This window comes from Oncorhynchus mykiss, chromosome 2 (assembly GCF_013265735.2).
Source record: "Oncorhynchus mykiss isolate Arlee chromosome 2, USDA_OmykA_1.1, whole genome shotgun sequence".
NCBI classification, from domain to species: domain Eukaryota; kingdom Metazoa; phylum Chordata; class Actinopteri; order Salmoniformes; family Salmonidae; genus Oncorhynchus; species Oncorhynchus mykiss.
In genome coordinates, this window is record NC_048566.1 from 74,420,323 (window position 1) to 74,492,411 (window position 72,089).

The following is a 72,089-nucleotide window of genomic DNA, read 5'->3' on the forward strand; positions in this document are numbered from 1 at the left end:
GGCTGGAGTCTGAACATTTTCCTGGCCTTCCTCTGACACTGCCTGGTATAGAGGTCCTGGATGGCAGGGAGCTTGGCCCCAGAGATATACTGGGCCGCACCGCCCTCTGCAGCACCTTATGGTCGGATGCCAAGCAGTTACCATACCAAACGGTGATGCAGCCGGTCAAGATGCACTCAATGGTGCAGCATTAGAACCTTTTGAGGATCTGAGGGCCCCTGAAGGGGAAGAGGCATTGTTGTGCATTCTTCACAACTGTGTTGGTGAGTGTGGACCATGTTAATTCCTTACGGATGTGGACACAGAGGAACTTGAAGCTCTCGATCCTCTCCACTACAGCCACATCAAAGTGGATGGGGCGTGCTCAGCCCTCCGTTTCCTGTAGTCCACGATTACATCCTTTGTCTTGCTGATGTTAAGTGAGAGGTTGATGTCTTGGCACCACACTGTCTTGGCACCACATCATCATTGGCTATCAATACATTTTTTGCTCCATAAGTAATTCAACAATGTGTACACAAATTTGAAATAGACAAGATGCCGGCGTACACATTGTTGGATTACTTCATGGAGCAAAACATTTTAATAATGGAGCATTTTCTAAATTCAAACGCACAACATGCAATAAAACCCTGTAAAATCTTTAGTTATATTACATTATTCTAGTGTACAATCTGTAGCTAGCATCATGGGTGTTCTCATCCCAATGATATTTCCTTTCTCCTGCAGTGTTCACTCGTTCACTAGGCCTACTTCCTACAAAATGAAAGTATAGAATTGCTAGAGGCATGTGTTAGTGGGAGTTTGCTAAATGTTTCTTACACCAGTCATTTCCTTTCAAATCATTGAAGGAAGTGAAGTGAACAAGTGCACACTTTGGGAGGAAGGAGCAATAGCCCCCAGAGTAATATGGGTAATGGAGTGTTTTAATTAGACAGAGCAGTAGGGCTATGAGTAATTTGGTCTGGTTAAGTGTACTCTATCTCCCATTAGAGGAAGTTACAGCATTAGAAGTAATCTCTGTCTCTTTGTCTCTCTGTGGATTAGTAAATGGGTGGTAGGGGGAGGAACAGAAATTACTACAATAGACAGTTAGACCGTGTTTGCTATGATAATCAAGCTGAAGCACTCTTATCTGTCTTATCACGTGTGTGGGTAGGCCTCATCTCTGTCTCTGAGAGAGAGAATATGCTGATAGTGAAGTACACTGTACTGCTCCACTCTGAAAGTGGAGTAGTTTTTTGGGGTATACTGTATGTACCATATTTACTATTTCTTTTTTTGACAACTTTTACTTCACTAAATTCCCCCCCAAATAATGTACTTTTTACCCCATACATGTTCCCTGACATCCAAAAGTACTTGTTACATTTCAAATGCTAGGCAGGACAGAAAATGGTCCAATTCACACACTTATCAAGAGAACCTCCCTGATCATCCCTACTGCCTCTGATCTGGAGGACTCACTAAACAGAGAACATCCATGGTCATCTCTACTGCCTCTGATCTGGAGGACTCACTAAACAGAGAACATCCCTGGTCATCCCTACTGCCTCTGATCTGGAGGACTCACTGAACAGAGAACATCCCTGGTCATCCCTACTGCCTCTGATCTGGCAGACTCACTAAACAGAGAACATCCCTGGTCATCCCTACTGCCTCTGATCTGGAGGACTCACTAAACAGAGAACATCCCTGGTCATCCCTACTGCCTCTGATCTGGCAGACTCACTGAACACACATGCTTTATTTGTAAACTATGTCTGAGTGTTGGAGTGTGCCCCTGGCTATCCATAAATTAAAAAAACAAGAGTATTGTGACGTCTGGTTTGCTTAATATAAGGATTTTTTAATTATTCATATCTTTACTTTAACTTTTGATACGTAAGTATATTTTAGCAATTACATTTACTTTTGATACTTAAGTACTAAAGTAGTATTTTACACAGAGCACCATTAAATCCATTATTAAAACATGCCTTGAAGAATGGGCAACAATCCCAGTGGCTAGATGTGCCAAGCTTATAGAGAAGGGGGGGATAGTTATGCACGCTCAAGTTTTCATTTTTTTTGTCGTATTTCTTGTTTGATTCACAATAAAAAATATTTTGCATCTTCAAAGTGGTAGGCATGTTGTGTAAATCTAATGATACAAGCCCCCCCCCCAAAAAAATCAATTTTAATTCCAGGTTGTTGGCAACAGAATAGGAAAAATGCCAAGGGGGTGAATATTTTCACAAGCACACACACACAGAATCGCACCCGTGCGTCTCACACACACCACAGACAAACACACGCAAACCACAGACGAACCCACACACACTCATGAGAAGACTGTTATAATGAGTGGTATTCCCCCCAAGCTCCGCCAATAGTCCTTATTCAGCTAGTTTTCAGTTTTACCCTCCCCACCCTAACCCAAAGCCACTTCCAGACAGCCCTTGCTAAATTCTTGCTTGAGGAATTACTCTTTGGTAAGAAGCTTTTTTGGTTTATTTTTGAACATTTGAATTAAAAACTTTCATAGTAAGTTACTTAATCGTCACCCAGAAATGATTTGATGTTGAGATACTTTAATGCATAACGCATTAGGGTTAAATGAACGCATTCTAACGCATGCAGTGCAGTCACACACCGGTGGGTCTGAGGTGAATATCTCTCTCTCTCTCTTTCTCTCTCCCACAGTCCCCTGGATGGACAGAAGAGAGTAGAACTGAATGCAGAGCAGCAGTGGAGACAGGAGGAGAAAAATAACAAGTCTTCCAGAACACACTACACTATATGAGTAATTATGTACATGGATGATTCGGTTGTGTTTTACAGTGCATCTAAACCATTAATAAGTCTGTGTTTGCAGTGTTTCCTTCTCCCTCAATACAGCCAGCCTCTCCCCATCATGCCTCCAGCCTGGATAATATGCCCAATCATGCCAGGCCATACTAAGCCATTTATAGCCATGACAAAGAGTGCCAGGCCACGCCAATGGCCCTCTTGACACACTGTAAAACAAATCTAGTTGTTTTAACTAAATAATAGTAAGTAACTGGTTCCACAACACTTTTTGGTCAAAGTGGTACCCTTAACTTTAAAATAAATGTTGGCCTAAGCTTAGCTCCAATATGAAAAAATATATGAAAGAATTCTGTAAACTTAAAATGATGTGTTTGTTCAATTTGTCTCAAATGTTCATTCAACTAGAAATGATTTGGGTATGTTATCTAAAAAAAGGCTGTGGAACTAGTTACGCACACAGTACTTTTAACTTACATAATTGACACACATGATTACATTGTGCATGTTCATTTATACACTAACTAAAATGAAACACGTCCTCAGCTGGGATTTCAACTCACAGCATTCCAATCTCCCTGCTACACCACCATGTCTGTATCAGTAACTGATTTCACAGGTGTATGGCTGCAAGTTGCCATTCACCTGTGTGCACCTGTGTGTAGTCACTTAGCAGACACTCTTATCCAGAGCAACTTAGATTTTTACACTTTTTTTGTACTGGTCCTTTGTGGGAATCAAACCCACATTTCTAGTGCTGCAAGCAACATTTCATTTTAATATTATTATTATTAATTTTTTTCGCCTTCATTTAACCAGATAGGCCAGTTGAGAACAAGTTCTCCTTTACAACAGCAACCTGGCCAAGATAAAGCAAAGCAGTGCGACAAAAACAACAACACAGAGTTACACATGGAATAAACAAACATGCAGTCAATGACACAATAGAAATATATATACACAGTGTGTGCAAGTGTGGAAGAGTAGGGGAGGTAAGGCAATAAATAGTCCATAGAGGCGAAATAATTACAATATAGCATTAACACTGGAGTGATATATGTGCAGATGATGATGTGCAAGTAGAGATACTGGGGTGCAAAAGAGCAAGAGGATAAGTAACAATATGGGGATGAGGTAGTTGGGTGTGCTATTTACAGATTGGCTGTGTACAGGTACAGTGATCGGTAAGCTGCTCTGACAGCTGATGCTTAAAGTTGGAGAGGGAGATATAAGACTCCAGCTTCAGTGATTTTTGCAATTCGTTCCAGTCATTGGCAGCAGAGAATTGGAAGGAAAGGCGGCCAAAGGAAAGGCATCACCGAAATCAAGGATCGGTAGGATAGTCAGTTTTACGAGGGTATGTTTGGCAGCATGAGTGAAAGAGGCTTTGTTGCGAAATAGGAAGCCGATTCTAGATTTAATTTTGGATTGGAGATGCTTAATGTGAGTCTGGAAGCAGAGTTTAGAGTCTAACCAGACACCTAGGTATTTGTAGTTGTCCACATATTCTAAGTCAGAACCGTCCAGAGTAGTGATGCTAGTCGGTTTACCTGGAGGAAAATGGGGAAGGGTCATGCTTTTTTCATTTCAGTCAAGGGGAGGGTTTAGTATTTTTTTTATCTAGTCTAGTGGAGGGTCATGCAATTTGTAATTAATGAAATGTCACTATTTCTCTGTGTTTTAGAATTAGTTGCTTATTAGGAGAGCTATACAGTATATATCCATCTCGATGTTTGCCCGATGCAACCCCTCATCTCTGATTTTCCACTGGGCACACAATATCACACTAAAATATAAGTTATTGACCTTATTTTTTAGTATCGTCTCAATAAAACTAGGCTGCATTACACAAAGCAATGGATATTCCAATCCTGAGCTGCAGCCTGCTCTGCTCTTGCTGATCAAAAACTTGTTTGTGAGCTGCCTAACCAATGGCTGTGCTGTGAAGGTCCTACGGTGGCAGTTCAGGAGGAGAGTCAAATGTTTATTTAGGGATGAGGCCTGAATTAGGCCTTGCGTGCGAATTAGCCTATAGCTTATGTTCTGTTCAGTTTCAGAAGGAGAGCGAGAAGACGAGAAGGAGGACCGGAGGTCAACTTTGATAGCTTGCTACTACTATAATTGATTTTATCAAAAACAATTTGTTTCTTGCCCATGATGAGTTTATCTGAGTTATTGACCTTACAATAAGCCATATTTGAATCGTTGAAGCAGCATCCGCAGCACAGTCAGTGGGAAATGGACAGCTCATGGTGCTGAAGGAAGGCACATTGGAGTAGGCATGATTCATTTCAACTTCTTCAATTTAATTAGACTTTTACTAACGACAAGGGGGCTCTAGGGTGTCGAAATTAGGCTAAATATCAGGGATCAAGACCCAGATGTAGACTGTCGAAGTAACACTGTTTATTGTAGCAAACGGGAAGAAAAGACAGGTCAAGGACGGCAAGCTGACTCAGGGTCGGGGACAGGCAGGGTTCAGTAATCCAGAGGTGGAGCAAAGGTACAGGATGGCAGGCAGGCTCAGGGTCAGGCAGAGAGGTCAGGCAAGCGGGTACAGGGTCAGGACAGGCAAAGGTCAAAACCGGGAGGACTAGCAAAGAGAGGCTGGGAAACGGAAGGAGCTGACAGAAAATATGCTGGTTAACTTGAACAAACAAGAGGAATTGGCAACAAACAGACAGAGAACACAGGTATAAATATACAGGGGATAATTGGGAAGATGGGTGAAGACAAGCACAAGCACAAGTGAAACAGATGAGGGCGTAACACTATAGGCTGCTATATACATAGATTTGTCGGTCAATTTCGACACCCACTTCTGCTAAATGCAGAAGACACGTTTCAGTTGAATGCATTCAGTTGTGAAACTGACTAAGTATCCCCCTTCTTTAAACAGGAAAGGGCCTTCCCCAATCTGTTGCCACAAAGTTGAAAGCACACAATCTTCTAGAATGTCATTGTATGCTATAATGTTAAGATTTCACATCCCTGGAACTAAAGGGCCTAGCCCGAACCAAGAAAAACAACCCCAGACCATTATTCCTCCTCCACCAAACTTTACAGTTGACACTGTGCATTGGGGCAGGTAGCGTTCTCTTGGCATCCGCCAAACCCAGCTTCATTCGCTGGACGGAAGTGCCATTCATCACTCCAGAAAACGTGTTTCCACTGCTCCAGAGTCCAATGGCGAGCTTGGCATTGAGCATGGTGATCTTAGTCTTGTGTGCCGTTGCTAGGCCATGGAAACCCATTTCATGAAGCTCCCGACGAACAGTTATTGTGCTGACGTTGCTTGGTAGTGAGTGTTGCAACCAAGAACAGATGATTTTTACGCGCTACACGCTTCGACACTCAGCAACAAATGAGAAACAAAATCTACAACAGCTAATTTTTCTCTCTCTCGCCATTGTAGTCCTGAAGGGGGAGGGGTAATGTAATATCTGGCAGTATGACATCATGCAGTAGTCTAATTGATTACTCTGCAGTGCACAGGCTGGTCTGTGTGTGTGTTACTCATTCTCTGCCCCATCCTTAAATTGCAGCAAGAAAAACCGCAGATCACATTAAAAATCACATCAAATAATCACCACTGCACACAAAACGCACCTGCGTAGATTATGACAGAGAGAATTCTCACCTCAGTTGATCACTTCTAAACCTGTTCACTTCTATGTCACACTGGTCATATGCCATCAGTGAACATGTCAATACTAATCGCCCGCACACACACACACACACACACACACACACACACACACACACACACACACACACACACACACACATAATGGGATGATGTGTAGCGAGTGATACAAATATACATCATTTTATGGAGCCTACTGAGGAGATGAGATGAGGGGAGTTCAAGCCCCCTAATCAAGACCATAGTGCAAACCATACACACACACATGGTTTATTCAAGTTTGGCATGAACACACCCTTTGCAGGTGTTCCACACGCTTTGCTTACAGAGTCACATTTACCCAAATGTTATTCACTCAGAAGATATATTAAATAATATTTTCCCTGTTGAAAAGAAAAGCATGGATCTATACACTGAGTAGATTGAGTTCATATATCACCGGGAGCTTGTTTCAGTGGTATCTCTGTCAGGCAGAGTGGGTTTTGTGCCATTCCTCCTGTTATAGTTCCGCATGCAGTGAACAGCCCTGAAGCTGTGTGACTGTAATCCGCTTAGCCTCTCTCTCTCTCTCTCTCTCTCTCTCTCTCTCTCTCTCTCTCTCTCTCTCTCTCTCTCTCTCTCTCTCTCTCTCTCTCTCTCTCTCTCTCTCTCTCTCTCTCTCTCTCTCTCTCTCTCTCTCTCTCTCTCTCTCTCTCTCTCTCTGTGTGTGTGTGTCTGTATATATGCGCCACTAAAGCCTCTCTCTACCCTTAGTCAAGCTCTCTGCTGTATCCCAGTCAGCCCTTTCTGCAGAGAACCATTCTCAAACACATAGTCAGAAATGACGCAGCTAGATACTGTATAAGAGTCTTTTGTCTCCAGTGACCTCAAGACCGATACCACACTCAGACTCCATCTAGGAATGCTAGAACCCATGGCTTGAGCTAGCTGAGGTGTTTGATGAGGATCACACCAGTAATGCTAGCAGACATAGCTAGCACTACCTGAGGTTTCTGTTATGAATCAAACCAGTATGGTAGCCGACATAGCTAGCGCTATAGCTGAGGTTTCTGATGGGGATCACACCAGTAATGCTAGCATGTCCTGTGGAGGTCAGACCATAGGCTATTTCCTGTTAGCCGTTGTGATCCTATCTATCGCCTCTCACATCAGATGAAACTGTGTCTCTCTTTAGTCTGCGGCTGCCTCAGCATCGTTCATGCATGGACTAAAACAGATCACATAGGAGCCATGCAGACAAAGAAGCACACAGAACCATGACTGATATCATCTTCATTCGGAGACACAAGTTTCAAGTCAAAAAGGCATCATCAGCTGAAAAATGATGGCTATCTTTTGCTTTGCTGTGGATGAAGTAATAACCAATTCTCCCTCCCTCCCTCCCTCCCTCCCTCCCTCCCTCCCTCCCTCCCTCCCTCCCTCCCTCCCTCCCTCCCTCATAAACCATCAGTCAATCAGCTCTGAGATCCAATCATATTTGCTGTATCTGGCCTCCCCTAGGCCTGCTCTCCATGACAGGCCTGAGACCACTCAGTATTAATGCTACTGTACTGTAACTCAGCTCCAATCACATTAGCTCCAGACAGATGGAGCCCAGAGGAGAACTAAAACACAATTTACTGGATGTCTTTATTTATATCAGCCACAACAACAAGGCTCCCCAGCACAAACACACTGTCATTTCTCCTGTTCCCTCTAATTGAACGAGGTCACTTCCTGTCAACTAATTTAATGAGGTTGATGGGTCCGTAGTCAGCGGTGCTGGAATGGGGTTGGGGGTCTGTAACCATGGTGATGAGGATAGGGGGTCTGAGTTTGTGTGTGTATTTCAGGGGAGGGGGTAATACTGTGGCTAAGAATCTGTATAGTGTGAAACTTAACAACGTTCTTCATAAAACCTTGCATGTTTTCAGACAGACACTGAACTGATAGGTGTCTTAATCACAACTGACTATTGACAATAGTTCCATGGCAACATGTGTTTCCCCAGAGCCCCATACATAATTTAGATTTAGAATGACATTAACATGCTAAATTAAAATGAAAACATCATTAAACCTTTCCAAGAGGCGACACCCCAAAGAGGAGACAGAGTGAGTGAGTGAAAGAGAGAGAGAGAGACATCCAGAGAGAGAGAAAAAGAGGAAGAGTGAGCCTTCTGTTGCTCGTTGTGTAAGCAGCCTCCACACCCACCAAGGAGATGGCTTCCCTCAGTGAACTTGGCACAAACATAATAGCAGATGCCCTTCTTTACACACGGGGAGATATGGAGAGAAAAAGAGAAATAGAAAGCGAGAGGTAGAGGGATAGAGAGGGAGATATATCTACAGGTATCTAGTTTTTGTGTGGTTATTATTATTTGTATTATTTGTGGCAGTCTATATTTTCTGTGGGTTTTTACAGAGTCTGTGTGTTATTAAAATCACTTCCTGTAATTACACCAGGAGATAATCACTGCCTCAACTGAAATATTAATACACACAGCAGAAATGTCATTAATATTCATGCAGCCACAGACAGCCACGCAAACATGCACACACAGCCACAGACACAAAGCCACACACAAACACACATACCAGCGACTGACATACAAGGGGTGCCCTATTGCCTGGGGCAGCTGAACTGAACAGTCACACAAATTGAGCATGCTTTGAGGTTGCCCTATTGGGTAGGTGATAACAAGTAGTTAAAACAACCAAACTGCAAGGAATTCCAGTAGCCTAAAACTGATTTTCTGTTCCTCCCCACTGTTTACTGATAACAACCAAAATACAAAGAATTGCAGTACTGGTCTTTCTGATTCCTCCTCAATGTGTAGATGAAAGGCCTACAGTTGAAGTCGGAAGTTTACATACTCTTAGGTTGGAGTCATTAAAACTAGTTTTTCAACCACTCCACAAACTATAGTTTCAGCTAAGAAAACAGCCAAGACCTCAGAAAAAATTGTAGACCTCCACAAGTCTGGTTCATCCTTGGGAGCAATTTCCAAACGCCTGTAGGTACCACGTACATCTGTACAAACAATAGTACGCAAGTATGAACACACAACCGTCATACCGCTCAGGAAGGAGACGCGTTCTGTCTCTTAGAGATTAACGTACTTTGGTGCGAAAAGCGCAAATCAATCCCAGAACAACAGCAAAGAACCTTGTGAAGATGCTGAAGAAGACAGGTAGAAAGTATCTATATCTATATCTATATAAGTATCTATATCTATATAAAAGGAGTCCTATATCGACATAACCTGAAAGGCCACTCGGCAAGGCAGAGGCCACTGCTCCAAAACCGCCATCAAAAAGCCAGACTATGGTTTGCAACTGCACATGGGGACAAAGATCATACTTTTTGGAGAAATGTCCTCTGGTCTGATGAAACAAAAATAGAACTGTTAGGCCATAATGACCATCGTTATGTTTGGAGGAAAAAGGGGGAGGCTTGCAACCCAAAGAACACCATCCCAACCGTGAAGCACGGGGGTGGCAGCATCATGTTGTGGGAGTGCTTTGCTGCAGGAGGGACTGGTGCACTTCACAAAATAGATGGCATCATGAGGAAAGAAAATTATGTGGATATATTGAAGCAACATTTCAAGACATCATTCAGAAAGTTAAAGGTTGGTCGCAAATGGACAATAACCCCAAGCATACTTTCAAAGTTATGGCAAAATGGGTTAAGGACAACACAGTCAAGGTATTGGAGTGGCCATCACAAAGCCCTGACCTCAATCCTGTAGAAAATGTGTAGGCAGAACTGAAAAAGTGTTTGCGAGCAAGGAGGCCTCAGTTACATCAACTCTGTCAGGAGAAATGGGCCAAAATTCACCCAACTTATTGTGGGAAGCTTGTGGAAGGCTACCCAAAACATTTGACCCAAGTTAAACAATTTAAAGGCAATGCTACCAAATACTAATTGAGTGTATGTAAACTTCTGACCCACTTGTAATGTGATGAAAGAAATAAAAGCTGAAAAAAATAATTCTCTCTACTATTATTCTGACATTTCATATTCTTAAAATAAAGTGGTGGTACTTACTTACCTAAACAGGGAATTTTTACTAGGATTAAATGTCAGGAATTGTGAAAAACTGAATTCAAATGTATTTGGGTAAGGTGTATGTAAACTTCCGACTTCAACTGTACATGGCAGTTCTGCATGTAAATAGTTCATTTACATTTTTGGACAAGTGCTCAAAATATTCATGAAACCAACATATCCTCCTGAGTCCTGATGGGCAAGTGGCTTTCAGACTTTAATGTCAATCCCTGCACACACACAAACACACACACGCACGCACTCACGCACGCACTCACACACACACAAACCTCTAAATTGCATGAACATACATTATGATTTCAGATAGGATTGAGCTCTGAACATGACAGTGTGACTATGAATACGAATGAATGAATACGACATATGATTACATCGGATGTAATGAAAACATGTATTACTGAGTTTTGATCAGTTATTAGATAACCACTCTTCATAAATAATACGGAAATAATTACAGTAACATCTTCAATTGATGTGATGTGTTTCTCCACAGAGTCCATGACTGAAGTCACCTTTGAGGTTTATTCATTCATGCATATATTTGAAATACTGTTTGTATGTTTGGACCAGGATGCTAACACTATTTCAAGTCAGTAATTACGACAGAGGTAAAGATATGATGCTAGCTATATTTTGACTTATGTTCCACCTTTCTTCCCCTTTCCATCTTCCACCCCTCCACCCCCTTAACATCCACCCTCACCCCACCCCCCTCCTCCTGTCCAATCCCTGGGCGTGTAACATGGCCTATTGCTATGGCTACAGACAGCTATAACAGGAGGAGATAACAAGTAGTTCAGTGAAGCCCCTCTGGGATGGAGGAAACTGACAAGCACATAGAATTACAATGACTAGAATGGACTATTGCATGTCTAGTGTTTTGGGTCCATTGATTTTATTTCTACTTCTGGCCGGGAAGGCATCTTGAGATGTCACTGTATTTTAAAATGATAAAAATGGCCTATACAAGCTGCTTGTGGTGTTGTGGTGTTATGAGTTTGTGGGTCGTGTGTGTTCTCCCTCTCATGAGAAAAGGTATATTTTCTAAGTCTGGAGAAAGAGAAGACGATTGCCAAAATCAAGCTCTAGCCAATAATGAATGAGAAAAAAAGAATGCACACACACATACACATCAGCAGCACATTCAGCACATCGCCCATCTGGTAACAGTGATATCTGTTCTCTGTGTGATGTCTCATAACCAGCCCACTGCAGAGAGATCCCTGTGAGCACGTGGAGCATTTAGACAAAGCAAGGAAACGTACCCATATTGGGTTGAAGCACAGACATGTTTGATGAAATGGTACATTGTTTGATGATAATATGATATTACATAACTACTGATTTCTTTATGATAGAGGTGGGAGATTTGTGGAGGGTGTATAGTAGTGTACATGGGAGCTCATGCAACATCTCCCATTGTGGGGTGACATCTTGCTTCCTGCTTCAGTGACTGTGTGTGTATATGTGTGGTTGTGCCTGTGTGTGTGTGTGTGTGTGTGTGTGTGTGTGTGTGTGTGTGTGTGTGTGTGTGTGTGTGTGTGTGTGTGTGTGTGTCTGTGTGTAAAAATACCTGGACCTTTCCTACTCACCATAAGCAAACAGACAGCTGATTCGGGCATGAGTTGGACGGCCATGATAGGGTCCTGTAGACTGACTGAAGTTCACCAGGGAAAACGACCAGACGCCTCAACGAGATAGACCTCTCCTCCTCCTCTTCTTCTTCCTCAGAAACCAAGTCTTCACTCAATGAGCACACATCCCTTTGTCCTTACCTTCTGCTTGTTGTTTCTACTTTCCTTTTTCTCAGCAGACTCTCTCCCTCTTCATTCTCACCATGACCCCCTCGAGACCCTCTTCAACTCCTGACGCTGTGGCGAAACCGTTACCTCTCCTTCACTCTTCACTTATTTTTCTTCCTCTCCTTCTGTCTTTCTTGTCTTTGAAGCAGAGAAGACCCCCTCCACTTCAGCTTTGACACGCCCCTCCTGTACAGCCCTCTCCCCCCTGCTGAAACCTCCTGGGATCCCTGTATCTCAGGAGTGTGCCCCCCTCCCTCCTATCCTCCCCTATTTTCTCCCTTAGTTTCTCACAACACAAAGCCTGAGAGGCAGCAATACGCTCCTCTCCTCTTGATCTCTTATTTCGTTCCTCTCCAGTCACCACACGTCTCTGTCTGTCCGTTCTGTCCTGGGACTGTACTGTTTCTGGTCAAGAGAACCCCCTCTCTGGCCACGATATTCCCCCACCTAGAGTGCGCTTTGCTGGGAGAGTAGCAGGAACTCTCCTCCTCTCCTCCACACAGAGACCCAGGATGCTGCAGCAAAGACAGAGCTCACACACACTCACTTATGCTCACGCTGATCCCTGCCTTATAAAGCATGACACGAGGAGAAAGACTGCGAGGGAGAGTGAGGGAGAGCAAGAGTGTGTGAGAGATAGATAGGGAGCTGTAGAGGGAGTCAGCGAGTCACCGGTAAGAGATTTCCATGCCGAGCAGAGAGAGAGAGAGAGAGAGAGAGAGAGAGAGAGAGAGAGAGAGAGAGAGAGAGAGAGAGAGAGAGAGAGAGAGAGAGAGAGAGAGAGCAGACCGCGCCTATCGACAACGGCAGATAGTAGATCAGACGATGCAAAGGAGCATGGGAGTTGGGCAAACACACCTCAGCTCGCTTAATGAATGGGGTGTATACAGCATGTGGTTGTGTGAGTCTGTGGGTGCAAGTGTGTGTGTGTGTTAACACCACTTTAGCCATAGAGTATCAACAAGTAAAATCACCTGTTTTCAGATGTCTTTTAAGAGATGACTGACAGCAGCATGGCAGATAAATAATTCAGATAAAAACACTGTCTCAGCGTGGCTTTTGTTCTCTCTCTGGGGGGGGGGGGGATAAAGAGTGTGGTTACAGTGGTAACAGTGAGAACTGAACACTACAGTATTACTGTCGTCTGTTGCAGCCATGAGTCTCAGACACATCCGTGCTGAACATTTAACAAATGCAACTAGTCCTCTGTGTGTTAATCCTCTCATACATCGATAACCAGTTGTTACAATGACCTTCCATGATACAGATGTCGAATCTTAATTTCAGACAAGATGTATCAACCCCTACAAAAATGTCAATTCAAATTTCCTGTTACTGCAGTATTATTTAACTGGTGTATAAAACGGACTCAATTTAAGATCCTGCATTTGTAGGGGAGAGTGGGGTAAGTTGAGCCAAAGAGTAACTTGAGCCACCCTTGTTTCTAGAGAACCATACACAAAATGTATCATTTGACCAACTATTTTGGGAGAAGTCATCATTTCATGGAGTTTGTCATTTATTGGAGTTTGGTCCAAAAAAACAGATTTTCACCAAATCAAATGAATGTATGGTGTTAGAGACTTCATGATGCTTGCATCTAAACCAAAGTAATGTCAAGATTGTTCTATACATCAATTGGGGTCTCTATAAGCTTCAATATGAGGTCTTAAACCTAGCATGAAAGTGCATCATTGTAGCTGTGTGGGCTAATAGTCTAAATGTTTGTCTTGGGGTATAGAGTGTCAATAGCTATGGGGTAACTTGAAACAATGGTTGAGCCAATGGCAAGCGTTTTCTTCACAGGCGTAATGACAGGCATTGTTGCTGGGATATGAGGCAACAAAAAGGCCAATGTTGAAAACAATTTTTTGTGATTGTATTGAATTGTGTTTGGGAAATAAATATAGACATGGTTTTAAAAAGGTAGTGGTCATATTTAATTCAGTATAGGAATTTGTAGTCGGCTTAACTTACCCTGTCATACAGCACAATTTACCCCATATCTGGGGTAAGTTGTGCCAAGAGACCACTTTTTTGGACAAGCTTTATTTTCAAAACTATAATGTTTAAATTAATTCTGATTCACAACATCCTGAAATATATGTAGACATCTTTGTTAGAAAGAATACTACATTTCCCTTAACAGAGTGATGCTGAACGTAAAAAATGTCTCCACTTCCCCCTACTATACTTTATTTTTTTAATTTGTTGTTATGAGGGAAGTATTCTGAAATATAGTTTACCAAGCTAGCAATTACTACACATTTGAAGTAGCTACACTAAAGCTACCCTTAACTAAAATTACTTTGAAAAAGCAGTTGACTACATTCAAACTACTTTGTGATACAGTGCAGTCGGAAAGTATTGAGACTTTTTCCATATTTTGTTAAGTTACAGCCTTATTATAAAATTGATTAAATGTGTTTCCCCTCCCCTCATCAATCTACACACAATACCCCATAATGACACAGTAAAAACAGGTTTTTAGAAATGTTAGAAAAAACTGAAATATCACATTTACAGAAGTTTTCAGACCATTTACTCAGCACCTTTGGCAGTGATTACAACCTCGAGTCTTCTTGGGTATGACGCTACAAGCTTGGCACACCTGTATTTCTTCTCTGCAGATCCTCGCAAGCTCTGTCAGGTTGGATGGGCAGCGCAGCTGCACGGCTTCTCTCAGGTCTCTCCAGAGCTGTTCGATCGGGTTCAAGTCCAGACTCTGGCTGGGCCACTCAAGGACATTCAGAGACTTGTCTCAAAGCCAGTCCTGTCTTGGCTGTGTGCTTAGGGTCATTGTCCTGTTGGAGGGTGAACCTTTGCCCCAGCCTGAGGTCCGGAGCCGTCTGGAGCAGGTTTTCATCAAGGATCTCTCTGTACTTTGATCCATTCATCTTTCCCTCGATCCTGACTAGTCTCCAACTCCCTGCCGCCGGAATACATCCCCACAACACAATGCTGCTGCCACCATCATGCTTCAGCATAGGGATGGTTCCAGGTTTCCTCCAGATGTGACTCTTGGCATTCAGACCAATGAGTTCAATCTTGGTTTCGTCAGACCAGAGAATCTTGTTTCTCATGATCTGAGAGTCCTTTAGGTGCCTCTTGGCACTGTGTTCTTGGTGACCTTTAATGCTGCAGAAATGTTTTGTCACCCTTCCCCAGATCTGTGCCTTGACACAATCCTGTCTCGGAGCTCTACGGACAATTCCTTCAATCTCATGGCTTGCTTTTTGCTCTGACATGCACTGTCAAAAGTTGTACCTTTCAAAATAATCTCCAATCAATTGAATTTGCCACAGGTGGACTCCAATCAAGTTATAGAAACATCTCAAGAACTATCAATGGAAACAGGATGCACCTGAGCTCAATTTCAAGTCTCACAGTAAATGGTCTGAAAATGTATTTCTAATAAATTTGCAGAAATTTCTAGAACTTGTTTTCACCTCGTCATATTGTGTGTAGATTGATGAAGAAAAAAAATGTTTAATACATTTTATAATAAGACTGTAACGTAACAAAATGTGGAAAAAGTAATTGGTTCTGAATACATTCTGAATACACTGTAAATAACCATACAGTATCTAAATCTGAAATGTCATGGACTACAAATAGTTCACTCTTGAGTCAGATGTTAACAGAATGTGTAATTAGGCCTATTTAAGTAGTGTATACTTCCAGTTCTATACCGCCACCTGGCAAAAAAAGTAATTAACTACTGAAAACACTACCAAGATTGGAATTTAGTTCAGTGGTAACCAAGCTACAGCAAAACTTTTGTTAAATTACTAGTTGAATTACATGTAGTTTACTACTCCCCAACACTGATGGCACTGGTTGTTATATGAGTAATTAGTTTCAGTATAGTTTAGGTCAAATTTTGAAGCAATTATCGGAGTGATTATCAACAGGTTAGAACACCTTCAACTGTCCGGGGTGGGAGGGGCAGCAGGGGGGAAGCCATTCAAAAAATCACATGTACTCCTAAAACTGGTTTTAAAACAGTTCTGTTTGTGACATTAAGATTATATCAGTGACTGTGTGTTTCATATACTTATTTAGGAAAAGTCAAGGATGGGGAGGACATGAGAAAAATATTAAATGTAAATCTCTGCGCTCCTAGTGTTAACCTCCCGCCCTTCTCAGTCACTCTCTCCCCTGTTTTTCTAAAAACAAATTCTCCCCCACCTTCCCTCTCCTTCTCTTCCCTCTTTTGGAGAGAGAGCTAGGAGCAGCAGTATTCTCTCTGGGGGACTAACGTAGTTTTTCCAAACACAGCCACTCCCCCCTCTGTCTTACTGTCTATTTATTTCGCTATCTGTCTCTCTTTCTCTCTCTGCGTGTGTGTGTGTGTGTGTGTATGTGTGTGTGTGTGTGTGTGTGTGTGTGTGTGTGTGTGTGTGTGTGTGTGTGTGTGTGTGTGTGTGTGCGTGTGCGTGTGCTAATTGGACCTACTGTATTGAGGGCTGCCGAGAGACAACGCCTGATGACATCACAGCTACTGACGGATCACTACGGCAACCACGTGTGACACAACCAGTGAATTAACCAGAAGAAAAGAAAAAAATACATAATATATTTTGTGCAGACTGTACTATGTGGTTCTTTACACTGTATGTGTGTTGTGTTGTACACACACAACCTTCAGTGAATCTTGAGTTTTGTTGATTTGTGGCAATCGTTATAGCACAATCAATATACTTTTGTAAAAGCTATTTTATTTAAGTATCAAAAGCAATAGTAAATGCTACAATATACTTAAGTATCAAAAGCAATAGTAAATGCTACAATATACTTAAGTATCAAAAGAAAAAGTAAATGCTACAATATACTTAAGTATCAAAAGAAAAAGTAAATGCTACAATATACTTAAGTATCAAAAGCAATAGTAAATGCTACAATATACTTAAGTATCAAAAGAAAAAGTAAATGCTACAATATACTTAAGTATCAAAAGAAAAAGTAAATGCTACAATATACTTAAGTATCAAAAGAAAAAGTAAATGCTATAAATCATTTTAAATTCCTTATAGTAAGCAAACCCGATGGCACAATTAACTTTTTTTAAATGACATATTACTGCCACACTCCAACACTCCAACACTCCATAATATACAAACAAAGAATTTGTGTTTATCGAGTGGACCAGAGGCAATTGGAATGACCACGTGTTCTCTTGATAAGTGTGTGAATTGGACCATTTTCCTGTCCTGCTAAATGCAATGAGTACTTTTGGGTGTCAAGGAAAATATATGGGAGTAAAAACGACATATTTTCTTAAAGAATGTAGTGGAGTAAATGTTGTCAAAAATATTATTAGTAAAGTACAGACACCCCTGAAATTTTTTTCAATAGTACTTCAAGTATTTTTTCTTAGTTACTTTACACCACTGAAACCATGTACAGTGCCTTCAGAAAGCATTCAGACCTGTTGACTTATTCCACATTTTGTTGTTACAGCCTGAATTCAAAAAATGGATTTAAAAACATGAAAATTCTCACCCATCTACACACAATACCCCATAATGACGAAGCGAAAATATGTTTTTAGATCTTTTTGCAAATGTTTTGAAAAATAAATACAGAAATATCTAATTTACGTAAGTAAATTCTACTTTGTAGAATAACTTTTGGCAGTGATTACAGAGTCTTTCTGGGTAACATTTTCCCATTATGCTTTTCAAAATTCTTCAAGCTCTGTCAAATTGGTTGTTGGTCATTGCTAGACAATCATTTCAAGTATTGTCATAGATTTTGAAGTAGATTTAAGTCAAAACTATAACTCGGCCACAGGAACATTCAATGTTTTTTTCAGTGAGCAACTCCAGTATAGATTTGGCCTTGTGTTTTAGGTTATTGTCCTGCTGAAAGATGAATTCATCTCCCAGTGTCTGGTGAAAAGCAGACTGAATTAAGTTTTTCTCTAGGATTTTGCCTGTGCTTAACTCCATTCTGTTTCTTTTTTGTGCTGAAAAACTCCCCCTTCCTTAACTATTACAAGCATACCGATAACATGATGCAGCCAGCAGTGGTACTCAGTAATGTGTTGTATTGTATTTGCCTCAAACATAACACAAAAGTTCATTGCTTTGCCCTATTTCTTGCAGTATTACTTTTGTGCCTTGTTGCAAACAGGATGCAAGTTTTGGAATATTTTTTATTCTGTACAGGCTTCCTTCTTTTCACTCTGTCAACTAAGTTAGTATTGTGGAGTAACTACAATGTTGTTGATCCATCCTCAGTTTTCTGCTATCACAGCCATTAAACTCTGTAACTGTTTTAAAGTCACTATTGGCCTCATGGTGAAATCCCTGAGAGGTGTCCCTCCTCTTCAGCATTTGTGTTAGTAAGGACGCCTGTATCTTTGTAGTGACTGGATGTATTGATACACCGTTCAAAGTGTAATTAATAACTTCACCATGTACAAACGGAATTCACTGTCTGAATTTTTACCAATCTACCAATTGGTGCCATTCTTTGTGAAGCATTGGAAAACTCACTGGCCTTTATGGTTGATTCTGTGTTTGAAATTCCCTGATCGACTGAGGGACCTTACAGATAATTGTATATGTGGGATAGAGAGATGAGTTAGTCATTCAAAAATCATGTTAAACACTATTATTGCAGATTCCATGCTAGATAACTATTATTGCAGATTCCAATGGGATTCCATGCTTGATAATGTATGTGATATCAACAGAGAGGTATATTTTCTGGGTTATATAAATATTAACTGGCTTTCATCAGCCTGCCCACTCAAGAAAAAGCTAACTTTAATAATATCCTGTTGAGGCTAGGGGGCAGTATTTTCACTTTTGGATGAAAGGCGTGCCCAGAGTAAACGGCATCCTACTCTTTCCCAGATGGGAATATATGCATAGTATTATTACTGGTGGTTAGAAAATACTCTGAAGTTTCTAAAACTGTTTGAATTATGTCTGTGAGTAAAACAGAACTCATATGGCAGACAAAAACCTGAGAAAAAATCCAAACAGGAAGTGAGAACTCAACATAGAAAACAGTGCCATTGGATGTCCATGTTAGATATGGATGAGCATGCACTTCCTAGGGCTTCCACAAGATGTCACCGTCTTTAGATTCTGGTTGTATGATTCTACTATGAAGGAGGGGCTCATAATAGCTCTTTGTGTGGGTGGTCTGGTAGAAAGCCTCGGTCTCATTACGCACGGTCACGAGAGAGTGTCCTACCGTTCCTATGCGTTTCTTCAGACAATGAAATTCTCCGGTTGGAACCTTATTGCTGATTAATGTTTAAAACATCCTAAATATGGAGAAGGAGTATGAACATAGGCGGTTTCCGCCTTCGGATAGATTCTGAATGGCACAACACTCAAAACAGATGTTAACGCTCACACAGAGGTCTCCTGAAGAGGAGACCTTACAGTATATCATAACACAATTTATTAACCCTTTAAAATGTATGAGGTCTTGGGTTAAATTATATAAGATATGTATGTTCATGAATGTTTAATATTACGATTATTTACTTGAATTGCGCGCCCTCCAATTTCACCAGATGTTGTCGGCTGATGTCCTGCTAGCGGGACGCCTATACCTATTAACGCCTTCATTCCCCCCTTTGAGACCACCAGGCTTCAACAAAAGCGAAGTAACTCAAGCATAGTGATTATAAGAATCATCAAATCATCAAAAGGTGCATTAGATTGCAAGCAATCCTCAGGAGATTGAGGATAGAAATAAGGGTCTAGGGGATGAGGAACATGAAGCATTAACATGCCTGGCATAGCCATATGAAGTACACATTTGCCAGCTGCACAGATGCACAAATGCAAATTAACAAAACGATCAGTGGGAGCAGTAATGGAACCAAAATGGAAAACAATTTAAATATTTCCTGGTTTATCTTTCAGCCACCCAAACGGGAACCAGGAATCTTCTCCTGTGGGGGTGTAGGTATCAGCCAACTGTGTCCCAGATGCTCTGTCCCAGATGCTAATATATGCTAATATATGCATATTATTATTCGTATTGGATAGAAAACACTCTGAAGTTTCTAAAACTGTTTGAATGATGTCTGTGAGTATAACAGAACTCATATGTCAGGCAGAAACATGAGAAGAAATCCAAACAGGAAGTGAGAAATCGATTTTCAAAACATTGTCTATTGAAATCCCAGTGAGATATGAATGAGGATGTACTTCCTAGGGCTTCCACTAGATGTCACCATCTTTAGAAACTGATTTGAGGATTCTACTATAAAGGAGGGGCTCATAATAGCTCTTTGAGTGAGTGGTCTGGCAGAGAGCCTCGGTCTCATGACAGAGTTTGCTCTCATTCCAATGCTTCAGACAATGAAATTCTCTGGTTGGAACCTTGATTTAAATTTTTTTAACTAGGCAAGTACATTAAGAACAAATTCTTATTTTCAATGACAGCCTAGGAACAGTGGGTTAACTGCCTATACAGGGGCAGAATGACAGATTTGTACCTTGTCAGCTCAGGGATTTGAACATGCAACCTTTCGGCTGCTAGTCCAACACTCTAACCACTAGGCTACCCTGCCGCGGCTCATGAAGATGGATTACTGGGCTGAATACGCTAACAACAAGTGGCTAAATGATGGGCTTTATGGAACTTTATGGAACAAATCAGTCATTTATTGTCGAACTGGGATTCCTGGGAGTGCCTTCTGATGAAGATCATCAAAGGTAAGTGAATATTTATAGTGTTTTTTTCTAGCTTCTGTTGACGCCAAAATGGTGGATATTCCTCTGGCTGTTTTGGGTTCTGAGCGCCGTTCTCAGATTATGCTTTTTCCGTAAAGTTGTTTTGAAATCTGACACAGCGGTTGAATAGAGGATAAGTCTACCTTTAATTCTGTGAATAACACTTGCATCGTTTATCAATGTTTATTATGAGTATTTCTGCAAAATCACCGGATGTTTTGGAATCAAAACATCACTGCACGTAACGCGGCAATGTAAACTGAGATTTTTTGATATAAATATGCACATTATCAAACAAAACATACATGTATTGTGTAACATGATATCCTATGAGTGTCATCTGATGAAGATCATCAAAGGTTAGTGATTAATTTGATCTATATTTCTGCTTTTTGTGACTCCAATCTTTGGATGGAAAATGGCTGTGTGTGTTTATGTGACTTGACTCTGACCTAACATAATCATATGTTGTGCTTTAGCTGTAAATCATTTTTGAAATCGGACACGATGTGTAGATTAACAACATTGTTTATTTTTCATTTGCTGTATTGGACTTGTTAATATGTGAAAGTTACATACATCTAAAAAATATTCCATCCTAATAAAGAGGAATATGTACGCTCACCACGCTGCGCTTTGGTCCAATTCATTCGACGGCCATGACAGAACCTCCCACCACAAATGGACAAGCGTGGTAAGGAGGAATGGACGTGGGAGGACATTTTGAATGGCAAGGGATCCTGGACATGGGAGGAGATTCTGGCCAGAAAGGATAGCCTGCCGTGGGAGCAGGTAGAAGCAGAGAGGAAGGCGAAAGCAGCTGGTAAAGGGGCCCAGCGTTATGAGGGACCACGGCTAGCAAGGAAGGGTGGAGGCACACAGGGAGTTTGGCTGAGTCAGGTTGGAGACCTGAGCCAACTCCCCGTGCTTACCCTGGCGAGCGTCGTACTGGTCAGGCACCGTGTTATGCGGTGGAGCGCACGGTCTCTCCAGTGCACGTTCACAGCCCGGTGCGCTACATCCCAGCTCCCCGCATCTGCCGGGCTAGGGTGAGCATCCAGCCTGGAAGGATGGTGCCGGCTCAGCGCGCCTGGTCTCCAGTGCGTCTCTTCGGCCCAGGATATCCTGCGCCAGCTCTGCGCACTGTGTCTCCAGTACATCTGCACAGCCCAGTGCGTCCTGTGCCAGGGCCCCGCATTTGCAGGGCGAAGATAACCACCCAGCCAGGATGAGTTGTGCAGGCTCTAAGCTCAAGACCTCCAGTGCGCCTCCACGGCCCAGTGTATCCGGTGCCTCGGCCAAGGACGAAGCCACCTGTAGGTCTTCCCAGTCTGGTGAGTCCTATGCCTGCTCCCAGAGCCAGGCCTCCTGTGTGTCTCTCCACTCCAGCGATGATCCATGGCAAGAAGCCCTCAGTGATAATCCATGGCACGAAGCCTCCAGTGATGATCCATGGCAAGAAGCCTCCAGTAATGATCCATGGCAAGAAGCCTCCAGTGATGATCCATGGCATGGGTGTGATTTGGGGTGGGCATTCTATGTTTTGTTTTTCTATGATTTTGTATTTCTATGTTTTGGCCGGGTATGGTTCTCAATCAGGGACAGCTGTCTATCGTTGTCTCTGATTGGGAACCATACTTAGGTAGCACTTTTCCCTCCTTTCTTTGTGGGAAGTTAACTTTGTTTGTGGCACATAGCCCTTAAGCTTCACGGTTGTTTTTGTATTGTTTATTGTTTCTGTCGGCGTAATCCTAATAAAAAGGAATATGTACGCTCACCACGCTGAGCTTTGGTCCTATTCATTCGACGGCCATGACAAGCGAAGCCATTATCTGCCATTGCTAGTTCCACACGGTTACTGCGGTGCGCTGTGGAGTTATGCTTTGCCTCCAATATTAGCCTCCAATTTGAGTTTGGCCTAAATAACAGCAACCATCCCACCCATTAGGCAATTGCAGGTAGCCATTTTCACCGCAAACCCGAGTAAGCACATTAGGAGCCCCCAATCCAGACCCTATAACGGATATGGGTATTCCAATTATAGAGTCAGAGAAGGTTAATGCATGATTTATATCAAGGGAGGGTTTGGTTGTTGGTGGCCCACCGCGTAACTCCTACAGTTGTCTGAAAGGCCCATGGTAATACTACCTCTACAAAGACAAAGTTGGGGTTCAGTAACAGGTCTCAAATTATTCAAGACAGCTTCTATCTTGTTATTTCCAATTGCCAAAGGCAGTGGATGAACGGGATATTTAGGACATTCAATAGCAAAGGAGACATTATATAACTTAGAGGCATACTTACTACTTACTAGAAGGTTAATGCATGATTTATATCAAGGCGGGGTTTGGTTGTTGGTGGCCCACCGCGTAACTCCTACAGTTGTCTGAAAGGCCCATGGTAATACTACCTCTACAAAGACAAAGTTGGGGTTCAGTAACAGGTCTCAAATTATTCAAGACAGCTTCTATCTTGTTATTTCCAATTGCCAAAGGCAGTGGATGAACGGGATATTTAGGACATTCAATAGCAAAGGAGACATTATATAACTTAGAGGCATACTTACTACCCCTAAACATAAGGGCGGGTCCTAGACTAAGGCTCTGGATGGACCCATTACTGGGGGCGTATATTTCTCATTCGGGCACATGGATTGGTAAGCTGACCAGAACCCTTATGAGAGCCAATAGTATGGTTAATCGTGGTGGAATACTCTTTGAGAGACATATAATTGGACGCACCTAGGTTGATTCCTTCCATCTTATTCCCAGATAGCCTATCCAGGTATGATTAACTTGTTGAAGGATGTATGAGAGGACTCTGCATGCGGTAGGCGTACTTAGCAATGGGACTACATTTGATCCAAACAATTCACTCTGACTACATACGAACCACTAGGCGTGGCTTGTCGGCTCAGGTTTCTGGACCATTTCTACCCATTGGTTACTGGTTTTCAATTGATTCCCTTGGATATCTATCCCCCCAACAGAGGCTGCTGGTGGATAATAAGAAGTATCAAAACATGTACCTCAAAGGTTTACCCCAAGTTTTGATTTGAACAATGTGACCATAGTGGTCATGTGTAACAACATCTGGGTCTGGGTGTGCACTCTTATCTGTTATGATGGCTGGGACGTCTCCTGGCAGTGTGATAGGTGGTGCCACCTCTGACACTCCTGGACCTTCACTGCTGTGGGTGTCCCTGCGATGACCTGGTATGGACCCATTCATCTGGGGTGGTTCCACTTCCTTTTGTGGACCTTCAGCTTGATCCATTCTCCAACATCAACAGGTAGGTTGTCTGGGTCACCCTGTTTTGGAACTTCCTGGGCTTTCCTGTATTGGGAATACAAAGACCTAACAGCATGGGTTAGTTCCTTCATATATTTGCTCAAATCATCATAATGTGCAGTCAGGTCAGTCAATTTTGTAGTCATTGGTCTGTGTAAAGGAACGTTCATTGGATGGCCAGTTAAGAGCTCATGTGGGTTAAGCCCTGTCCTGCAGTTTATGCTACCAGAGAGAGTACCAGCTGGTGGAGGATACTAGTAAAGTCTTGACTATACAACCAAAGACAGTACAGTATAACCCCTTGTTTTTGTTGACACAAAACCACCTCCATACTCCCATTGATTTCTGTGGGTTACCTTCAAATGAGATAAAAACGGAGGACAATAGGCTAAACCGGTCGGATGTTTTTGTGAGAAGACCATTTTCGGGATGCCTTACGGTCTGACAAATACAACTGTAGCTCAACCAGGTGAATGCTTTGGATTGAGACACAGCCCATTAAAACAAACTGATATCTCTAAACTGACATATTTTTATGAGGATTCTTTTGTTATGTTTCTTAGATTGACGCTCAAATCTAGGTTGTGCCTTTAGATGAAAAAATAAATAAAAATGTTCACGTCTCTCAAGGACTTCTCGAACCCCAAACAGCCCACCCCGGCCTGGTCTGCTTGGTCTGTTTAACAAGAGTTCTTGGAAGTCTCACGATGTTGCGCCTCTGGGTTTAGAAACTCTATGGTACAACTGTAACTCCAACCCCTTTGACTCCACCCACTAACAAACAGTAGGTGTTGGAAACAAGAATTTATAGACTGAAGTGATTTTAGAAACAAGTGAGCTACGGGGAACATCATCTCTCAGACACAGTCACAGGTATATGGTAAGTACTTCAGAGTATAATGGTTTTGACCCTTGCCTGTCCTGACTCCGAGCCCGCCTGCCTGACCACACTGCCTGCCCCTGACCCTGCCTGCCGACCTGTACCTTTGCCCCCCTCTGGATTACCGACCTCTGCCATTACCCTGACCCTGAGCCTGCCCGCCACCCGGTACTGTTGCCCCACCTCTGGTTCACTGACCCCTGCCTGCCTTGACCTGTCTATTGCCTGACCCTGTTGGAATATTAAACGTTTGTGTATTCGACGTGGTCTGCATCTGGGTCTTACCTTCATATCTGATAATTACAGTGCCTTGCGAAAGTATTCGGCCCCCTTGAACTTTGCGACCTTTTGCCACATTTCAGGCTTCAAACATAAAGATATCAAACTGTATTTTTTTGTGAAGAATCAACAACAAGTGGGACACAATCATGAAGTGGAATGACATTTATTGGATATTTCAAACTTTTTTAACAAATCAAAAACTGAAAAATTGGGCGTGCAAAATTATTCAGCCCCCTTAAGTTGATACTTTGTAGCGCCACCTTTTGCTGCGATTACAGCTGTAAGTCGCTTGGGGTATGTCTCTATCAGTTTTGCACATCGAGAGACTGACATTTTTTCCCATTCTTCCTTGCAAAACAGCTCGAGCTCAGTGAGGTTGGATGGAGAGCATTTGTGAACAGCAGTTTTCAGTTCTTTCCACAAATTCTCGATTGGATTCAGGTCTGGACTTTGACTTGGCCATTCTAACACCTGGATATGTTTATTTTTGACCCATTCCATTGTAGATTTTGCTTTATGTTTTGGATCATTGTCTTGTTGGAAGACAAATCTCCGTCCCAGTCTCAGGTCTTTTGCAGACTCCATCAGGTTTTCTTCCAGAATGGTCCTGTATTTGGCTCCATCCATCTTCCCATCAATTTTAACCATCTTCCCTGTCCCTGCTGAAGAAAAGCAGGCCCAAACCATGATGCTGCCACCACCATGTTTGACAGTGGGGATGGTGTGTTCAGCTGTGTTGCTTTTACGCCAAACATAACGTTTTGCATTGTTGCCAAAAAGTTCAATTTTGGTTTCATCTGACCAGAGCACCTTCTTCCACATGTTTGGTGTGTCTCCCAGGTGGCTTGTGGCAAACTTTAAACAACACTTTTTATGGATATCTTTAAGAAATGGCTTTCTTCTTGCCACTCTTCCATAAAGGCCAGATTTGTGCAATATACGACTGATTGTTGTCCTATGGACAGAGTCTCCCACCTCAGCTGTAGATCTCTGCAGTTCATCCAGAGTGATCATGGGCCTCTCTGATCAGTCTTCTCCTTGTATGAGCTGAAGGTTTAGAGGGACGGCCAGGTCTTGGTAGATTTGCAGTGGTCTGATACTCCTTCCATTTCAATATTATCGCTTGCACAGTGCTCCTTGGGATGTTTAAAGCTTGGGAAATCTTTTTGTATCCAAATCCGGCTTTAAACTTCTTCACAACAGTATCTCGGACCTGCCTGGTGTGTTCCTTGTTCTTCATGATGCTCTCTGCGCTTTTAACGGACCTCTGAGACTATCACAGTGCAGGTGCATTCATACAGAGACTTGATTACACACAGGTGGATTGTATTTATCATCATTAGTCATTTAGGTCAACATTGGATCATTCAGAGATCCTCACTGAACTTCTGGAGAGAGTTTGCTGCACTGAAAGTAAAGGGGCTGAATCATTTTGCACGCCCAATTTTTCAGTTTTTGATTTGTTAAAAAAGTTTGAAATATCCAATAAATGTCGTTCCACTTCATGATTGTGTCCCACTTGTTGTTGATTCTTCACAAAAAAATACAGTTTTATATCTTTATGTTTGAAGCCTGAAATGTGGCAAACGGTCGCAAAGTTCAAGGGGGGCGAATACTTTCGCAAGGCACTGTATATTAGTATTATTTTTAGATAAGATTTCTGAAAACCTTTCTACAGCATTCTGCCCATGTATCACATGTATGTATACATTTTAAACATTTTATTATGGCCCAATAGTAAAGTGTCAGCCATGTGGTAAGTGTAAAGGCGCTCTGCATTCTCTCGAAAAGCACTTTGTAAACACAAATCATCACTATTTTGTATACATTGTTACTGTCTTCTCTCAGTTTAGAGACCATTACAGTTAAATAAAGGTTAAATAAAAATACAGACCTGTACATAAAAAAACAAACGTGTAGTCCTGTAGTAACTCCTGTCACCACCAGATGGCCCTAATTTATCTGATTATTTACATTGGAAAATAATTTCCAGTTATCCAAAGACATGCCTTCGTAAGTGTGATTGTTTTCACCTGAGAATAGAACCGTTGTATTTGTTGAAGCCTGCAAACCTGACACTAAGCTGTGTAATGAATGCTGTTGTAAGAGTTTGTATATCTCTATCTGTCTACAACAACAGTTCGCTCAAAGCCACAGCTCCCTATTTCATTGGTTACAGGCTTGTCTTACACTAACAGCTGATTATGGAAACCTGGGCCCGTCTCCGAAAAGCATCTCAAAAAATGTCCAAGGAATCCTTTTTGAAGACCGTTTTAAGACTGCAAAAAGTCCCAGCTCAGAGTAGGTTTCAGGATGACGTTAAGATACTGCCCACAGTCAAATCATAAAAGTTTATCTCTGTTGGTAATCACAACCGTTTGAGGTACCACTAAGGAAAGATAGTGATGAAGCTCATAGACATTGTTGCAAATGATGGGGAATAACCAATTGCAAATCGCCAGCTGTGAACTCTATAGCACGCTTCAGACAACCACAGTGAATGCCACTGTACATCAAACGTTGCAACATTGAAACAATCAATATAATTTTGGCTTGAAAATATCACTTTGCCTAGCCTACTCTTAATTATTGCCTAATATCTTGGCATGCCATGCATAACCTTTTTTTTATCCAATTTGGATGGTTGTTAAAAAAAGCAGAACTTGTACAATATTACTGCTATATCAACACACTTGTCGTCCCTCCTGTTTAACAACTCTAATGTTGCACACAATGTTTGAAAGGTTCATTGTCATGGGAAGAGAAATCTGAATTTGATATTCAGAAAAATCTGAATATAAAAAAATATATTAATAAAAATAAATGTTTTTTTTCTTTCAAAAGGCCTTTACTACTCAGGGCTTGTCCTGGCCGTTCTGCTGTCCTGGTCAATACAAATATATTGCAACCTCCCCAAAACTAGAATGAAATTTAATAGTAACTAGAAATCGAAAGTATGTATTTTACAGATGTTGAAGTTAGGTTCAATTTAGGTTCTGAATGAAAGGTGAAAATACATATTTTCCAGATGTTGAAATCATGCAAAAATCTGTTTTGGTTCGGACTGGACCAAAAATCTTTGTCTGTGGACGTTGAAATGAAGACTGGTCTGGACTGCACAAAAAAAGACTACTAGTCCAGACAAGACCAAAAAATCACATCCAAAAGACGTCGGCCTGCAATATAATTTTATGAAAGCCCGTCCATGTGTCAGGCCCACCGTTTGTAGAACTGGCTGTTGAATTGGCTTTATTTATCCGGATTCCTGTAACTAATCAATTTGGGTAATTAAGGTCTGAATATCAGCTACCGAACTTTATCAGGAGTTAGACATGCGTAAGTATTTCATTTTTCATTATGATCAGCTCGTCAAAAATGTACAGCTACAAACTTGAAACCACTGATCATGACAATGAGGTGAAACCACTGATCATGACAATGAGGTGAAACCACTGATCATGACAATGAGGTGAAACCACTGATCATGACAATGAGGTGAAACCACTGATCATGACAATGAGGTGAAACCACTGATCATGACAATGAGGTGAAACCACTGATCATGACAATGAGGTGAAACCACTGATCATGACAATGAGGTGAAACCACTGATCATGACAATTTAACCCGAGGGGTGAAACTCTTGGACAGCAGTTGTGAGAAGCCGTTCAATATTGTCCATTTTACTTTGACACGTCCTGTTTTTAGGATATGTTGTTTGATTACATGTCAGCGAATGTCTTTGTTTGATTGGGTACCATTTAGGTGAGGCTATTTGATTGGAAAAATCTGCATGATGTAAAAAGTGTTTGTCTGATGCATTGTCATCCATTTGATCTCCAGCCTGTAGTTTACAGAAAAGGCCACATACTCTTTCTACCACATCCTACATAGGCTATGATTTATGCTGTATTCTTTTTTTACGGAACATTGGTGGAGCGCTGCAGTGATGCATCTCTCCAACAGCACCCCGGAGAGGGGCACTGGGAATGGACAAGCAAAATATTTTGCACCCCTGCCTTTGACAAAGCACTGCTTATCACACAGCGGCATCAGCACTCACCTAAAAAGCCCATATGCCACTGGTTGAGAGAACTTATTGTTTTGGGACAGAATTTATTTTATGTGAGGTTTTATGTGTTTGTTTTATGTGTTGTTGTAGGTGCGTCTAGGTCAGTTTAGCTCAGAAAATGCTACCCTCTTCAATCTGCCGCCATAGACGACCATGTAGTACTGCCTAATGAGTGGACAGCTATGCCTGTATTAGTGGACTGATATAGCCCTCTGCAGGCCTGGATTTTTCCCCCCACAAAAGTAGTGCACTGGGCTTTTACTACTCCTGAGAAATACTTTTTCTCCCAAATTAGCAGCACCCCCAACCCCAGACATCTTCCCGCGGCTATGGAAGGGTCTATCATTTTCATCTAACACAATCAAAGTTACCATACCCATTAAGCACAATGACGTTGAAAAGACGTCTCTTCTAAGTATTTTCCAGACGTTGATGTCGGGTGCACTGTAGGTGCTGAATGAAAGGATGTTAAAAATATCGATGTTAAAAATACATATTTTCCGGCTGTTGAAAACACCTATTTTCACCTTTCATTCAGCACCTAAAATGCAAATAATGTCAACATTTTGGGACAAAGTAGCCCCCCTATTTACACAAATTATTTCAGTTATATTAAAACCAGTAAAATCTGGAGAGTCCCCTGCTAATTATAGTCCCATAAATGTAATAAATTGTGACAATAAAATAACAAAGCTTACCAGACTTGATACATATCAATCAAACAGGGTTTATAAAAATAGACACTTACAAATACAATAACATTTTTCAGTTTAATGCAATACAAATTAAATATAGATTTATCAATAATGGCTGTTGATGCCGAAAAGTCTTGAATGGCCTTTTCTATTCAACATTTTGGAAGCTTTCAACTTTCCAGCTGAAATAATACATTTAATACAAATATTGTATAAATGTCCTAAAGCAAAAATATACACAAATAGTACATTATCTGATGAAATTGCTTTTGAAAGTATCATGACACAAGGCAAGAGGAGGCAGATGGATGGAGTCTTACAATGTTTATTAATCCAAAAGGAGAAGGTAAGAGAATATTCGTGGACAGGCAAAAGGTCAAAACCAAATCAGAGTCCATGAGATACTTAGATACATAGTGGCAGGCTCGTGGTCAAGGCAGGCAGAATGGTCAGGCAGGCGGGTACAGAGTCCAGAAACATGCAAGGGTCAAAACCGGGAAGACTAGAAAAAGGAGAATAGCAAAAAGCAGGAGAATGGGAAAAACATACAAGACTAACTGACACGGAGAGACAGGAAACACAGGGATAAATACACTGGGGAAAATCAGCGACACCTAGAGGGGGTGGAGACAATCACAAGGACAGGTGAAACAGATCAGGGCGTGACAGAAAGGGGCACAAGACAGGGATGTTTCCTCTCCCCCCTCCTGTTTGCACTGGCAATTGAACCGCTTGCAGAAAGAATTAGACAGGACCCAAAAGTAACAGCTATCAGTACTGGTAAACATGAATATAAACTAAACTTATTTGCAGATCTCCTGATATATCTGACCAATATTGAAAACTCAATGCCCTTTTGCTAAAAATATTTTCAGAATACTCTAAGAACTCAGGATATAAAATGTATGTGAAAAAATGAAATAATGGCAATAGAAAAAGTAAAAACAATAACTCACTATCTACAGCGATGCTTAAAGTGGACCATAAAAAATATGAAATACTTAGGATGCTTAATAAATGACAACAATCAACAAATATATAAAGATACCATTATTCCATTACTCAAAAATATGAAAGCAGATCTAATTAAAATGAATAATCTTCCCATTATTATTACTGATAGACTGTACCTCTTTAGAATAGCATGGCTGCCAAAATTTTTGTATTTAGTTTTGGTAATACCAATTACCCACTGAAGACAATCTTTAAAAAAGTATACTCGGTCAAAACAGACTTTATATGGGCCAATATCTCAATGTAAATTGTTCAGAGGAGACTGATTGAGTCAGGCCTTCATAGTCGAATTTCTGCAAAGAAACCACTACTAAAGGACACCAATAATAAGAAGAGACTTGGCTGGTGACACTGTCAGTGATTTATTTAGAATTCAAGGCACACTTTACCAGCATGGCTGCCACAGCATTCTGCAGCAATATGCCATCCCATCTGGTTTTGCGCTTAGTGGGACTATCATTTGTTTTTCAACAAGATAATGACCCAACACACCTCCAGGCTATGTAAGGGCTATTTGACCAAGATTGAGTGATGTAATGTTGTATCAGATGATCTGGCCTCCACAATTACCCAACCTCAACACAATTGAGATGGTTTGGGATGAGTTGGACCGCAGAGTGAAGGAAAAGCAGTCAACAAGTGCTCAGCATATGTGGAAACTCCTTCAAGACTGTTGGAAAAGCATTCCAGATGAAACTGGTTGAGAGAATGCCAAGAGTGTGCATAGCTGTCATCAAGGAAGTGGTGGCTACATTCAAGAATCTCAAATCTCAAATATATTTAGATTTGTTTGACACTTTTTTGGTAACTACGTGATTCCATATGTGTTATTTCACAGTTTTTATGTCTTATTCTCCAATGTAGAAAATACAAAAAAATTAAGAAAAATCCTTCAATGAGTAGGTGTGTCCAACCTTTTGACTGGTACAGTATATATAAGCACATTTTGAAGAACGACACACAGAGGAGTGTGAGCAGTTAAATGATATTTATTTAAAATAAGATGTTAAAATCTGCAGAGGGACAGAGGAGAGGATTGTCTTACAATCTTACCCAGAGATTCAGAGAAGCACATAAACGAAGCATAGAACCAAATGCAATTATTGGAAAAGTTGGCTCCCATGTGCACTTACTTCCTGGTATATGACATCATCTCTGCCGACCACACATCCAAAATAAGACTAGTTTAAAATCCCCTTTATTCATTAAAAAAAATCTATTTACTAGAATTATAGAAATAAAAGACTACTTGCACACTTTGGGGAGTTCTAGTATTGCTTCAAATAGCATTAGCTGAAGAAGTGGCATGTTGAAAATAAAAATAACTATTTGGGTGTTTTTTTCACACAACCACACACATGTCCTCTCCTGAGGGATATACTACAAAGTAGGATCAATGACTTGGCCAGCTAACTTGCCCAAATATTCTGAAATAACTTACTTTTTTTTATACTTTTGAAATGGCATGCTCTAATTGACTTAACAACCAAAAACACATATCGGAAATTAGAATCTCTTAATTATCCAGAAAATCAAAGTTATTTCTGGTTTATCAATGTTAGCTGGCTGACTCATTGATCCTGCTTTGTCGTATATCCCTCTGTTCACGCTCCACACACTGAGCTGTAAAACTAATCTGAGGTGTCTATATCTCCCTACATGGGGCTAAAATACTAAAAACATAAACATAAATAACAACAGTACATTAATTTGGCATTTTTACAAAACACAGCTTCAAGAGTCCATCCAGTGTCCGCTTTTCCATTCTGGGTTCTGATAATGAAAACAACAACAACATAAAGGAGAGCTTTCTGTGGCTGGAGAGAAGGGTGGACAGGAGACAGAGGGAATGGAAACTCTGTGTTGGTTCTGTTGGTCCCTGCATCTGACCTCCCCAGAAGATTGACTGGCTGTTCTTCACGTGTAGCACATTCATGTTAAGTCTCCTCTCTGTCCCTGTGTGTTGAGTGGAGAGGCTGAGGTGAGTACAGGTGGCTCCTCTCTGGCTGAGGTGAGGTGAGTACTGTGGTGAGGGGAGTACTGTAGTGGACAGACAGAGAGGTATGTAGTACTGCTGGTCTGTAGTGGGCAGACAAATTGGTCTGTAGTCTTTAAGTCTTTCTCAACAGGGTCAGATAAATCAGGAAGTCCATATCAGATAACATGTGCCATTGAGTCTGCACACAGGCACACACCCTCACATATGCACAAACACTCCTCTATGTACAGTACACAGTTGCTTTCTATTTTTCCACACACACAAACACACCACCCGTGGCTCCCTAAGTGGTAAGTTCCTCCCCATTGACCTCCTGCTTGGTCCTTCTCAGGTTGCTCTTCATCTTCACAAACTCAGGGGTGTTCTCCTGCTCCTCCTCATCCTTCTGCTGGTCCAACTCAAGCTAAACATACAAGATAGACAAGAAAGTTAGGTACATGTACAAGTACATGTTAGCTTGTGTGTGATCCCTAACTGTCCTTTCCCTCTCTCTCTGAATGTATTTTCTCAAATGCTGTCAGTCTGTCCATCTTTACAGTGTTGGGTGTGTATGAGTAACACAGTGTGTGTGTGTGTGTGTGTGTGTGTGTGTGTCTGTGCGTGCGTGCATGCGTGTGTGTGTGTGTGTGTGTGTGTGTGTGTGTGTGTCTACCTGTTCTAGTTTCTGTTGTCTCTTCATGAGCTCTATCTCCAGGTCGCTCCTCTTGGTGTGTGCCTCCTGCTCCTCCCTCTGGGCCTTGAGGACCTGCTCTCTCTTTCTCTTCTCCAGAACCTTCTGGAGCTCTGGTTTGTTCTGGGGAGCTAGGCCCCTTGGAGAAGCAACCAATCACAGATGTTATTATAGTACTTCCACAGCCAATGACAAGGCACTTTACTGACACAGACACACACAACTAATAATTGACCTGATTACAGTACGGACAGAGACAGGCAGTTCTACATTGATCTATCTGTCACTTCATATTCAGAGAGAGTTACATAAAGCTAAGCCATCCCAGATTAGCCTACATCTAGTAATGTTAGGCAAGCTAGGGGCCATGGCTGGACTGGACAGGAATTGGCATTGGGACTAGGAGATTGAGATTATGTGATGAAATGTATGATGGCGGCGGGTCTTGACTTGACCATACACACAGATCAGTGTTGAGACACACAATTAGTGAATATCAATCAATCAAAAGTATCCGCCTGTCTACAAATCATATCAACCTCTTTCCTAATATAGCTATCCCTTTCTTTCATTGAGCTGTCCCTTCTGCCAGAGATGACATGCCATTGATGAAACAGGCGTTTACGTTTTGTTGTTATACTACTGTGTAAAGTTCGGGGTTTAGGATTCAGATATTCAATCTGAAAGAGTACAAACACCTATTAGTGAGATGACTACAATATCACCATTATATTAAAGCCTAAAATCTGAACCCTCAAACACTGTTGTTTTCAATTCATTCATGCAGTGTCTAACTACATTATTGATTGCCCTGGTTTTAATTGAAAATGTTGTTCAGTAGGACAAAAACAGGAGAACGTAAATGAGTGTTCTGAATAGACAATATCTAGTAGGATAGAACCGTGTGTGTTATATATAGCCTGACCTCCATCCCTGTACATTTCAACTTTTTTTCAGCCTGAACTGAGTAAGTGATTTCAAAAGAGGTTAAATTAGTCTCAAAGATGCAGTTCTCTTCTTTGTGCACACGCGTGTGTATGTGTGACTGAACATCAGAGGTAGTTGAGGAGAGTGAGAGACCCTCTGTGGGAGATGGTGTTCTAATCCTCCTTGCACAATGTTCCCTTCCCCCTCTCTCTCTCCCTCCATCTATCCATTCATCTCTCTTTCTCTCAACCATCCATCTCTCTCATCATCACTAATCCGCTACACCCCAAACATTTCTCTCCATCCTCTTCCTCTCCTTCTCCTCTCCTATCCACTCTCCTATGTATTTTTCCCCTCACAAAGAATACTAAAACCCAGTCAAAACAGCTCCTCTTTCATTTAATTTCTAAATCAATAGAGTCTAACATATATACCTCATACCAACACTGAAACACACATAACACAAACACAATTCTTGTCCATCTCTATTTCACCCCTAACCCACTCCCTCTAACTCTTTCCCCCCTCTCTCCATCCCTCCATATTCCAGAGCCCTGTGTTCATGTCCATAATGCACATGGTTCTGTGCAGCGTGCTAACAGGCAGGGCACAGTGATGTAACATCTGTCAACAGTACACACTGTGTTGGTGTGTGTGTGTGTGTGTTGATATATAGCATAGCATAGCAACATGAGAAAAGACAGACTTGAGCGTCAGCACTGAAGCTATCAAACACACGCACACACAGTCACACATGAACGCAAATGAGCATGCACTCATAACCAGTGTGATTTGCTGCCACGGACCATTCTGTAACTTACATCTTTCCCAGTGGCAACTGAAGGTACTACAAAAACATTCAGCCCAAAAAAATCTAAAATACAATTCTGAATTTACCAAGACCCACCCATTTATTTTACCCACCCACTCAGTGCAGAGGCAGAGCTTTTCACCGGAAACACCATTATAAATTGTAAAAGTTATAGATTGTGATTGTCGTGTGCTTCTGTGCTATACTAATATTGAAAGTGTTCGGGTTGGAGGAACATTTCCGTGCAGTAAGAGCATGTTTTTACGTAATAGTTCTGAGACAGCAGAATGCACTAAAGGTTTTATATAATAGTTCTTATTAAAGTTTCATGCATAAAGGTTGACATAACACTACTGTGATGCGTCTCCCCTGGGGGTACCCCCGATACAGGATGTCATAGCATAGCAACACACCGCAGTAGAACACTGTCACACAGTCCCAACAACAGATCTAGGATCAGCTAACTAAAACCTCTATCCTAACCTTAACCAATAGATGTAGGACAACCTATCTGACCCCGAGGAAACACTGGATTATGAACAGAAACGGTAAGTGATCATAAACCTCTGATAGATCACACAGTCAAATGTCTGAGTTGAAGGTGAGGGCTATAAACTGTTCATAACCACCCTCATTGTCTTGGACTTCATCCATCCTCAGCCAGGATTTATGTCTACCATTACACAGTGATAAGCCCTGTGTGGGTCAGTCAATGGAAGCTAAACTGGTGTTTATCCTCCATTGATGAATAGAAACTTATTTACAGTTTCCCTCTTTTGAGTAAGACAGGGATCTGGGAATCAGACAACTGGGAAAGAAAATGCAGTAGAAACAGGAGAAATGGAGGGGAAGAAGGAGAGGTGAAGTGTGTGTTGTGTTGCCCCAGTGTTGCCCCCAGTACCCTCACCTCTTTTGGTTCATCATGAGTTCTCGATGGAGGTCCTGGTGGTTTCTGGAGCTCTTGACTGGGTTCAACAGTTTCTTGGGTTTGATCAGCTCCTCACAGTCCCCCTCCAGATAGTCCGGCTCGGCCATTACACTCCTGCCCAGAGACAGAGACAGACCTGTGTCCACACACCGATCTGAGGGGATTCATTTTGTTATTAGTCATTTATTATATGATTAATTTACTTGATTAATTTACTACTGTAATGGTTAACTACACAAGCACACACTCACTCTCTCTCTCTCTCTCTCTCTCTCTCTCTCTCTCTCTCTTTCTCTCTCTCTCTCTCACACACATATATACACACACATACGCACACACACATTCTAAAATCACACCTCACTGTAGGCACCATTACATGTAGCTGTTTTAAGGCATTGTGTGTTTCTGTGCCCAGACATTACGACCCCCACTACTGATGGCAGAGTCTGGAGTTACATAATCATTCCCTTCCACCACAGGAATGTTATATTCTCCATAAGGAGAACCATATCTGCATACAGACAGACTGCTCTCACTGCAGGTTTCTCAAATGTCGTTCTGAGAACAACAATACAAACATATACAAATCTCCACTTCTTTGTATGGATATTCTGTATTTAAAATACTATACAGAGATTGCATTGGGATATATTACTACACACATAGAATACTAGTTGCTAAGCCAATCAGACATCAATCAGGGAGTTCATCTCATGATCTATTCTCACAAACTGCTTTCAATATCCAAATATAAAGGCGACACATTTCCATATCATACATTTGGTAATCTATTCAGATCATCAGAGCACAATTTCCTGCACCCACCAAATGAATGAGTGCTATGTATGGATAGTAGCCTATATGTTCTAGATAGATGCTCTATCTATTTCATATAGCCTACAGCTGATTTGTGTGTCCAAGACCCTTTCCCCCCTTGGAGACAATCCATTGTATTCGAAAACTGATTATAAAACATGAAATATGGCTATCCCGACACAGATAACTTCATAACGCCACAACTACTGACAATCAGGATAACAGTACCCACACAGACATGCAAAAATCTAACCCCGTATCCATTCATTACCATAGCCAGGTATAAAAAAGTTATGAGATACACTTATATCAGTAAAACATATGCATAATAAGACCGGCTAGAAGGCGTCAAGTGTTCATCAAACAACGCACATTTTACAAACTCTCCAACTTACCCTGCAGGAGGTGAGGAAAAACTGGCATTCTACACATAGTTGCCATCTGGACTATTGATTTGAAGTCATAGTAGTAATAATAATAATAATAATAATAATAATAATAGTGGTACTGTACTATCAATAGCCTGGTATGACCTCTGGACAGGAGAAGAGAAAACAGAGGAGCTCCTGCTGGTCTGTGTGCACGCAGCTATTCTACTGAGGGGAGAATGGCGCCTCTGGTTGGAATGAGCTTTGATGAGATGCACTACACACACACAGATGCAGCCCACTACACACACGCCCTCCCCTCCCCTTACTCACACACACACACACACACACACACACACACACACACACACACACACACACACACACACACACACACACACACACACACACACACTCTGGAAACGTCAAATAACCGACAACAAGCTATTCTCTTTCTCAGAGTTCCAAGGTGAGCTAGGTGTATAATTGGTCGCATTCCAATGTGTATGTGTTTCTATGAATTAGTAGCCTAGGCCAAAAGTACTCTGATGTTAGAACTGTGGGCATTACTTAGGTAATAGTAACATTTCATAGCCTATGACATAAGAAGCATTTCTCAGAATGGATCATCAGCATCATGCAGTGTAGGCTACATGACCAAAAACACCCCATCTGCAGCCTAATTCATAATAAAAAATAAAAAAACATAAGTTCTAAACATCATAAATTGAAAGTTGATTCTGTATGTAAGCCGAAAGTACAACAACAATAATAAAATCACAAGCATGGAGCTGTAATACTGTATGTCCCATTAAAAACAAGTGCCCGGAAGATATGTAATGTTTCTATCTCACCACTAGAGTTCGCTGCTGCCTCACATCCCAGTGAAGACCATAACAAAGAGCCAGTTACATAACAAAGAGACGGATAAACAACCATGTCTCCCACACGTTTTGGATGGGGTTTTTCTCTTGATGAGGGCCAGATGTACTAAGTATCTGCATGAGAGGAACAGTCGATAAATAATTTGCATGAGAGGAACATCCTCAGAGAGGAACAGTCGACAAAGAAAAACAGAAAGATGATACTTAGATCCATTATGTGAGAGATGAGACTATTGTTTTTTACACCGTGTGGGGTATACATGTGCAGACATTGCACTTGAACAAAACAAAACGTTTTGCCGTCATAACTACACATAACCCCTGTGTATTTCATATGAAGGCAATAGTGTGTGTGCTCATGCATTCTGTGTGTATGCGTGTCTGTGCTGTGGGTGTGCATGTGCTGATTGTGTACATCAAAAGCAATAACCGTAAGTGAGAGCAGGGGTGGGTAGTGGAGCAAGCAGGTGGGGGGTGTTAAAAGCATCAGTTTGGCTTTAACACATCTGGTGGCAGTTCCACTTCCTCGCCTCATGGGAAAAGGAAGTGACGTAGGGAGTTGAAAGGGCCAACGCTCAACTACTGTCCCCTCTAAAGTCCCAGACGGGCTACATCTCAATAGTCTGCTTTTACTATCCTCATCTCCTTTTCATCTCCTTTTCTTCGTGACCAATTATCAAGGACGACTGGACTGGTGAAAATATAGTTCGGAAAATCTACCTGTGGTTTTTAAAAAATAATAAAAGGGAAGAGTATGGAGACATGTCCTCTCCCTTCTTGCCTGAGACAGACAGACATTCAGAGAGGTGTAACATACTGCCACCAGACTTGAGCACTACAATACTGTCACAGAGAGCTCCTTTCTTTCCCATCTAGTTGGTCACTCAACCGTCTGTGTGGTCATACTCCCCAGATGAATCCTTTGCCTAGGAAGGTGACACACATGACAGTAAACACACACACACACACCTTATCCTGTGGGACATATCTGTCAACACTAAGACCCAATCACCATTTATAGGTCAAAGCTTTCAACACCGTGTGTGTGTGTGTGTGTGTGTGTGCGTGTGTGTACATTACTTTTCTGGAGTGCACTTCCTGCTATTCCAGGCATCCCAATTAAAATAGCTCCTTCATTTTTATAGGTGTAGGAACCAGACAGCTTTTATTTGAGAATCTCAATTGCATACTTCTCGCGTCCTCTTGCCTCACACTCAAAACCCATTGGAGGAGAATGTCAGAGGGGAGGGACCTAGGAGGAGGCAAGTAGAGAGGATGAGACGAGCATGCAATTGAGATCCAGTTATGTCCGACAACCTCAACACAGAGGAACTAACACTGTAAACACACTGCTATATGTTCAGAGGACACTGTTGTACTGCCCACACAGGAGAGGAGAGGAGAGGAGTCAAACTGCAGTTTTCATCTTCTTTTTTACTCTTTGTATGTCACCCCTGCCACGACCTCTACGCGACTATGACCTCACATCCTGTGTGTGAGTGACACTGGGAAACCAGCGGGTAGGAGATAGGGGTGAAAGGTAAAAATAAACAGAGAGAGATAGAGACAGGGAGAATCAGAGGGTGTCAACATCTCAAAAGAAATACTAATGAGTGAACTAATGGATGAGCACTTTCTGATTGGGTGTCCATTTGTGTTTATATTTCTAAGTAGGAAAGAGTGAGAGGGAGGAAGGAAAGGAGGGAATGACGGTGTGAGTGTGTGTATAAAGGAGGTGTGTGTGTGTAAAGGAGGTGTGCATGTGCGTCCCTGTGTCTGCCCTTGCAGGCTGCATTAGGGCTAATTGAATGACAGTCCTGGCACAGCACACAGAGTGCTGCACTAGGATATTGCATCAGCATTGCTTGCTCTTCGTTGGGTCTGAACTAACAGCAGCACTACAAGTTTCAACAGACATGCACGCACACACTCACGTATGTCGGCATGCACACACAAACTTTCTGTTGTTGGCCTGGTGCCGAGGGTGTGAGTGATGACTGGTCACCATGGTGATGGTGGAACAATGACAGTTGAGTGCAAGTTGTGAGATGATTTAGACTAAAATAATCTAAATTATGGGAAATTACACTTGCTTATTGCAAGGTCGTAGGTTGAGAGAACCCCTTTCACTTTGTTCATGTAGTTCTGATGCCCTCAGAGTGAGAGGGAGAGATATGCCCCCCTACCCCCCACAACAACACACAACACACACATACACAGGGAGTTAGGAAAGCAAAGGCTAGCTTTCAAACATAAATTTGCATCCTATAGCACAAACTCCAAAAGGTTCTGGGACACTGTAAAGTCCATGGAGAATAAGAGCACCTCCTCCCAGCTGCCCACTGCACTGAGGATAGGAAACACTGTCACCACCGATAAATCTACGATAATCGAGAATTTCAATCAGCATTTTTCTACGGCTGGCCATGCTTTCCACCTGGCTACCCCTACCCCGGTCAACAGCTCTGCAACCCCCACAGCAACTTGCCCAAGCCTCCCCCATTTATCCTTCACCCAAATCCAGATAGCTGATGTTCTGAATGTGCTGCAAAATCTGGACCCCTACAAATCAGCTGGGCTAGAAAATCTGGACCCACTCTTTCTAAAATTATCCACTGCAATTGTTGCAACCGTTATCACTAGCCTGTTCAACCTCTTTCGTATCGTCTGAGAACCCTAAAGATTGGAAAGCTGCCGCTGGTCAGCCCCCTCTTCAAAGGGGAAGACACTCTAGACCCAAACTGTTACAGACCTACATCTATCCTACCCTGCCTTTCTAAAGTTTTCGAAAGCCAAGTTATTAACAATCAGATCACCGACCATTTCGAATCCCACCGTACCTTCTCCGCTATGCAATCTGGTTTCGGAGCTGGTCAAGGGTGCACCTCAGCCACGCTCAAGGTCCTAAATGATATCATAACCACCATCGATAAAAGACAATACTGTGCAGCCGTCTTCATCGACCTGGCCAAGGCTTTCGTCTCTGTCAATCACCGCATTCTTATTGGCAGACTCAACAGCCTTGGTTTCTCAAATGACTGCCTCGCCTGGTTCACCAACTACTTCTCAAATAGAATTCAGTATGTCAAATCGGAGGGCCTGTTGTCCGGACCTCTGGTGGTCTCTATGGGGGTGCCACAGGGTTCAATTCTCGGGCCGACTCTCTTCTCTGTATACATCAATGATGTCACTCTTGCTGCTGGTGATTCTCGGATCCACCTCTATGCAGACGAAACCATTTTGTATATTTCTGGCCCCTCTTTGGACACTGTGCTAACAAACCTCCAGATGAGCTTCAATGCCATACAACACTCCTTCCGTGGCCTCCAAATGCTTTTAAATGCAAGTAAAACTAATTGCATGCTCTTCAAACGATCGCTGCCCGCACCCGCCTGCCCGTCCAGCATCACTACTCTTGACGGATCTGACTTAGAATATGTGGACAACTACAAATAACTAGGTGTCTGGTTAGACTGTACACTCTCCTTCCAGACTCACTTTAAGCATCTCCAATCCAAAATTAAATCTAGAATCGGCTTCCTATTTCGCAACAAAGCCTCCTTCACTCATGCTGCTAAACATACCCTCGTAAAACTGACTATCCTACCGATCCATGACTTCGGTGATGTCATTTACAAAATAGCCTCCAACACTCTACTCAGCAAATTGGATGCAGTCTATCACAGTGCCATCCGTTTTGTCACCAAAGCCCCATATACTACCCACCACTGTGGGTAGTACCCACCACCACTTATTCGTTGCCAAACTTACTACAGTTGCACACACTGTATATAGATTTTCTATATATTTATTTACTGTACGTTTGTTTATTCCATGTGTAACTCTGTTGTTGTTTATGTCGCACTGCTTTGCTTTGTCTTGGCCAGGTCGCAGTTGTAAATGAGAACTTGTTCTCAACTGGCCGACCTGGTTAAATAAAGGTGAAATAAAAAATAAATAAAAACATTTAGCTATGAAGAAAACCCTGAGAAAAAGATAGAGATATACAGCCTTCTAACTGACAGAGGAGAGATGAGGAGGAGGAGGAGGAGGAGGAGGAGGAGGAGGAACGGAGGAATATGTGGAACAGTGACATTTAGCAGCTCAGATGTTGTTTCTCACTCAGGTCCCCACACGAAGCGCACACACCCAGAATGCGTTTCGGGTGACTGAGGTTTGGTTAGTGTTTCCTGTCCCAGAGCTCGAATTTGAAGGGGCTGATGAGAGGGCTGGAATTTTAGGGTCTCTTCCCTGAATGACTGCTGGGAGATCACCGCTCCCTTCACACATACACTGAATGATGTCAAATTGGGGTTCTGGTTCTATACATCAAACTTTTCTCAGAACACACACCCACATAGAGCTGAGTGAGTCATGCCAGGCATGCTCTGTGTCAGACACTAGGAATGTGAACTGAACTACAAACGTCACTTCAGTTCACTAGGAGGAGCCCTGTAAGGCTGTAAATTCATAACACTGGGAATACTGAAACAGTGAAATGGAACATTTGTGAACTCTAATCAGCCCTGATGTCATTCCTCAGGGAACAGTGAAAACAGTGAGACAGCCCAAGTACAACACATCCTATCAGTGTCAGCCTTCCACTGAGGGATTTAGCAGTATAGCTACCAGCCAAGAGACACACCACAACATCATGTCTACAGGCACAGTGAATGTTGGTTTCCTCAAGTACACCATTCTTGTCCATTGCAGCTTGTGCAAACTTGTCTTTTCTGGGAAGTGAAAGTGCAACAGCAGCATTTCCCAACCATGACCTGAGCATTTAACATGCCATGGTAAGAGTGTACGAGCGGCTCGAGTTAGGATTTAATTCTACGTCGGGCAGAAATGACTGTTTGAATCAGGAACGTTTCCTCTCACGACCTCTACAAGCCAGAACATTGAATAAAATGAAATGTTAACATACTTTACCGGTTGCCCGTGCGGTTGTTCCTTTTGGCGATAGGAATTTGAGATAATATATCCATATATAGTATAATTTCATCAACATTTCAAAGTGCTGGTAGTGTGTTCAGATTTATATCACCTGAAGCATGTGCTAGTGCATGTATTTTCATCTTGTGCACATGATGTAATTGTACTTTCCGGTGGATATATTGTCTCACATTCCTACCGCCAAAAGGACCACCCGGTTATTTCATTTCACGTTTTGGCTTGTAGAGGTCGTGAAAGGAAACATTCCTGATTCAAACGCTCATCTCTGCCCGACATACAGTATAATGAATTCAATGCAATTCAACGTTGGGTTTATAGCAAAGGATATATGTAGCTTTGTTCATAAACCTATCTGTACAGAGATCCTATCCCTCTCTTTGCCACACCCAGGCATATTCCTGTGGGGCAATCTCCACACTGTACAGTGAGATGGCTCCACTTAATGTGTACTTCCTGTTGTTAGGAGCTTTCTGTGTCATACTAAGTAACTAACCAACCAAACTAGCTAACTACCTAACTAACCAACTAGCTAACTCGTTGGTCCCAGTTCTACATTAAAACCCAATGTATCTCTGAAACCTGTGAAGACAAACTGTCTGTTTTAACTCAACAGATTTTCTGAGGCACTGAGTGTGGTATTTATCCATGAGCTTTAGCATATCTCTTAGTTTGACACAAAATAGATATACTGGGAGGGAAAAGTGAAGTCATGTTCCTCCCCCATTGTTAAGGGTTATTTTTCAAGGAGAGGCTTGTGTTATCATACACACACTCACACACATTATGACTGGCAGGGTCAGAGGCAGAATAAAGAGTGAATGGAGCTCATTGAAAGAGCAGAGGCATCAGTTTGAGTCCCGCCATAGGAATGTGATGAACCTGCAGAACTATTGTACTGGAGCACGGCCCCATCCACACATACAGTACACACCTCAGAGAACAGAGGATAGTAGAGTGAAATACACAGGTGGCTGTGTAACTAACCATATATTGTCCTCCAGACAGACAAGGGGAAATCAAAGCCTGTTCATAACCCCCCCCCCCCCCCCCACACACACACACACACACACACCCCTGCTGGACACCAGCCTCACAAATGATGGGGGTGGGGTAGAGGGGGCTGTTTTGGGTGGCAGCTGTCCCTCTCTCCTGTCCCCCTGACACAATGGCAGCTCTATGGGTCACATATACCCCCTCACAGATGGGACCAACACATGTGAGCATAGGAATGCTTAAGGTATATCTGACCAGCCATATCTCTTCACTTTAGGTCAGACACCACCGCGAGGAGGAATGACCTTACTTCAACAAACGCACACACCGTTTGAACAGACAGTCAGACCCATGCAGATCTCTTATTGTGAGCTAAGCCCTGATTGGATGGATGGTATGGTAGCGCGGATTAGGTCTCCTTTGTTTACATGCTGCTGCAAAAAACAGCATCAACAACAACTGTTTCCATTAGCAACATGTTTGATACCATAACAGTGAGAGACAGACAGATACACATGCACATGCACCACAGGGGCACAAAAACACACACACAGAACAGGGTAATGATACACAACCACAAACACTAATTGAACACATTGGTCACCAAACAACCAGGTGTCCCAAAAGCAGACTAATAGGAGTTATCATCATACACTGTCTTTGTTCTCTTTTGTGTTTTGTTGTAAATTGCAGCACAAATCAGGAGTTGTAATGTAGCAAAACACAATATACAGACAAAAAATGTTTTCAATCTTTTTTGTCAACAAGCTATTTTCAATATACTGCTTGACAGAGACGCTAAGCTGCTAGTCATCAAGCTAACAAAGTTGGTACCAGATGAGTTTTGCAATGGAGCCCTCTTTGTCTGGAGAAAAAAAATGAACGGTTCTAAGCTTTGTTTTGGGAAAAAACGGATCACTCAGAATTCCAATGCGGCAATTGTTTGCTTGCCCGAGGATTATAGGCTTGAGGTGGATTCCTTGATCACACAGGTTGCCAGTCTATGTGAGAAACTGGGGAAAATGCAGAGTGGAATGTTAACATTTTCTATACCGGTGGTTGGACAGCGTTCACGCTTGTTGGGTGCATCTCCGACTTGTCGTTTGTCATTATCTGACTGGCCGGTGTTGCCCGGAGCTCTCCCATCAGATAGTGGAGTTAAAGGTGCACAGCAAGAGGAGCAAGGCAAATCAACGATGGTCGCATGTTACGAGCTGTGGAAGTCGAAGGCAGCGGCCTCATGCAAAGCAGTCTACACTCCCAACGAGAGGCCCGAAGCGGAAGCAAACAACAAATAGTTTTGCCGTCCTGGTGCCTGTGTCTGCAGCCTCAGTGCCTACTACTACGATTTTGAAGTCGTCAATCTTCTGTCCCTGCTCTGGGTCGAGCGGGCCTTCTCCATCTGTCGGAGGCCTGCACCAGGCGCAGGGAGCAACGGGCTCAAGTTATCCTGCCTCTCGCCAGTCCATAAAGGGTTCTTCGAATCCTGTGAAGCATGGGAGTGGACGGATTTCCTCATCCTTCTCGCCAGCCGTGATTTTGGGCAGCTCCATGGTAAGAATTGTGACCGTTCCTGATGCAAAAACAATGTCCTATCCAGGAGCGAGAGTAAATGAAATTACTAAGTTGCTCCCGAATGTACTACGCCAGGACATGGAAATCGATTCTATCGTAGTCCATGTGGTTTTAATGACATTATGAAGAGCAGCTCTGAACAGTTGAAACTGGATTTTAAAGAGCTGATTGACTCTCTGCTAGACACTAACAAAAGACCCATCATATCTGGCCCTGTGCCCTCTGAATCGTGGCATTGAACGCTTTAGCAGGATTCTTTCTCTTCACAACTGGCTATGTGATTATTGCAGCTCAATAGGTGTAACTTTTGTTGACAATGCCAGCAACAAACACTGATACTACATATCCAAGTATATCTGACCAAATTACGAAAGACAAGCGTTGTAATTTTTTAGTAGCGTATGATATTGCCTCTCCTATTTGCCATAGATTCAATTTAAGCCTACTAGAAAGTGTTTGCCCCGAGGCTTGGAGGGAAGCAAAAGTCATTCCGCTACCTAAATCACTCTTTACTGGCTCAAATAGCCAACAAATCAGCCTGTTACCAACCCTTAGTAAACTTTTGTAAAAAATGGTGTTTGACCAGATATAGTACTATTTTACAGTAAACAAATTGACAACAAACTTTCTGCATGCTTATAGATAAGGACATTCAACAAGCACAGTACTTACACAAATGACTGATGATTGGCTGAGAGAAATTGATAATAAAAAGATTGTGGGGTCTGTTTTGTTAGACTTTAGTGCGGCTTTGATTTTATTGATCATAGTCTGCTTCTGGAAAAATGTATGTGTTATGCCTTTACACCCCCTACTATTTTGTGGATAAAGAGTTACCTGTATAACTGAACACAGAGGGTGTTCTTTAATTGAAGCCTGTCCAACATGATCCAGATAGAATCAGGAATTCCCCAGGGCAGGTGTCTAGGCCCCTTACTTTCTTCAATCTTTGCTAATGACATGCCCCTGCCTTTGCGTAAAGCCAGTGTGTCTATATATGCGGATAACTCAACACTATACATGTCAGCTACTACAGCAACTAAAATGACTGCAACATGTAACAAAGAGCCGCAGGGACAAATCATTCACTAAACCCTAAACCTCAACTAAATCGAAATCATGTGGAAATTGAGCAAGTTGACGTGACTAAACTGCTTGGAGTAACCCTGGATTGTAAATTGTCATGGTCAAAACATGTTGATATAACAGTAGCTAAGATGGGGAGAAGTCTGTCCATAATAACAGCACTATCAACAAGGCAGGTCCTACAGGCCCTAGTTTTGTCGCACCTGGTGTACTGTTCAGTCGTGTGGTCAGGTGCCACAAAAAGGGACACGGCTGGCCCTTGCATGTCCACAGAGTGCTAATATTAATAATATTAATAATATTAATATGCCCACAAGACATGCCACCAGAACAGAACAGAAAGTCCAGAACAGGCTATGGGAGGCGCACAGTACTACATAGTCCATGACTACATCAAGTAACTAATGCAAGCAGTAAAATTTGATTTAAAAAACAGATCAAATTACACCTTATGGAACATCGGGGACTGTGAAGCAACATAAACATAGGCACATACATATGCATACACACACACACGATAACATATGCACTATACACACACGTACAGTGGGGCAAAAAAGTATTTAGTCAGCCACCAATTGTGAAAGTTCTCCCACTTAAAAAGATGAGAGAGGCCTGTAATTTTCATCATAGGTACACTTCAACTATGACAGACAAAATTAGGGAAAAAAATCCAGAAAATCACATTTTAGGATTTTTAATTAATTTATTTGCAAATTATGGTGGAAAATAAGTATTTGGTCATCTACAAACAAGCAAGATTTCTGGCTATCACAGACCTGTAACTTCTTCTTTAAGAGGCTCCTCTGTCCTCCACTCGTTACCTGTATTAATGGCACCTGTTTGAATTTGTTATCAGTATAAAAGTCACCTGTTCACAACCTCAAACAGTCACACGCCAAACTCCACTATGGCCAAGACCAAAGAGCTGTCAATGGACACCAGAAACAAAATTGTAGACCTGCACCAGGCTGGGAAGACTGAATCTGCAATAGGTAAGCAGCTTGGTTTGAAGAAATCAACTGTGGGAGCAATTATTAGGAAATGGAAGACATACAAGACCCCTGATAATCTCCCTCGATCTGGGGCTCCACACAAGATCTCACCCCGTGGGGTCAAAATGATCACAAGTACGGTGAGCAAAAATCCCAGAACCACACGGGGGGACCTAGTGAATGACCTACAGAGAGCTGGGATCAAAGTAACAAAGCCTACCATCTGTAACACACTACGCTGCCAGGGACTCAAATCCTGCAGTGCCAGACGTGTCCCCCTGCTTAAGCCAGTATTTGGATGATCCAGAAGAAGATTGGGAGAATGTCATATGGTCAGATGAAACCAAAATATAACTTTTTGGTAAAAACTCAACTCGTTGTGTTTGGAGGACAAAGAATGCTGAGTTGAACACCATACCTACTGTGAAGCATGGGGGTGGAAACATCATGCTTTGGGGCTGTTTTTCTGCAAAGGGACCAGGACGACTGATCCATGTAAAGGAAAGAATGAATGGGGATATGTATCGTGAGATTTTGAGTGAAAACCTCCTTCCATCAGCAAGGGCATTGAAGATGAAACGTGGCTGGGTCTTTCAGCATGACAATGATCCCAAACACACCGCCCGGGCAACGAAGGAGTGGCTTCGTAAGAAGCATTTCAAGGTCCTGGAGTGGCCTAGCCAGTCTCCAGATCTCAATTCCATAGAAAATCTTTGGAGGGAGTTGAAAGTCCATGTTGCCCAGCAACAGCCCCAAAACATCACTGCTCTAGAGGAGATCTTCATGGAGGAATGGACCAAAATACCAGCAACAGTGTGAAAACCTTGTGAAGACTTACAGAAAACGTTTGACCTCTGTCATTGCCAACAAAGGGTATATAACAAAGTATTGAGATAAACTTTTGTTATTGACCAAATACTTATTTTCCACCACAATTTGCAAAAAAAATCATTTCAAATCCTACAATGTGATTTTCTGGATTTTGACTTCTCATTTTGTCTGTCATAGTTGAAGTGTACCTATGATGAAAATTACAGGTCTCTCTCATCTTTTTAAGTGGGAGAACTTGCACAATTGGTGGCTGACTAAATATTTTTTTGCCCCACTGTACACATGGATTTTGTACTGTAGATATGTTGTAGTGGTGGAGTAGGGGCCTGAGGGCACACCGTGTGTTGTGAAATCTGTGAATGTATTGTAATGTTTTTAAAATTGTATAAACTGCCTTAATTTTGCTGGACCCCAGGAAGAGTAGCTGCTGCCTTGGCAGCAGATAATGGGGATCCATAATAAATACAAATACAAATTACGGCTCTGAAACTCTTGCCCATTATAATAACTATGAACAGTTAGTTAGTTGGCCTACTTTGTGACTTTAGTTTCTGACTGAGCTCAAAGAGTACAGTAATGCGGTCCTGTACCTCCATTCTGAAGAAAGACTGTGTGTGTGTGTGTGTGTGTGTGTGTTAAATAATACAGGATAATGTGTCTTATCATATGATTCAGCCTAGGTGTTAATCTAATGAATGTAGCTCAAACTCCCATTGTCCTGTATCCTTCAGCCCGACGAGCTCTCTTACTGTTGGGAGGGGAGCTTTTAGAGTCTCTCTGTGTTTCTGTGTGTGTGTGTGTGTGTGTGTGTGTCAGTGTGTAAACCCATTTTCTTTTAAATATAGAGTGGCTGGTGTGGTAATGGTACTTTATTCTGATTGAGCCTCCTAAACCAATGAAGAGAAATCAATGCAACACCATAGAGAAGTTGTGTGCGTGTGCATGCATTCGTGTCTTTGTTCCATGCTATAAACATTCAGAGATTGTAGTGTATGAATATGTAATAATACAACTGTGTTGGTGTGTAAGTGTGTAAGCACATGCTGTATGGCCCCATCCTTTGTTTTATTCATGTTAATGAACACCATTTGTAGGGCAGAAAGATAGAGTAAAACATGTTGCAGGTGTGTGACCGCCTCCAGCCCTCAGCTCTATCATCAAGTCTAGTACACACAGAGGGAAGGGGAGAGATCCCCCCCTCCTCCCCATGCCGCCATAATGTGGATCCATGGCAACCATAGCGCCAGCATGGTGTAAATAAATCCTTTGTGTTCTAGGGTTCTATCACTTCATTGCGTGGCTTCTAGGTTATGGGCAATTCCATGGTAAAGGAATTACGCTGATTCAAAACTTTAACACAGCATACAACTCTATCCACAAGGACTACGTTTAACAATTTACACAGAACATTTTACAAAAACACATTTCACTTGAAGAACAGTACAAATGCAACGTTTGGTAACAGAATCATTATGTTACCAAACTTTGCATCTGCACTGTATCATATGTAGCCTAGCCTAGCCTATACACATATATCCAGATCCTATTCAGCAAAGTGATCTACTGTCAGGAAACCAGTGGTTGTAGAGCACATAACAAAGACAAGTCTTTATTATGACATGATCAGATGATTTTATCCAAGACAAATATATATGTGGAGCATGTGGCAATCAGACTCACAACCTCCAACTCTAGCGGAGTCATCTGAGGCAGATCAAGTCCTAAAAGACCAGCTCTTTGCACAAAGAAACACACGAATACGCAGACAAAGACACATAAGCAACAAGGTAGACTTTACGGCTCATAAATGCTAATCATATGGGAGGAGGTTAGTGGAAACTAAATCAGAGAGAGAGAGAGAACTAGACCAGGATAGAGCTAGAGGGAGGTATGTGCAGCATTGGCAGTATAGGTCTGCTCAGAATAGTCTGCTGACTAATGAACATGGTTGTCCTACTCCAACCGCACAGCGACACAGAGAAATATGGCACACTGATTGATGTACAGTATATACCTAGAGGGCCCTAAACACACATGTGCATTCTGAGATATGGACAAATTCCATTCCAGAATAACAGAGACAGGGACACATTCCATTCCAGAATACTGGCGATATGGACCAATGCCATTCCAGAGTACCTGTGACAGGGACACATTCCATTCCAGAATACCTGAGACAGGGACACATTCCATTCCAGAATACCTGAGACAGACATCTATTTGTGGCGTATTGCTGCACGTTGCAGTTGGTAATGTATATCCTTGATATATCACTGGGGATGATGATATGTCTGCATTCCATGGAGAACCCATGGAACCCGTGTGTGTGTGTGTGTGTGTGTGTGTGTGTGTGTGTGTGTGTGTGTGTGTGTGTGTGTCCGTGTCCCATACGGGAAACATGATGAACAAAGAAAGAGCAGGATCAGGGGAAGCGAGAGCAAGATAGAGAGAGAAAAAGAGAGAAAAGGAGGGGGTAGTTCAAAGATCAGAAAACAGATGTAAAGCAAACTGCCTTCTAAATGACTACCACATGTGTTGGCACTTCCCTCTCTTCCCCACTCACTCACTCTCTCTACTCTGGAACACAGTGCAACTCACTCATTCATATTCTCCCTTTCTCTTATTCATCTATTTCACTCATCTCTCCCATCTCCTTCTCTTTTGCTCACCCTTTATTCATATTTATCCCCTCCAACTCTCTGGCAGCCCCTGATTACTGTACGTGAACTTCAGAGAAATTACTCAAGACAATTATTTCCTCTGTGACCCAATGACTTGTTTACTTACGATGTGGTTCTGAGTTCCGAGTCAATTCCAAATAGTATCTGTAGAATATAATATTTTATGGACCTCGAGATTGACTCTCTCCCATACCTTGCTTCACTTCTGTCTGATCGATGAGATACTTCTGAGTTGAGTATGGTTCAAGTTTGACTACTGTAGCTGTCAGAAGGAGCCTTGTCTATATGTTATTACTGACCACACACACACACACACACACACACACAGTGGATTTCTGGTTGACAATGATAGACCAGTGTGTCAGTGATTACTAGGGCCATGTGCTCCAGACAGCAGAGCAGTTCATCATGGCATGTCTATATGATGCTGTCAAACACTGGGACACACACAATCTCATAAACAGTTGATCACTCAGACTTCAGCTATCCAACTCCAAAATAACAAAAGGCACCTACCTGATAAAGCGGGAATCTTAGCCCACTTCAGTAACAATATGTAGCCTGCAGTCCTATCTGTCGATATCAAATAAGTACAGAAAATCACTCACACACATTCCTTCATAAGATTTAAAATAACATGTTTCATAGGTTAAACTTCCTCACGTTTATAAGGATTGATTGGAGGCAGACAGATGGGCGAAACAACGGCCTGATTCTAAATGTATGCTGCTTCTTTCTTCACTGTCCCGTTCGTAAGAAAAACAACATGCACTTCTGAAGCAACAATGAGCCCCGAGTTTCAGTTTTTTTCTATAACCTCCAATACAACACTTATCATTGCGGCTTTGTTTTAAGAATATTAAACAAAACTAGATAATCATATATCGAACACTACACGCGGCACAATGTGTATGTTATAACCAAAGCAGGCGCACTGCTTTGTGTACTGTGCGCTCAGACAGAACAAAAACGCGCGCGCACGCACACCCACACACACACACACACACACACACACACCTACCTAAACTCGATCCCGACGTTACTTCTCCAAATGGACTAGTTTAATAATTAAAAGGACAACGTGGTTTTTAACCTCATTGGTGCGTCTCCAGATCACTTCTCCGTTTAGGTGTTCCTGCTATTCTGCTTTCTCCTTCGAAACTGTTCAACTGCACACACATACACACTCGGGACCCATAGAAAATATAGATTAATGCTGAATGGGCGGGCCATTGTGATGTCATACTCCTCCTCTCTTTCTCTATCTGCTCAAGCTGTTGACGGGAGAGACATATTTTTTTTACATTCTATGGGGGAGACCCCTTACGCCCGGGGCGGGGCGTGGCAGGGTAGCTATGGGCTGTGGCTGGGAGATGGCGCGCGCAACACACAATACAGAGCGGCACCCACATATAAAGAGTGCATCCATCCGTTACATAGAAAACCTTTAAGGTTAATAAGCTACTTTTCATCTACTAATTTTATACGTTTGCGCTCAAAAATGTTACTGAATTTGTTCAGCTAAATATCCCAACTATTATCAGAACATGTGTGTATTGTATTGTATTAGTTAGCAGACTAAATGTTGCTGCGGTAGAGTAGTTAATCTTCATACAGATCAGCCACTACTGGGTCTGCTCAGCTACCTCCTCCTGTTTAAGCTGCTGTTTGAAACCACTAGAGATCTGCCCGTTTCAGACTAGGCTACTATCTCCCCGGTGACCACATGGCCAGGCCCACTGATAGGCATGGTGGTCCAGGATTCTGTGTGTGTTGTTGGGGAGACTGAAGATTGAACATGTGAGAGGGGGCCAAAGGGGTTCAATCAAATGTTATTGGTCACATGCTTTGAATACAACAGGTGTAGACTTTACCATGAAATGCTTACTTATTTGCCCTTTCCAATGAATGCAGAGTTAACAAGTAAAAAATCTATCATTTTAATAGTAACATAATAAAATAACAATGATGAGGCTATGTACAAGGATTACCTTACCGAGTAACATGCAGGGGTATGAGGTAGTTGAGGTAATTGAGGTATATGTACATATAGGTAGGGGTAAATGTGACTAGGCAATCAGTATAGATAATAAACAGAGTGGCAGATTGTGAAAGAATGTCTATGTGTGAGTGTATGGTGTCAATATGCATGTGTGTGTGTGTGTGTGCGAGTGCGAGTGCGAGTGCGTGTGCGTGTGCGTGTGTGTGTGTGTGGTGCGTGCGTGCGTGTGTGAACAATGCAGTGAGTCATGACGAGGTCACCACTGACTGAGAGGACACTCCCACCAGAGACCACTGTTACTGCAGCCTTCCATCATTCAGGAAACAGGTGGAGACAGAGAGAGACATCATAGGAATTAAATATAGTGTAAGTACATAGTTAGGATTATGACTAATCATTGAGAGTGAGAGAAGGTAGGACTCTGATTAATCATTGAGAGCAAGTATTACTTGATATTGTATTGCATAACTCATGCAGAGCTTCTGACGACAGAAGTACACTAAGATCTCTGATGAGTAAGCTTGCCTAAACCTGAAGACATGCAATAGGTCCCTATACTAATGCCTGGGTTTTGGCTAAGTGGGCTAAAACTCTATTATTGTGCGCAGATGAAACCAGATTCAAATCCAGACAGTCATATGAAGTCATATAGTCTTGCAATGTAGTCATTGTTTATTCAAGACTTGCTTAACTTCATTTTCAGTTGAGGATTGTCATGGAAACGTTTAAGTGTAGGAAGGTAAGCATGCCCTTGAGCAAGGATCTTAACCCTAATTGCTCTGGATAAGATCGTCTGCGAAATGACTAAAATGTTAAAGTTGTGTGGTTCATTAGAATACTTTATTTTATGAAACAGAAATTAGCTGGCATTTACAAGGAAGTCATGAATGGGTAATTCTTGATATATAAAATAATTTTATACAACTGGTATCTTTCTAAGTAAATAGTAAATTAGTAAATTAGTAAATTACCTGGTATTTACTTAGTACATTTCTAAGTAAATACCAGGTAATTTATGTACCCTAAACACTGTTGATACCATTAACCCATACAATCAAGACATTTCCATGTCCATGGTGACAATTTTTCAAGCCTCAGGAATGGAAAATCAATGCCTGACGCTAAACTTAGACAGCTACATGTGAACTTTGTCATAGATATCTCTGTTACAGATCAACTCTGGGATCATAATGAAAAAACAAATTAGTAACATTATCACACCCTGATCTGTTTCACCTGTCATTGTGCTTGCCCTGACCTTAGAGAGACTTTTTTATTCTCAATTTGGTTAGGTCAGGGTGTGACTTGGGTGGGCAAATCTATGTTTCTATTTCTTTGTTGGCCTAGTATGGTTACCAATCAGAGGCAGCTGTTTATCGTTGTCTCTGATTGGGGATCATACTTAGGCAGCCCTTTTTCAAACCTTAGATTTTGGGATCTTGTTTTGCATAGTGGCTGTCTAGCCCTGCAGAACTTGACGTTCGGTTTTGTATTTTGTTGTTTTGTCGGAGTTCAGTATTAAAAATCATGAACACTTTCCACGCTGCGCCTTGGTCTCATTCATCTAACGATGGACATAACATCTCCACCCCCCTCCAGGTGTCGCCCATCTTCCCCATTATGCCCAGTGTATTTATACTTGTGTTCTCTGTTTGTCTGTTGCCAGTTCATTTTGTTTGTCAAGCCTACCAGCGTTTTCCCCTTGTTCTTGTCTTTTTCTAGTTCCTGTTTTCTAGTTTTCCCGGTTTTGACCATTCTGCCGGCCCTGACCCTGAGCCTGCCTGCCATTCTGTACCTTGTCACACCACCCTGGATTATTGATCTCCGCCTGCCCTGACCCCGAGACTGCCTGCCGTTCTGTACCTTTTGGACTCTGATCTGGATTACTGACCTCTGCTTGACCTTGACTTGTCATTTTGCCTGCCCCCTGTTCTATTAATAAACGTTTGTTACTTCAGGAGGGCTCTCGCTTGGGCTACGGCAGTATGGAAGCAACAGTCAGCCTCAGTATGCTTCAGTCTGGAGGAGTTCATGGCGAAGATTAAGAAAGTTTTTGAGGCTCCACTGTCCGGGAGAGAGGCTATCTGGAAGTTACACCAGCTTCGGCAAGACTCCCACAGTGTGGCAGACTATGCAGTGGATTTCCTCATGTTGGCAGCTGACAGTGCCTGGAACCCAGAAGCGCTGTTCGACATGTTCCTGCATAGAGTAAGTAAAGGACGAGCTTGCCACCGACGCATCGCGACTCGTTCATCGCCTTGACCATTCGGATCGATGGGCGACTACGGGAGCCAAGGAAGGAGAGGAGGTTCTCTCTCCCGCCCATGGCTTCCACCTCGCCTTCGAGACATCCTGGAAGTCCCCAACGGCTCTGTTGCCGAGAGAACCCGAGGCTACCCGAGTTCCCCCGAGAGTCTCCGAAGTCTGCCAAGGGTAGAAGGCGTTCTGCACACTCATTGGTTTGTCAGCCAGCCCGTTCTCCGGGTTTCACCCATAGTCCAACGGCCAGTCGGAGCGAGCCAACCTAGACCTGGAGACGACTCTTTGCTGCCTGGACTCCGCCAACTAGTGTGGGTCGAATATGCCCTCAACACCCTTCCTTGCTCTGCCATGGGTCTCTCGCCATTTGAATGTTCCCTGGGTTATCATCCCCCGCTCTTCCCAGAGCAAGAGGAAGAGGTCGGCATACCGTCGGCCCAGATGTTTGTCCGTCACTGTCGTCGTACCTGGAAGAGAGCCAGGTCGGCTCTTCTCAAGACTACTCTGGGTGGAGTCCCGCAAACATTCCCCCTGGTTTATCGGCCCTTTCCCAATCTCCAAGATCATTTGCCCCTCTGCTGTTCGTCTTCTGTTGCCCTGTACCCCTCGTATACATCCCACTTGTCATGACCTCAAATACTGTTTTGTTCTCACTGGGATGCTGTTGACTGGCTAGCTGTGTTTCCACTGTGTGTGTCTTGGCCCTGTCTGACTATCTCATATCTCAGACACAGCTGCTTCTACTATCATCACAGGACTTTTTCCCACAAACTGACTGTGTGTGTGTGTGTGTGTGTGTGTGTGTGTGTGTGATTTCAGCTACAACCATTGCTCCTGAGACCACCAAGGGCCTTCTCTTTAAACAGGAAGTGGTGGTTATCTTAAAACATGGTAACTGGGTTGTCTTCCTGTGAGTGATAGTGACTCTCTCTGTTCCTCCCAGATTATTGGACTCTCAAAACCATTATTCATGACTGTTAGTTGGTACGTTGCTTTTGGTTGTTCTATGCAGTTATTGACAAATGTAGTGAACATGTCTCCTAAAAAACGTTAATAGGCTATGTGGAATGCTCTAATGACTTTCAGTCCATGATAGTTTAAATAGCTAGACTAAACATCAGAGCTGAACCCAGTAATGTAGTTATAGCCTACAATGTGAAACAATACTAATAGCAATTATGGGAAACAATTTTCTCACTGTTGCTATCTGTTTTGTGTGTGTGTTCCATGTAAGCTTGTATGCAGTCCAGTCAATGTTGATGGATAGATAGTAAATGATGGTACATACAAAGTCCTTCTCTGTGTGACTTAGTTGTGAAGGACTGGAGGCCTGTCCTACATACACTACATGGCCAAAGGTATGTGAACAGCTGCTTGTTGAACGTCTCATTCCAAAAGCATAGGCATAAACTTGTTGAGTGTAGGGGGCAGTATTTTGATGTTTGGATTAAAAATGTACCCAAATGAAACTGCCTATTTCTCAGGCCCAGAATCTAGAATATGCATATAATTGTCAGATTAGGATAGAAAACACTCTAACGTTTCCAAAACTGTCACAATATTGTCTGTGAGTAATAACAGAACTGATATTGCAGGCGAAAACCTGAGGAAAATCCAACCCAAAAGTGCTGTTTTTCCTGAAAGCTCTCTGTTCCATAGCCTGCATTGTTATGGCTTGGTTGTAGAAGCTGTAAAGGAGCCTTTTAGACATAGACTTGGCGCTCCGGTACCAATTTCCATGCGGTAGCAGAGAGAACAGTCTATGACTAGGGTGGCTGGAGTTGTTGGCAATTTTTAGGGCCTTCCTCTGACACCGCCTGGTATAGAAAACATGGATGGCAGGACTCTTGGACCCAGTGATGTACTTGGCCGTACACACTACCCTCTGTAGCGCGTTACAGTCTGATGCTGAGCAGTTGCCATACCAGGTGTTGATGCAACCAGTCAGGAGGCTCTCGATTTTGCAGCAGTATAACTTTTTGAGGATCAATGACAAATATTTTCAGTCTCCTGAGGGGGAATAGGCATTTTCGTGCCCTCTTCATGACTGTCTTGGTGTGTTTGGACAATGATAGTTTTTTGGTGATGTGAACACCAAGGAACTTGTAGCTCTCAACCTGCTCCATCGATGAGAATAGGGGCGTGCTCTGATCTTCTTTTCTGTTGTCCACAATTATCTCCTTTGTCTTGATCACATTTAGGGAGAGGTTGTTGTCCTGGCACCACACTGCCAGGTCTCTGACCTCCTCACTATAAACTGTCTCATCATTGTTGGTGATCAGGCCTACCACCGTTGTGTCGTCGGCAAATTTATTAATGATGTTGGTGTCCTGCTTGGCCACACAGTCATGGGTGAACATGGAGTACAGGAGGGGACTAAGAATGCACCCTTGAGGGGCCCCCATGTTGAGGATCAGCATGGCAGATGTGTTGTTACCTATCCTTACCACCTCGGGGCGGCCCATCAGGAAGTCCAGGATCCAGTTGCAGAGGGAGGTGTTTACACCCAGGGTCCTTAGCTTAGTGATGAGATTTGTGGGCACTATTGAACTCTGAACTGTAGTCAATGAACAGTATACTCACAAAGGTGTTCCTTTTGTCAAGGTGGGAAAGTGCAGTGTGGAGTGCAATAGAGATTGCATCATCTGTGGATCTGTTGGGGCGGTATGCTATTTGAGTGGGTCCAGGGTTTCTGGAATGATAGTGTTGATGTGAGCCATGACCGGCCTTTCAGAACAGTTCATGGCTACAGATGTGATTGCTACGGGTCGGTAGTCATTTAAGCATGTTACCTTGGTGTTCTTGGGCATAGGGACTATGGAAGTCTGCTTGAAACATGTACAGTTGAAGTTGGAAGTTTACATACTGTGATAAGGTGTGTCTAAGTGGTAGGTGTAGGAGTCAGGCGCAGGAGAGCAGGGATGTCTGAGAAGTATGTTTTAATAAGACAGTCCACCAACACAGGAATGGCACAATCGAAAAGGACAACGCCCTCGTTAACAGAGAACCCGTGCAAACACACGGAGGAACAAACAAAGTTCTGACACTCATACACATTATGTAACCGTGAAAACAAATAACGGTAAATGCAACCGAGCACATCACAATAAAAGGCTAATCCCGCACAAATTTAGGCAGGCAACAGGTTACAATTATACACACAGAAATTAACGTAAATGAAACCAGGTGTGAAAAAGAACCACTGACAAAACAAACAGAAAAGGAAAAAGGGGTCGGTGATGGCTAGTAGACCAACGACGCCAACCGCCGAGCGCCACCCGAACAGGGAGAGGAGCCACCTTCGGTAGAAGTCGTGACACATAGATTTAAACTCAGTTTAAAACAATTACTGAGATTTAATCCTAGTAAAAAAATCCTTGTCTTAGGCCAGTTAGGATCACCACTGTATTTTAAAAATGTGAAATATAAGAATAATAGTAGAGAGTGATTTATTTCAGCTTTTATTTCTTTCACCACATTCCAAGTGGGTCAGAAGTTTATATACACTCAATTAGTATTTGGTAGCATTGCCTTTAAATTGTTTAACTTCGGTCAAATGTTTTGAGTAGCCTTCCACAAGCTTCCCACAATAATTTGGGTGAATTTTGGCCCATTCCTCCTGACAGAGCTGGTGTAATGGAGTCAGGTTTTGTAGGCCTCCTTGCTCGCACACGCTTTTTCAGTTCTGCCTACACATTTTCTATAGGATTGAGTTCAGGGCTTTGTGATGGTCACTCCAATACCTTGACTTTGTTGTCCTTAAGCCATTTTGCCACAACTTTGGAAGTACGCTTGGGGTCATTGTCCATTTGGAAGACCCATTTGCAACCAAGCTTTATCTTCCTGACTGATGTCTTGTGGATATATTGAAGCAACATCTCATAATTTTCCTGCCTCATGGTGCATTCTATTTTCTGAAGTGCACCAGTTCCTCCTGCAGCAAAACCCCCACACAGCATGATGCTACCACCCACGTGCTTCACGGTTGGGATGGTGTTCTTCGGATTGCAAGCCTCCCCCTTTTTCCTCAAAACATAATGATGGTCATTATGGCCAAAGAGTTCTATTTTTGTTTCAACAGACCAGAGGACATTTCTCCAAAAAGTACGATCTTTGTCCCTATGTGCAGTTGCAAACCATAGTCTGGGTTTTTTTATGGCGGTTTTGGCGCAGTGGCATCTCCCTTGCTGAACAGTATTTCAGGTTATATCGATATAGGCCTCGTTTTACTGTGGATATAGATACTTTTATACCTGTTTCCTCCAGCATCTTCACAAGGTCCTTTGCTGTTGTTCTGGGATTGATTTGCACAATTTGCACCAAAGTACGTTCATCTCTAGGAGACCGAACGCGTCTCCTTCCTGAGCAGTATGATGGCTGCGTGGTCCCATGGTGTTTATATTTGTGTATTATTGTTTCTACAGATGAACGTGGTACCATCAGGCATTTGAAAATTGCTCCCAAGGATGAACCAGACTTGTGGAGGTCTACAATTGTTTCCTGAGGTCTTGGCTGATTTATTTTGATTTTCCCATGATGTCAAGCAAAGAGACACTGAGTTTGAAGGTAGGCCTTGAAATACATCCACAGGTACACCTCCAATTGACTCAATGATGTCAATTAGCCTATCAGAAGCTTTTGAAGCCATGATGACTTTTTCTGGAATTTTCCAAGATGTTTAAAGGCACAGTCAACTTAGTGTATGTGAACTTCTGACCCAGTGGAATTGTGATACAATTAATTATAAGTGAAATAATCTGTCTGTTAACAATTGTTGGAAATATGACTTGTGTCATGCACGAAGTAGATGTCCTAACCGACTTATCAAAACTATAGTTTGTTAGCAATACATTTGTGGAGTTGTTGAAAAACAAGTTTTAATGACTCCAACCTAACTGTAGGTAAACTTTCGACTTCAACTGTAGGTAAACTTCCGACTTCAACTGGTTGTATTCCTCTTGTCTAGATGGGATAGGGCAGTGTGCAGTGTGATGGCAATTGCATCATCTGTGGATCTATTGGGGCGGTAAGTAAATTGGAGTGGGTCTAGGGTGACAGGTAGAGTGGTGAAATGATCCTTGACTAGTCTCTCAAAACACTTCATGATGACAGAAGTGAGTGCTACGGGGTGATAGTCATTTAGTTCACTTACCTTAGCTTTCTTGGGAACAGGAACAATTGTGGCCATCTTGAAGCATGTGGGGACAGCAGACTGAGATAGGGATTGATTGAATATGTCCGTAAATACACCAGCCAGCTGGTCTGCGCTTGCTCTGAGGACGCGGCTAGGGAAGCCTTCTGGGCCGGCAGCCTTGCTAGGGTTAACACGTTTAAATGTTTTACTCACGTCGGCCTTGGAGAAGGAGAGCTCACTGTCTTTGGTAGTGGCCATGTCGGTGGCACTGTATTGTCAGACCAGCATTGGATAGACCTAAGCACGGGCGCTTCCTGTTTTAGTTTCTGCCTATAGGAGTAGAGCAACAAGATGGAGTCATGGTAGATTTGCCAAAAGGAGGGCGGGGAGGGCCTGGTATGCATCACGGAAGTTAGAGTAGCAGTGGTCGAGTGTGTTACTCACTTGTGTTACTGCAATCGATATGCTGATAGAATTTAGGTAGCCTTGTTCTCAGATTAGCTCTGCTAAAATCCCCAGCTACGATAAATGCAGCCTCAGGATGTATGGTTTCCTGTTTGCATAATGTCCAGTGAAGTTCCTTGATGGTCATCTTGGTATCCGCTTGCGGGGGGATATACACGACTGTGACGATAATCGAGGAGAGTTATTTTGGGAGATAATACGGTTGGCATATGATTATGAGGAATTCTAGGTCAGGTGAACAAAAGGACTTGAGTTCTTGTATGTTGTTACAATTAAGGTTGTTAATCATGAAACATACACCCCCGCCCTTCTTCTTACCAGAGACATGTTTGTTCCTGTCTGCGCGATGCATCGAAAATCCCATTGGCTGTACGGACTATGACCGCAAGTCCCCTGCTAGCCCTGTCTCCTTGAAACAGAGTATGTTATAATCCCGGATATCTCTGTGGAAAGCAACTCTTGTCCTAATTTCGTCAACTTTGTTAACTAGGGACTGGACATCAGCAAGTAATATACTCAGAAGTGGTGGGTGGTATGCACACATCCGAAGCCTCACTAGAAGATCGCTCCGGCACCCTCTCCTCCGACAGCGTTGTTTTGTGTCGGGCTCTGGAATCAGATTAAATGCCCTGGGAGGTGCAGACAAAGGATCCGCTTTGGGAAAGTCGTGTTCCTGGTCGTAGTGCTGGTTGTGCTGGTAAGTTGACGTCTCTCTGATATCCAATAGTTCTTCCCGGCTGTATGTAATAACAGTTAAGGTTTTCTGAGCTAACAATGTAAGAAATAATACAAGCGAAGCTGCCATCTCTATTTGCGCCATCTTGGCATATATTAGTAAGTACTGTAGTATTATATAGTAAACTGTACAGTTTTTTCATGTGGGTATAGATCAGGCCTGGGCAAAAGCCATCCCGGGGGGCGTATGCGGCCCGCAACCTGATTCAATATGGCCTGCGTAATCATGCTCAGATCACAAAGAAATCAAAATATTTCTTTATTGAGGTATCAGGGAAAGCTGTGTGCTTAGTGTGCAAAGAGAGCATCACTGTCTTGTAAGACTACAACTTGTCCTGACACTTTCAGATGAAGCATGCAGAGAAATTTAGGAATATGTCTTCTGAGCAGATGGCAAGTGCATCGAAAGAGTTGCTTTCTCAGTTGCAAAATCAGCAAGGACTTTTCACAAAACTGCATTCAGCAAACAACGGAATTGTGAGAGCTAGCTATGTGCTGCCCCACATAATTGCTAAACATGGGAAGCCATTCTCTGAGGGCGAATTCGTTAAAGAATGTTTAATTGACTCTGCAGCAACACTTTGCCCGGAAAAGAAAGAGCTGTTTGAAAATGTTTCCCTGTCAAGATAAACAGTGACACGGCATGTTGTTGACATCACAGAGAATATGGAAAAACATTTGAAAGACAAGGGAAAGGATGTCACCTATTTCTCCTTGGCCCTGGACGAGAGCAGTGATGCATGTGACAGGGCGCAGCTGTTGATATTCTTACGAGGCATAACCCCAGACTTTTAAATTACAGAGGAGCTTGCTTCAATGCAGTCAATGAAGAGCACAACCACAGGGAAATATTTATTGGAGGAGGTTAATAAGTGTGTGCCAAAGCTGGGACTGAGTTTTGAAAAGTTCTCCAGTGTGAACACTGATGGGTTCCCAAACCTGACAGGAAAAAACGTTGGTCTTGTGGAAAGGATACAAGAGGAAGTAGCTGAGCTGAACCCAGATCAAATTTTTTTCTTCCTGCACTTCATCATTCATCAGGAGGTGCTCTGTAAATGTGTTCTGAAAATGAGCCATGTTGTGGATACAGTCACTACAGTGGTAAACTTCATAAGTGCAAAATCTTTAAACCACAGGCAGTTTGTCTCACTGTTGGAAGAGACAGAGTCGGGTCATGCAGATCTCCCCTACCAGACAAACGTGAGATGGCTGAGTTTGGGGAAGTTCCTTAAAAGGGTGTGGGACCTGAAGTCGGAGATTACTTAGTTTTTGCAAATGAATGGCAAGTATGTGGATTTCCCTCAACTGCTAGATAAAGAATGGTTGGCTGATTTTGCCTTCACTGTGGACATCATGGCCCTCATGAATTAACTGAATTCAAAACTACAAGGGAAGGGCCTTTTTGCACATCAGATGTACAGCCTTGTCAAAGCCTTCAAGGGAAAATTACTCCTCCTGACCTGCCAAGTAGATGTCACCCACCTTCCGACACTACTAGTCTGTTCCCCATCAGATGTCCAGCGGGAGAAGTATACATCGCTGCTGTGTGCTTTGAATGGTGAGTTTTCATGTCTTTTTGAGGATTTTCAAAGTGTTGGAAAATGGCATGCTGTTGGTTTCCTCTCCTTTCACCTTCAAACTGACCTGAATCTTGAGCTTAACGATCTTCAGTCTGATGCAGTGACTGGAGAACTATTCAAAACAATGTCACTGATGTTCTATGCATCTCTCTCATGCTCAGAAGATGTTTGTACTGTCTGGGTCAACCTATGTATGTGCACAGACATTTCCGGTGATGAAATATAACAAGTCAAGATTCAGATCATCTCTTACTGACTCTCACCTCTCAACAATCCTGCGCATCCTGCGCATAGCGACGTCAGACTTCACTGCTCTTGTCAATGCCCGTCAGAGACCTCCCTCCTCACACTGATTGAGTAGTTTAAATGTAATGTTGAGCTCTCTCTCTTTCTTGTGTTTTTATGCATACCCGTTAAGAAGAGTTCTGTCCATGGGGCTGAATGCACAGTGTACTTTTCCCTACGTGTAGTTCATTGCATGTTTAATAATATATGTATATCGGTCATACACATGATGTGTAATCCTGTAATAGGATTCTAATGGTAGAAATATATTCTCATGTGGCCCTCCACAGAAAATAATTGCCCAGGTCTGGTACAGGCAGATGTTATCATTCCTGATCAAGATAGTCAAACCACAATAATGTTCTGTATGATAAGCTTCACCACAATTTCTCTCACTCTCACTCTTACTCTCACTCTCACTCTAATTTCAATTTAAGGGGCCTTATTGGCATGGGAAACATATGTTAACATTGCCAAAGCAAGTGAAATAGATAATAAACAAAAGTTAAATAAACAATATAACAAATGAACAGTAAACATTTCACTCACAAAAGTTTCAAAATAATACAACTATTTCAAATGTTGTATTATATCTATATACAGTGTTGATGATGTGCAAATAGTTAAAGTACAAAAGGGAAAATAAATAAACATAAATATAGGTATTTACAATGGTGTTTGTTCTTTACTGGTTGCCCTTTTCTTGTGGCAACAGGTCACACCTCTTGCTGCTGTGATTGAACACTGTGGTATTTCACCCAATAGATATGGGAGTTTATCAAAATTGGATTTGATTTTGAATTCTTTGTGGGTCTGTGTAATCTAAGGGAAATATGTGTCTCTAATATGGTCCTGCATTTGGCAGGAGGTTAGGAAGTGCAACTTAGTTCCCACCTCATTTTGTGAGCAGTGTGCCTGTAAGTTTGGGTCAGTCACAGTGGTCAGGCATTCTGCCACTGTGTACTCTCTGTTTAGGACCAAATAGCATTATAGTTTGCTCTGTGTTTTTGTGAATTCTTTGCAATGTGTCAAGTAATTATCATTTTTTTCTCATGATTTGGTTGGGTCTAGTTGTGTTGCTGTCCTGGGTCTCTGTGGAGTCTGTTTGTGTTTGTGAACAGAGCCCCAAGACCAGTTTGCTTAGGGGACTCCAACAGGTTGATTTCTCTGTAGGTGATGGCTTTGTTATGGAAGGTTTGGGAATCGCTTCCTTTTAGGTGGTTGTGGAATTGAACTGCTCTTTTCTTTATGATTTATGATGATGAGTGGGTATCTGCCTAATTCTGCTCTGCATACATTATTTGGACATTTTCACTTAGGGGTGTACTCACTTTTGTTGCCAACAGTTTAGACATTAATGGCTGTGTGTTGAGTTATTTTGAGGGGACAGCAAATTTACACTGTTACACAAGTTATACTCACTACTTTACATTGTAGCAAAGTGTTCCAGTATTGTCACATGAAAAGATATACTCAAATATTTACAAAAATGTGAGGGGTGTACTTACTTTCGTGATATACTATATATACATACATACATATATATATATACACGTATACACGTATATACGTATATACACATATATATATATGTGTTGAAGAGATTGGTGCTTAAGCTGCAACCCTGTCTCAACCTCCGACCCTGTTGAGAGAACTTTTTCCAATTTTAACCGCACACTTGTTTGTGTACATGGATTTTATAATGTTGTATGTTTATCCACAAATACCACTTTCCATCAATTTGTATAGCAAACCCTGATGCCAAATTGAGTCGCAGGCTTTTTTTAAATCAACAAAGCATGAGAAGACGTTGCCTTTGTTTTGGTTAGTTTTTTGTCATTTAGGGTGTGCAGGGTGAGTACGTTGCCTGTCGTACAGTACTTTGGTAAAAAGCCAATTTGACATTTTCCCAGTACATTGTTTTCGCTGAGGAAATGTATCTACTGTTAATTGTAATGCAGAGGATTTTCACAAGGTTACTGTTGACGCATATCCCCCAGTAGTTATTGGGATCAAATTTCTCTCCACTTTTGTGGATTGGGGTGATCAGTCCTTGGTTCCAAATATTGGGGAAGATGCCAGAGCTGAGGATGATGTTAAAGAGTTTAAGTATAGCCAATTGGAATTTGTGGTCGGTATATTTTATCATTTAATTTAGGATACCATCAACCCCACAGGCCTTTTGGGGTTGGATTTTGTCCTGTAGTTCATTCAATGTAATTGGAGAATCCAGTGTGTTCTGGTAGTCTTTAATAGTTGATTCTAAGATTTGTATTTGATCATGTACTGTACATGTTTTTGCTGTTTGTTCTTTGTTATAGAGCCAAAAAGATTGGAGAAGAGGTTTTCCAATTTTCCCAGAAGTGATTCTTCAATTACATTGAGCTGATTTCTGACGTGCTGTTCCTTCTTTTTCCGTGTGTTTTTGGTTGTATAGGTTTCTCAAATTTTTTCTGAGATTTTTGCATTCTTCATCAAACCATTTGTCATTGTTATTAATTTTGTTGTCTGCTTGACATTTTTAGATTTGATAGTGAAGCTGAGGTCAAATATACTGTTTAGGTTTTCTACTGCCAACTTTACAACTTCACTGTTACAGTGAAACCTTTTGTCCAGGAAATTGTCTAGAAGGGATTGAATTTGTTGTCTAATTGTTTTTTGTTAGATTTCAACACTATTTTCCTTCCATTTATAGCAATTCTTAATGTTATTCAGTTCCTTTGGCTTTGATGCCTCATGATTGAGCATAGCTCTGTTCAAGTAGAGTGTGATTTTGCTGTGATCTGATAGGGGTGTCAGTGGACTAACTGTGAATGCTCTAAGGGACTCTGGATTGAGGTCAGTGATAAAGTAGTCTACAGTACTACTGCCAAGAGATGAGCTATAGGTGTACCTGCCATAGGAGTCCCCTCGAAGCTTACCATTGACTATGTACATGCCCAGTGTCTGCAACAGAGCTGCAGGAGTTTTGACACATTTTTTTTTGTTGGTAATGTTGTCGTAGTTGTGTCTAGTGGAGCATGTGGGGGAGGGAGTGCTGCCACCTCCAGGTAGGTGTTCGTCCCCTGTGTGCTGAGGGTGTCGGGTTCTTGTCCAGTTCTGGCATTTCGGTACATGTTCCTGAGCCTGGAAATTGTTTATCTCCTCCTCTAGGAGGTAGAAGCTCTCATCGTTAAAGTATGGGGATTCTATTGGGGGTATATAGCACATATTTGGACATTTTTCTCTGTTGAGACTAGCCAGATGTAAAATGTTCCTGTTTTAACAGATTTAATAGAGTGGGTTAAGTCTGCTCTATACCAAATTAGCATACCCTGACTCTCTTCCCTGTTCCACACCTGGTAGTTTGGTGGATGGGACTACCAGCTCTCTGTAACCTAGAGGGCAACCAGTGGGTCCATCTCCTTTATACCATGTTTCTTATAGGATGACAACGTCTGTATTTCCAATTTCTTTGATGAAGTCTGGGTTCCTGCTCTTTAGGCCAAAGGCAGATGACCTCAGACCTTGTATATTCCAGGATGAGATACTAAAAGCTTTGTGTTCCATAGTGTCGAGTTTTGTTTTTGTGTGGTTTCGGCACTCGCTCTCTCGCTCTTAAACTCTTCCCCAACTAACTCCTTCTCTTTCACTTATTTCCATCTCTGCCTCCAAACAGTCTGGTCACATTCTTTCCACTGCTTTTCTCCTTCCTCCTGGAGTCTCCTGCTATAGTTCTGATGCTCTAGTTCTGACTTATCCTCACGATACGACCAGGGAACTTCAAGAACACTATCGTGTGTGTGATTTTCCAGAATGATGATGTAATGTAGTCACAGGATGCCATCAGTTTGCAGTGAAGACTGTTTTTGTATTTCAGCTTTACTTCAAATAAAGTTATGTCTCTCCCTCACGTCCTCAAATACAGTGTTTCAAATACAGTGTCTAGCTGTATTTCACCATAACTAACCTTCTTATGCCGTCAATAAAGGATCGACAACTATTCTCATCCTATTTTGTTCCTTTTCTTTTCCGTATCCTTTTTATTTATCCTCTCTTTCTCGCTGTCTCTCTTTGTCTCTCAGTCTCTCTCTGTGTGTGTGTGTGCATGCGCGTGTTCAATTAGTGAGTGTGTGTGTGTGTGTGTAAATCACAATAAAGCATATGCAAGCTGTCACTCTGGTTGTAGTTACTGCTCCTGACACACAGACAGATTTACATAGCCATACCATCAACAGCCTTTCCACAGCTTAATGGGTGCCCATGCATTCTAATGAACAGAGCCGTCTCTCGCTCCCTCTCTCTGTGTCACTGTTTTTCATAGACACGGTATCTCACACAACCCAACCCGGTGACTAAAACTGAACAGATCAGTCGATTAAGTACCATGCTCATGAGGAGGAGTAAAGTACTATTTCTCTCACTCTCTCTCTGCATTTGTATGTGTGTGACTGATCACACAGATTTAGACCCTGCCAGAGTAATCAATAGGAACAAATCCCCTTTTAATCCTGTAAATGCCACAGAGACCTACTGCATGCACAGTGGGGAATCGGTACATGGCTCTTCCTGCTGACTGAGCATAGTCATTCCCATTGGATAAGAATTACTAGAAGTGACATTCCCTGATCTGTAATGGGTGGAACGCCAACCATATTAGGTGTACAACAGGGAACGTTCAAGATTGAGTACAGCTTTATGAAGAGCCAAATCAGCTGACATTGAAATATTCAACCCTTTTTAGTTGTCTCACTCTCAACACACCAGAAATGGTTTACTGTTGTTGTGGTGTAAGCTCTGTCTTTCCTGTGTTTGGAGTAAGATACTAATTGTTTTTGTTAGCTGATACTACAGGGTACAATCTTTCTGTGTCACTTCTAGGCAAACATACTGAAAGCATTTATAATTTAGTTTTCTCTTTATGTTGCTAGTGTATTGGTAAAAACAAGTCTTCAGCCATTGATGTCATTGCCTATACAGTAAGTAGAAACACACAAAAACTTACAGGAGGGACACAATGAACTGTACCAATAAAAATAACAGTAAAATGTGGTAGGTGAAACTCGAGAAGATAGAAACTCTCTATTGTTATCTCTATCTGATTGTCCATCACTCCATCCGCCCATCTTTCTGGCTGTGTGTGTGAATAAGCTGAATAAGTAAGATTTCCAACACAGGAAGGAGTTCACAGAGAGGCCTTCCCAAAACACACACCACGGCCAAAGGAAAAGACATTGGGAAATCAAGGTCAGTGTGTGTGTGTGTGTGTGTGTGTGTGTGTGTGTGTGTGTGTGTGTGTGTGTGTGTACGTTACACTCTCTTTCAAACCACAGTCTTTAGGAAATGGCAACGCACTGTTCCAGTATTGTCAGGAAATAAAGAAACCCCATTGTGTTTGAAATGAATTCTGAAAATAACCGGAAAATAACCAACTTACCCCATGACAGGGACAGCCCACTGGGAACAGACATCAATTCAACATCTAGTTTTGGTTTACATTTGGTTGTCAACTAACAGGGATTCTACGTGTAATCAAACAAAAATGTCACAGTGCATTTGGAAAGTATTCAGACCCCTTCCCTTTCCCATATTTTGTTATGTTACAGCCTTACTCTAAAATGGATTTGAAAAAATCCTCATCAATCTATACACTTATTTACATAATTATTCAGACCTTTTGCTATGAGACTCGAAATTGAACTCAGGTGCATCCTGTTTCCATTGATCATCCTTGAGATGTTTCTACAACTTGATTGGAGTCCACCTGTGGTAAATTCAATTGATTGGACATGATTTGGAAATGCACACACCTGTCTATATAAGGTCCCGCAGTTGACAGTCCATATCTGAGCAAAAACCAAGCCATGAGGTCATAGGAATTGTCCGTAAAGCTCTGAGACAGGATTGTGTCGATGAACAGATCTGGGGAAGGGTGCCAAATAAATTCTGCAGCATTGAAGGTCCCCAAGATCACAGTGGTCTCCATCATTCTTAAATGGAAGAAGTGTGTAACCACCAAGACTCTTCCTAGAGCTGGCCGCCCGGCCAAACTGAGCAATCGGGGGAGAAGGGCCTTGGTCAGGGAGGTGACCAAGAACCTGATGGTCACTCTGACAGAGCTCTGGTGTTCCTCTGTGGAGATGGGAGTAACTCCCAGAAGGACAACCATCTATGGAACACTGCATCAATCAGGCCTTTATGGTAGAGTGGCCAGACGGAAGCCACTCCTCAGTAAAAGGCACATGAAACCTGTCCCCATCCCTATGGTGGTGGCAGCATCATGCTGTGGGGATGTTTTTTAGCGGCAGAGACTGGGAGACTAGTCAGGATTGAGGGAAAGATGAACGGTAAAGCAAAGTACAGAGAGATCCTTGATAAAAACCTGCTCTAGAGCGCTCAGTACCTCAGACTGGGGTGAAGGTTCACCTTCAAACGGGACAACGACCCTAAGAACACAGCCAAGACAACACAAGAGTGGCTTCGGGACAAGTCTCTGAATGTCTTGAGTGGCCCAGCCAAAGCTCGAACTTGAACCCGATCGAATATCTCTGGAGAGACCTGAAAATAGCTGTGCAGTGACGCTCCCCATCCAACCTGACAGAGCTTGAGAGGATCTGCAGAGAAGAAAGGGAGAAACTCCACAAAACAGGTGTGCCAAGCTTGTAGCTTTATACGCAAGAAGACTCGAGGCTATAATCGCTGCCAAAGGTGCTTCATCAAAGTACTGAGTAAAGGGTCTGATACTTATATAAATGTAATATTTCAGTTTTTGCTTTGCCATTATGGGGTATGGTGTGTAGATTGATGAGGGGAAAAACTCTTGAATCCATTTTAGAATAAGGCTGTAACGTAAAAACAAAATGTGTAAAAAGTCAGAGTCTGAATACTTTCTGAATGCACTGTATGTTAAATGTTCGGTGAAAAAAAAAAAATTTCACTTTTTGCAAATCCAATCAGTTTTCCACGTTGATGGAAAACATCATCACATGGAAATTTTGGGTTAAAATTAAGTGTCAAAAAAACCTTTCCACCCAGTTTTTGCCCAGTGGGAGGACTCTTCATGTTGGATCTAGGACTAGATCTGACATACTGTATGCCAACATCCTCTGTGAGAAGCTTACAGATGTTCTGTCTGTCAGTGTACAGTTAGTGTGTTTATGTGTGTGTCACAGACAGAAAGAGCTGAAGAGGTTAATCCTTTGAAAGTGTCTGGAACATGAACCTCTGCTATACTGACAGTCTTTGTTAAGGTTTCACAGCATCACTGATCTGACCTGCTGCTTTTCTCTCTCTCGCAATAATACAATACATTACTCTAAAATCATTGGGCATTTCATTGTTGACAGCAATGCTATATACACGAACACACTGGCTGATATTTGACAAAATCATTGCACCCCCCTTTGTAATGGTAATTGGGGCACAGTGACATCATCAGTAATGGACAGGGAACAAAGGACAGATTGGACTGCCAAAACCCAGTCATGCCCAGTCTTTGCTACCCTCTGTCCCCTGGGTACCACTGGCACGCATGTTTGCACACACACACCCGCACACACACACGCACACACGCCCTTGCACACACGTGCACGCGCGCACACACACACACACACACACACACAAATGATCAGCCTCCCATAGGCCCCACCCAGACATTGCCCCGAGACCCATCACCTAGGTAACCGACAGTACTGAGCCTCCCTCAGACATCCTGGCAAGGTGATCAAACACACACAGACACACAAACACGCAGTCCTTTTTTCAGCATTCCAATTTGAGACAGACAGAGACGTCCTAATCAGTAATGTAGTTAACTTCAGTCAGACCATAACAAGATATTGAGGGGAAATGAAATTCTCCCTTTGTAGTATTTTTTTGAAACAAGAGTTTAGAT

The 72,089-nt window shown here is 42.2% G+C and overlaps 2 protein-coding genes across 9 annotated transcripts in view; both read right to left on the reverse strand.

Annotated features, from left to right (window-relative positions):
* Positions 1-12,900, reverse strand: part of LOC110501892 (FERM domain-containing protein 4A) — a 191,986-nt gene extending 179,086 nt beyond the window's left edge. The window contains exon 1 of the mRNA XM_036955502.1: positions 12,082-12,900. Coding sequence (XP_036811397.1) covers positions 12,082-12,126 — 45 coding nt within the window. The 5' untranslated portion in view covers positions 12,127-12,900. The remainder of the gene's footprint in view (positions 1-12,081) is intronic.
* Positions 12,901-32,209: 19,309 nt separating this feature from the next.
* On the reverse strand, positions 32,210-52,994 carry LOC110496063 (protein FAM107B). Of its 8 annotated transcripts, none has more exons than XM_021571746.2 (5): positions 52,778-52,994; positions 52,273-52,329; positions 36,551-36,725; positions 33,888-34,044; positions 32,210-33,638 (listed from the first exon to the last, which is right to left on the reverse strand). In XM_021571746.2, the coding sequence occupies exons 3-5, from the start codon at positions 36,676-36,678 to the stop codon at positions 33,519-33,521; spliced, it is 405 nt and encodes a 134-aa protein (XP_021427421.2). In that variant the 5' UTR covers positions 36,679-36,725; positions 52,273-52,329; positions 52,778-52,994; the 3' UTR covers positions 32,210-33,518. The 8 variants fall into 8 exon arrangements, with proteins under 8 accessions (XP_021427421.2, XP_036811405.1, XP_021427430.2 ...); XM_036955510.1 differs by having other exon boundaries at positions 36,551-36,685; positions 52,778-52,978; XM_021571755.2 differs by lacking the exon at positions 52,778-52,994 and adding an exon at positions 52,420-52,718.
* Positions 52,995-72,089: the final 19,095 nt, after the last annotated feature.

Bases quoted from the DNA above. Each gene is read 5' to 3' on its own strand.
- LOC110496063 (XM_021571730.2), bottom strand. From the start codon at position 37,828: ATGGCAACTATGTGTAGAATGCCAGTTTTTCCTCACCTCCTGCAGG. The intron at 36,726-37,782 runs GTAAGTTGGAGA...GAATCCCCTCAG, and splicing joins TTTTCCTCACCTCCTGCAGG to ATCGGTGTGTGGACACAGGT. The intron at 34,045-36,550 runs GTGAGGGTACTG...TGCTTCTCCAAG, and splicing joins CTCATGATGAACCAAAAGAG to GGGCCTAGCTCCCCAGAACA.